Raw genomic sequence first — 72,089 nt, 5'->3', positions numbered from 1 at the left:
ATCTCTTCGTCCGTTTCTCACCGACTCTTACCGGCCTTCTTCATCCGGCTCTTGCCGGGTCTCCTTACCAGTTTCGATCCTTACCAGTTCCTTCTTCCGATTCTCACCGGGTACTCCATGTCCTATCCGGAGAGACCAAAAATGTAATTTTCCACGTAGTGTGCGTATTACACTACGACAACGTTTTGAGGGGGGTCCCGACGACGATTGTTGTTATGTCGTTTCTTCTATCGTTTCGTGAATACCGTTGATCGTACCGGTCATCCCGATCTTCGTCGCATCGTTCATACTCATCGTTTACTCTATATTGGTCATCGTGGTATTGGTCACAGCGGTCGTCCGATCTCCAAGGGTTGTCTTGGCGGTAGCGGTCGTCGTCGCGGTGCCGACAATCCAGGGATCGTGGTCGCTCGTTCTCCTGATGTCAGTATGACTGACGTTCATCCTATTGTGAGTATGTATTCCGAGGCTCGATCTGGCAAACCGGAGCCATCGTTGTGCGGTTGAGCATGTTGTATTCGCATAGTTCAATCGTGTGGGATCGGGACTAACAGATTGGACAATGTGGCCGGTGAGGGCACTCGAGAGCCAGATGGCCTGAACCCAAGCAGGCTGTGCACTAGAGGTCTTGTCGGAACCGGTTGTCCTCCTGAGGAAGGGTGCTTATCAAAGAGCCCATGGAGAAAGCCGTGTTATGTTGTGTCTGATCGATGGCGAGGACGCGTGGGATGACTTGCTCGATTTTCTGGTTCGAGAAATTTGTAAGTGCAAGAGTCGTCTGTAGAGGCTCCCGCTGGCTGGAAAGGAAAGTATCCGGAATGTGATGAGCGGAGACATCGTTGGCCAGTTGTCGGTAGAGATCCTGAAACCGGATTGTGAACTAGGTGACTGTCTCGTGAGGTTCTTGGCTCATGGAAAAGAACTGTCGGAGCAGTTCTCACTTCGGAACTTCGCGGTAAAATAACTCTAGAAACTTTGTTCGGACGTCCTGGAACATTGTGACCTCCCCCACGTCGAGGCGGGAATACCATCGAGCAGTCGGCCCATCGAGGGATAGATCAAATTCCGCAATTTTGGAGGACTCAATCTCGGCAGCCGATAACCGCTACGTCGAGTGGTTGGCCTGCCATGTGGACACGAAAGCATGGGTGTGCGATTCCGCGTTGGGGCCGTCTGTATATCGTGGGTAAGGGTAAGGCATGGTATCGAGATCCGGGTCTTCAGGTAAAGCCGGAAAAGGGTTAGGGTCAGGTTGGGTGACCTCTGGAGGGCTTGGCGAGGAGGTCGGTGCAGAATCAACTCGCAACTGGGTATCGGGTGGCGAGGATTGCAACCGGTGAGCCGTTGATAGTTCCTAGAAAGATTGGTCAGTGACCGCCAAGTCGGAAGTTCCTTCAACTGGCTCAGGGCATCAGGCAAGTGGCCAAGACCGCGTGATGCGATTGGGTGTCCTAATGGCGGCTAAGGTTTGCCTCCTACATAGTTCGTTGTGACCTTACAACTGTAACAGGGCGTGCCAAATTGTGTTAACTGTTTCTAGGGAAAACACCTTCGATGAGCCCACAGGCTATCAATATCAAGGGGTCATGTTACGTGGAAGCCTCTTCTACACTGAGAAGACAATACGAGAATGAGGAGCGTACACGGGCTACAACCCGTTAGGCATAAACGTAGCTTGGTTACGAGTACGGGGAGATACATAGATGAAGGAACAGTAAGAGCAAGATTTATATTAAATGAGAAGCTCACATCGATTATAGTACATGGCTCTCGGCCGGAAACAGTTTGTGCAGAGCTCAGGGCTACGATGTTAATCTTGCTAAATAATCTAGGTATCTCCCCCTTCGAGGTATGCAGATCTCGGTTTATATAGTTCTCTTCTTTAGACAGAGCCGAGCCATCAGCTGATTGTCAGGGCTAAAAACTCGACTTAGTTCTACCTATTTCCTCACCTACTTTTCTACCTACCGGCGAGTTTACATATGATGTATTTATATTTCTGGCCTATGGAAAATAGGTAGAGTCGGAAAGTACAAAGCCGGTCGCCGACAGATGGAAATGGCCATAGATGACCGATGGAAGAAGAGAAAGAAAAAAGCAAGAGATAGAAAAGGAAGAAATCAGAGGAGGACAACGACAAAGAAGGAGAAGAAGGAGAAAAAAAGAAGAACAAGAAGAGGAAGAAGAAGTTGCAGCCATGGCAGAGGTAGTGACTGATGCAAGAAGGAAAGAGAAGAAGAAAACGAAATCGACAGACAAATAGGAGAACAAAGAAAGAACAAGCAAACAAGAAAGCAGGAGAGAAAGAGAAAGGGGTAGAGAGGAAAAATTCAATAATTCGAGGGCATACCATCGAATTTCAGAAGCTCGAGGGCAGAAGTAAAATTTTCAGAAAATGGAGGGCAGAATATAAAAAATTTAAAAACATGAGGGTAAAAACTAGAATTTCAAAAAATAAGTGGTACAAATCATGAAATTTTGAAAACACAACTCACATGACACACGATTTCACGACCCATGGCACATTGAACTAGCCGATTGATGTATGATCCAATCGCGACTTGTGCTGACCGAACGAGAAGGTTCGAGTCAAGCAAAGCTCCGATCAAATTTATGGATCGTACAGTAGTGATCCAGTCGAGGGATTTCTGACCGATGGAGTGTCGGTCGAGAAGAGTTGCCATGGCAAGTGGGTTCACCGTGCAATGCATTGTCCCACAGGCGTGTCATGTGTTCACATAAGAAGACGATATACAAAAATGGTGATGATGTGAGCAAGGAAGTCGAAGAATGTTATGTGGTGATGATGTACGAGAAATGGAATCAATGACAATGTGCAGTAAATGACGATGACAATGTGCGAAAGAAGTGGGAAATGGCAAATTCATTGTTGCACGATTTCGCTGCGAATTAAGGTGTATTCAAGTGTGTTCTGTTGGTTTGTGTTGGGTCTATTTGGCACAAATCTAATCACAAAAGAGAACAAAAGAAAAGAGAATGATGGTGTTGTCCGGAAATCCGGAAAGACAGAAACGACTGAAAAGACAGACAACCACGACTCAGACGAATAAAAAACCGGAAAGACACAACCAAACGGGCCAGACAAATGGACATTGATGGAAAGACACCAGAAGGACAAACAGGCACCGAATAACCTTGGACAAAGATGGTGACAACTAAACGGACAAGGCCGAACAACGGAGGAGAATTGACGAATGGCGACAGAATCGGCTGGAAAGCGGCAGTCGGACACCCAACGATTGAACAGAGACGGTGGATGGAGATGCAACTTGTAGATGGCCGGAAAAAATGAACACGGACCGGAAAGTCACTGCCTAACTGGACAGACAGGGCCGAAGATGGCCGGACAGTTGCCAATAGCAACAGGAAGTAGGAAGGAAAGGAGATAACCGAATGAAGCGACGACAGCCAGACGAAGGGCGGCGACGACCAAGAATAACGACACCCATAGCGATGGTGGCCGAACAAAGGCGGTCGGCCTCTAGGACTTCGAATACCTCAGGAATTATGGACCGGCAGTAAGTCGAATTACGAATAACTAAGGATTTCGGGTGCAAGGCGTACGCCCTCATCCTAAAGGACAATTGCCAAAAACTCGAACCGCGGTACAAGAAATGTATTTTCCTTAGTTATGGACCAGATGGCGAAATCAGTTACCGACTTTGGGATCCATAACACAGACAGATCATGCGAAGTTCAGACGTCATGTTCAATGAGTCAACTATGCATAAGACGGCCGAAAGACCTATTGAAGTTCGAAGGGTCACTTTTTCCAAAGTGTCGACCCTTCACGAAAGCCCAACCCATAACAAGAGATCGGCTTCACAGGTAATCGAATTCTCAAGCCCTGACTCGATAACGCTCGACTCGAAACAACCGAGTGGTTCGACTGTAGACCATCCAACCTCGATACCCGATGCGATAAGTCCAGTGATACCTCAATGATCTGAGAGACTGTCGCAACCCCCAGAGAGGTACTCTCCTGCAGTATTCTTCACAGAAGTCGGTGAACCGACGTCATACGAAGAAGCATCGATATCCGCGGATTCGGCCACATGGCATTTGGCGATGAGTTGCAAATGAACTCCATTCGAGCAAGCAAAACTTGGAACCTGGTCGAATTACCGAAAAATTGGCGTGCTCTTCCATGCAAGTTGGTCTACAGACTAAAAGAGACGTCTGATTCAATCACCCCAAAATTCAAGGCCAGTTTAGTTGCGAAAGGGTTTCGACAAGAATATGGCGTCTGTTTCGAAAATGAAACCTTTTGATTTATGCTCGGCATGGTGGCAACCAAGAATTTGGAGCTTATACAATTAGATGTAAAGACGGCCTATCTCGATGGTGATTTAGAGGAGGAAATTTATATGGAGCTCCCGCAAGGCTTTGTGGAATTTGGCCAAGAACATCTAGTCTTCCGACCCAGGAAGAGTCTGTATGGCCTAAAACAAGCACCATGACAGTGGTACAAGAAGTTCGATGAGGACCACTTCCTCTTCACGAAAACAGCTCAAGATGGGTCACCCATCTTCCTCATCATCTACATGGATGACATGCTACTCTCCGGTCTACATGCCGGAGAGCTCGCCGAACTTGTTCGGCCACTGCGGTTAAAGTTTGCCATGACGGATCTCAGTCCGGCAAGACACATTCTCAGAATGAAGATAAGTCGGAATCAAAATTGAAGACAGTTGTTTTTGTCTCAATCTGACTACATTGGACGTGTCTTGGAATGCTTCAGCATGCAATCGGCCAAATCTGCTTCGACCCCGCTTCTCATTAGCACTCAGCTATCTTAGAGAGCCTGCCCGACGTCCGGTTCAGAGAGGGAAACTATGAAGTCGGTACTGCATGCACCGGTAGTCGGCTCCTTGATGTACGTGATGGTCGCGACACAGCTTGACAATGCTCACGTTGTTGGAGTCATCAGCATATTCATGCACAATCCCGGCCGATCGCATTGGAACGCAGTAAAGCATGTGTTCAAATATCTTATGGGCACAAAAGACTATGGCATCTTATTCAGCCCGAACAATACCTCGGGCGTAGTCAGTTATACCAACTCGAACTTTGTTGGTTGTGTGGACAGTCAAAAATCGACAACCAGATATTGTTTCAAATTCGGCAATGGAGCGATTTCGTGGAAATCAAAACCTCAAGAGTGCACTACCACATCAATGACTGAGGTCGAATACGTAGCCACGTCCGATGCGATGAAGGAGGCCTTATGGCTCGGTTGGCTGGCTTGTACGTTTCAACAAGTCGAATCCGACTCGGCTCCAGTTTTATATGGAGAAAGTCAAGGCATTGTTGCTCTGTCTAAAAATCTGGTTCATCACAACGCCTCCAAGCATATCGATGTTCGATATTGATCACTTTGTTCAGGACTATGTCATTTCCGTGAATATGTCAAAGGGCAGTTGCCCTAGTCCAGTTAGTATATAATGGGCTTTGTAACCTAGTTTGAAAGGTGTGGTTCATCTTGTATATTGTGTCGTTGAGAGCTTGAGTAATACAGTTCATCTTGTGCTTACACTTTCTATTTTTTTCTTCTTCTTGCATTCGTGTTGATCTTGTTGCTTGATTCAGTTGCTTGTTGTCATCAATCTACTTTACATGTACTTGTTAATGATCTTTCACTAGAACGAAGCAGAGATTGTTCCACACCTAGACGGCTGCGTTCTCAACAGACATGTCTGTGTCGGTAAAGCCTTCTAACACATGGTTACTAGAACCGAATCGAAGACATATGCTCGAGGTGCCTTATTAGGTACCGAAGTATTCACTTAATTGTTGTCTAGTGCTCTCTTCCGGAGTTGCTCATGTATCGGTTGACGACTCCAACAACATATCCTATGTCCGGCTTGGTACATACCGTCGCGTACATCAGGCTTCTAGCTGCTGAGGCAAATGGCACCATCATCATCTTAGCTTTCTCCATCTTCCTCTTCGGACACTGTCGATGATAGCTTTCTATTTGTCACAAGTGTCAAACCGATTGGTTTCAAAGCTTTCCATGCCAAATCTTTGGAGCACCTTTGTCACGTATTTTTCCTGTGACAACCATAGCATCGTCTTTGTCCGATCTCGAACTATGTGCATCCCCAAGTTTTATTTTGTCGGACTCATATCTTTCATTGAGAATGACCTACTCAAGGCCTTCTTCAGCATTCCAATCAAAGGGTATCGTCTTCCTCTATTTTTCCCTAGTCGGATCCTGTTCGACTTCTTCTTCTTCTTCTTCGTCTGGTTCTTCATCTAGGTTTGAGTTGGCAATCTCGTCGTCTTCATTGGATCCGACTATGTGTTCGACTCTGACACCCGATTGGCATCGGAATTCAATCAGCTCTCCATGTTCTTCAATCGGCCTTCAACCTTCGACTGGTCAGGTGGATGTGTCCAACTTCTCCTTTTCCTAGTCAACAATAGTCTTCTCTTCCATGACGACTATGTCTCGGCTCCGAACGACCTTCTTGTAGATTAAGTCCCATAGTCGGTAGCCGAATTCGTCATCTCCATAGCCAAAAAATATGCATGGCCGAGATTTTGGATCTAATTTTCCCCTTTGGCCCCACATGCATGTAGGCAAGAAAGCCAAACACCTTCAGGTGTCGGTATGACACGTCTTTGCCAGTCCACACTCTCCATGGGATGTCTCCGTCCAAGGGTGTTGAGGGCGATCTGTTTATCACGTACATCGTTGTTCAATGCTTCAGCCCAGAACATTTTGAACAATTCCGCATGTGCCAACACACTTCAGACCCTCTCCATTATGGTCAGTTTCATCCTCTCGCCCAATCCGTTGAGCTCTAGCATTTCTGGTACTGTGTACTCGAGCCGAATACCTTGAGTTCGGCATTACTTTTCTAATTACCCGGTATTCACTGCCATTGTCCACTCATACTACTTTCAGTTTTCGATCGGTCTACCTCTCGGCCCTGGCTTGGAACTCGTTGAAAACAGATAACACCTGGTCCTTCGTTTTCAAGACAGAAGCCCACAACTTCTGACTACATTCATCTATGAAGGTCACGATGTACTGTGAACCAGCATGTGACTTTGAGTCCACGTAGCATATGTCAATATCCACAAGTTCTAGCGGTGTCTTCTTCCTCATTGGGGGCCTTGTTCGAAAGGAGGTTCGATTCTGCTTGGTGGCCAAGCAATCTATGCACTTCTCAAGTTGTACGTTCTTCATCTCTAGAATGAGGTTATCATCGGCAAGTCTTTGCATCCCCTTCTGGCTCATATGGCATAGCTTCTTGAACCACAGCTCACCAATTGTGTCGATTGCCACATTTACTTCCTCTCAACATAATCGAGCATGCATCAGATATAGAGTGTTGACCTTTTGAGCTCAGGCCACAAACAAGCTCCCTTTGTTAAACTTCATAACTCTGTTCCGGATGTTACCCGTGTAGCCTTTGTCATCCAGCCATCCAGCTGATATCAGGTTCAGTCAGACCTCTGGAATGTGTTGGAGATCTTTCAGTACCAATCGACGTTACCAGGCACACATCTCCAATGCCGACAATTTGGCATACGTCTTAATTTCCCATCCTTACAAGACTGTGGTCTCCCACCTTGTAGGATGAGAAGCACTTTCTATCAGGGGTTAGATGGAACGACGCTCCCGAATCGACCACCCATGTTGATTCATCACTGACAAGGTTCACTTCAGTTTGCTCACTGATGAGCAACAATTCCTCTTCACTTGTCGTGATAGCCAACGTGCCTTTCCGATCCAAGCTCTTCTTTGAGTCGTCATTGTCGGCTCCCCCTTTCTCCTTTTGGAAGTTTTGATAATTCTTCTGGAAGTGCCTTAGCTTTCCACAGTAAAAGCATGGGGGCCTTCCTCTCGACTTAGACCTCATCCTCGACTTCTCTCGGTTCTGGGAACTCCGATTTCAGCCTCTTCCTCTATAAGTATCACTTTCCGTGAACAGGGCCTTCGGGTTGTAAATTGCCTCCTTATCCTTCCAATGATCTTCCTCATTCAGCAAGCTCGACTTCACCTTCTCTAGGGTTAGATGCTTCCCTTCCGGTCCGGCAAGTCCTAGTGTGACAACAAGTGTCTCCCAACTGTCCGAAAGGGATCCCAGCAATAATAATGCTAGTACCTCATCGGCTAGAGGTACTTCTAGACAGGTTGTTTGGTTCATAAGTCCTTGGAAGGAATTCAGGTGCTCTGCCATGCTTGAGCCATCCTGATACTTGGGTCTCACGACCTTTCTGAAAACTGAGACTCTATTTATGGCATTCTTATTCTCAAACATGATGCAAATCTTCTCCAAAGGACATCAGCCTTGTTCTCGTCATCAAAGTTGTTGAATAGACTCTATTCTATAAAACACCTAATGTATGTTGTTGCCTTTAGATGCAACACTTCCCAAGTCGATGCATTGAAAAGAATGGCGTGCGGAAGCAATATAGGGAAAAACCGAACAACTGAAAACGCAGGTTTAATGGAAAGCTTAGGTTTGCACAGTACGCACAGGAGAGACAGAGAGAGAGTAAACACAAGAACTTAATTCCAAAAGATAATACTCAATCTGTACATAGGATGTGCTCAGTGAGCACTTTTATACAAGCTTTGACAATCGGGCTGACACAAGTACTGACAGTACTTAACTACTCATAAATGAGCCTCAACTCTTACTCCCAAAACTATTCCTTACGAGGAATATCTCTCTAACAGCCTTTCGGTTTACACACCGATACGGCCTTCCTACGCACTAGTCTGCATACCGTTTTACGCATTCGTTTTACGCACTGGTCCGGCCTAACCGATCGGTCCCAACCGATCCGGTCCTCAGCTTGCTCAACCGATCCGGCCGATGTTGAGCTTGTCTCTCAACACTCCCTCAAGCTCAACTTGAGGCTCTTCGAGATCTTCCGGATCACCGCTCCGGTTCCACTTGGCTCCACGCCTCGCTCGCGCTCTTCGGCTTGTTCGACTCCGCGCTTCGACCCTTCCAGTCGGTACGGCCCTTCACAGCTCCCTTGTTGTCGCGGTGTTGGTGCTTCTCCTGCTGCCTTCTTTTCCGCTTGGCCCTCGGTTGATTCAGTGTATCCGAATCAAACATTTGAACCGACTCGACTACCTCCGATCGATTTTCGCTCTCGTCCGAGTTGGCTATCTCCAACTCGTCTTCGGTCTTCTCGCCCTTGACGGCATCATCTCCCCCATGCTTGGTTGGCTCCGGCGTTTTCTTTCGGCTACTCCCCTTGTGGTCACTTTTGGACTCTTCCGCGGATCCGGCCTCAGCTCCTTCAGCCGAACCGAAATCGTATTCGTCATCCGACTCACGGTCTTCTCTCCCGCTCAAGCTCGGCACGTCGAGGTGACGCAACCCAAGCGCACCCAAGAATTGCCGCAACTTGTCCAGTCCAAGAGGCTTGGTGAAGATGTTGGCGATCTGCCGATCCGTCGGAACATACTAAAGTTTGACTTCACCAAAGAGGACACGCTCACAGACAAAATGGTAGTGCACCTCAATGTGCTTGGTCCGTGCATGGAAAACGGGGTTCTTCGCGAGCTGGATGCTGCTGAGGTTGTCGCAGTAGATCGTCATCGGATCGGACACCTCCACCTGCAGATCCTTAAGTAGCCGCTTCAACCATATGGCTTCACATGTCGCGACAGCCGCTCCTCTATATTCAGCTTCGGTGCTCGACAATGCAACTATCGGCTACTTCTTGCTACTCCACGCTATCGCGGCACTCCCAAGAGAGAACGCGTATCCCGACGTGGATCGGCGATCGGCGACATTACCGGCCCAGTCGGCATTGGTGTAGCCGACCAACTGCGGGGTTGTATCGGTCCGATATAGCAATCCCCGGTCCTTAGTGCCGCTTACGTACCGCAGTACGCGTTGCGCACACTGAAGGTGCTCCTTGGTAGGCCGCGCCATAAACTGACTTATCACCCCGACCAGATAACTGAGATCGGGTCAGGTGATTGTTAAGTAAATAAGGCTTCCGACAATTTGTCAAAACCTCATTGGGTCGCATACCTTGCCATAATTGGGGCGAAGCTTGACAGTTCTGTCAAGAGGAGTCGAGACGGACTTACAGTCTGCCATCCTGAATTTGAAGAGCATATTCAGCGCGTAATGACGTTGGCTGATCAGTATGCCTTCGGGGGTGCGGATTACTTCGATCCCGAGGAAGTAATGAAGGTCCCCCAGATCCTTCATGTTGAACAATGCCACAAGCTGGAGCTTCAAGCGGTTGATTTCACCTAGGTCGGCACCGGTGATGACCAAGTCATCAACATAGAGTAAAATATTGACCGGCCCAAGTCGACCTTTCCGAACGAACAGTGAGGAGTCTGATTTTGATGTCGCAAAGCCCATCCAACGCAACCGATGCGTGATCTTCGCATTCCAAGCACACGGGGCTTGCTTCAATCCGTAAAGGGACTTCTTCAATCGGCACACTGCCGACGTGTTCGTTCCGGAGTGAAATCCGGGGGGCTGTACCATGTACACTTGGTCCTCAAGCTCACCTTGCAGGAACGCATTCTTTACATCCATCTGATGTAAATGCCACCCCTTGGCCGCGGCTACCGCGAGCAAAACACGGACGGTCGTCATCTTTGCGACCGGCACAAACGTCTCATCGAAATTGATGTCGTGCTTCTGCGCGTAGCCTTTTGCCACTAACCGGGCCTTGTATCGGTTGACCGAGCCGTCAGTGTTGTACTTGACCTTGTACACCCACCTACATCTGATCGGCTTCACACCTTTCGGTGCGTCAACCAGGTCCCAGGTCTCGTTTTCCACCAACGTGTGCATCCCTTCCTCCATCGAGGCGTGCCAATTCGCGTCCTTAGCCGCTTTTGCGTAGCTCTCCGGCTCACGCACATCCGCTACACGGGTCATGTACGCATAATGATGCGCCATATACTCGTTGTACCCGAACCACACAACTGGGTTGTTCTGGCAGGTGGATCGGCGTAATCGGTCATTAGCCGATGTCGAGGTCTTCTCGGCCGACGCGGACTTCGCTCTTGAAGACCCATCGCCGCTTCCCTCGAAGTCGGACTCGCGTCGGTCTGACTTGTTCCTATCCGTGCCGGAATCCGACACCTTCTTCTTCCCTTTCTCTTTGCACGTAAGCCGTCTCCTCAGCTTCCTGCGTGGGGAATGCACAGCTGAGTCTCCACTACCCACCGGCTCTTCATCGGATTGGTCGTACCGACTCAGTCGTTCATTTGGTCCACTTAACCGAAACGAAATCGGACTCTCTTCGTAGGTCCCGATTTCAGGCTCATCCAGAGGCATCCCGGCCTCGCTGGCCTCATCGTCAGAACTCGAATTGGAGGTGAGGTCCGGAGTCGGAGGCAAGTACCAGGACGCGGAATCGTCAAACACAACGTCACGGCTCACACGCGCTTGTTTGGTGCGCGGGTTATAGCATTTATAACCCTTCTGCTCATCCGAATAGCCGACCAAGATACATTTCTCGGCTTTCGCGTCCAACTTCCTCTGTTTCTCCTTCGGCACATGCACATACACAATGCTACCGAAAACTCGTAAGTGTTGCAAGTTCGGCTTTGTTCCGAAATATAGCTCATGCACCGACACTCTTTCTCCGATCCGGTTCTGGATGTATACCGCGGTTCGTACCGCCTCGGCCCAATAAAACTTGGGCAAGCTCTTTTCTTCCAGCATTGCCCGTGCCGCTTCCACAACCAACCGATTTTTCCTATCGGCCACGCCGTTTTGTTCCGGCGTGTATCTATAACTGAATTGGCGCCGAATTCCCATCTGTTGTAAATAACCGTTGAATTGACCGGAAAAGTATTCTTTTCCGCCATCCGACCGCAGGCACTTAATCTTTCTTCCTGTTTCCGTTTCCACGAACCCTTTGAGGTCCCGGAAACAGTCGAAGACTTCTCTTTTCTTCTCAATGAGGTAGATCCACGTTTGCCGCGTGTAGTCGTCGATGAAGGAGACGAAATATCGACTAACGTTTTGTGTCGTTCCCCACACATCGGAGTGTATCAAGTCGAGCTTGTTCCGGCTCCGGTTACGCTCGTTGGGGAATGGAAGTCGGTGTTGCTTCCCAAGCTGGCAGGCTTCACAAATTTGTACCTTCCGGCCACTAAATTTCGGCAATCCAAACACCACTTATTTTGATTGCAGGTCTTGAAGTCGCTGGTAGTTGACGTGGCCTATCCGTTTGTGCCATAAGTCGATGTCCGACTCAACTTTTTGTCCCTTCGTGAACATTGTGATGCCACCGTCAGTAGAGTCGAGGATGAACATCCTCCCATCTCTTCGCCCTTGCGCAATAATACGGCCTTCTTCCTCAATGAAGCACCTGAGGTGTGTAAACCGAACTTGCATACCCTGGTCGACGATCTGCCTGACCGACACCAGATTCTTGGTGATGGTCAGGACGTGTAACATGTTCATAAGTTTCCCTTTCTACCCAACATGGCTCAAGGGAACTTCACCGACATTCACGATCGGATGCGGAGTGTCATCTCCGGTTGCGACTACTCCTAGTTGTGTCGGTTTCTCAAGGTATGAGGAACACTCCTCGTGGCACGTCATGTGGTTTGACGCGCCGGAGTCGACGTACCACACCTCCTCTGACTTTGGGGTGATCTTCTTCATTGAGTTTGCTTCGTGTCTCGTCACGAAGACTGACCCTTTTCCGGCTTTTCCGGATCCTTCGGCGTAGTGTGATCGTTGCCGATTTCCTTTCTCGGTCTGTCCGAAACCTATTCCGGACCCGGTTCTCTCCGAATCGGCGCACTTTTTCCAGCACTCGCTCTCCCTGTGGCCTTTCTTGCCATAGTACCAGCATTCCGCGGCGGATTTCCCTTGCTGGTTCTCGTCGCCTCGACTCCCCCTGTTTCCGGAGGATCCGGAATTGCTGTCGGGATCACTTCGGTGCCTTCTTCCTTGATCCCGTCGGCCGCCTCCATTGCGTACCAACTCGCCTCGTCCGCCACGACCACGGGGCCTATCTCCCTCCGTGTACAACATCTTGTTGTCGGTGTGCATGCTTGTTGATGCACCCACGTGGTTCTCCTCTACCAGGAGCATCGACTGTAAGTCGAAAAAGGACGGCGTATTCTCCCAGGTACACATAGCAGTTCGGAACGCCCCGAACTTCGACGCCAAACCCCCGAGACAGACCTGGACCATCTCGCTTTCCTCAATGTTCACATCGATGGAAGCTAAGGAGTCGCATATGTCCTTAATCCTCGAGGTATAGTCAGCCACCGACAAATCGCGTTGCCGTAGGTTGCTCAACTCCTGTCGAAGTTGAAGCTTCCTGGCTATGGTGCTCGCGGCGAAGATCTTCTTTAGATTTTCCCACGCACCCTTCGGCGTTTTTGCATCCCGAACATAGCTTAACAGTTGTTCGCCCACACAAGACGCGAAACAGTACAGCACTCTGCTCGCCGATTGTTCCCACACCGGGAAGTCTTTGTGTGTCGAATCGGGTGCTGTGTCATTTTCTCCATCGACATAGCTCCAGTAACCGTGTCCGAGAAGGTATTGGTGCATCTTGTAGGACCAAGATGTGTAGTTGGTTCTGTCGAGCTTCTCCGTTGGAAGCGAGCTAGCCATTCCTCTGTCCATCGGTTTTCTTGTTCGTCTTCGTTGGTTTTTCCTCCAAGCAAAGTCGGCTGTAGAGGTTCTCAACCCTCGCGCTCTAATACCATGAAAAGAATGGCGTGCGGAAGCAATATAGGGAAAATCCAAACAATTGAAAACGCAGGTTTAATGGAAAGCTTAGGTTTGCACAGTACGCACAGGAGAGACAGAGAGAGAGTAAACACAAGAACTTAATTCCAAAAGATAATACTCAATCTGTACATAGGATGTGCTCAGTGAGCACTTTTATACAAGCCCTGACAATTGAGCTGACACAAGTACTGACAGTACTTGACTGCTCATAAATGAGCCTCGACTCTTACTCCCAAAACTATTCCTTACAAGGAATATCTCTCTAACGGACTTTCGGTTTACGCACTAATACAGCCTTCCTACGCACTGGTCTACGTACTGTTTTACGCATCCGTTTTACGCACCGGTCCGGCCTAACCGATCGGTCCCAACCGATCCGGTCCTCGGCTTGCTCAGCCGATCCGGCTGATGTTGAGCTTGTCTCTCAACATGCATCAATCTTGTCCGGCCTTTAACTTGCGAACTGTACTAGTAGCCATAGGTCTTTGCACACTAGCAATTCTCTCATCTTCGACTTCCACACTGAATAGTTGGAACCGGTTAGCTTGAACATACCCCCAAATGAATCTTCCATTTTTCTATGCTTTGATACCAGTTTGATAGAAGAACCAGAACTCGGCCACAACCGAGTTGAATGCGGAATAGGGAACACAAGCAGAAATAGAGAGAAAAAAAAAAAAAAAGTGCTCAAGATATTAACATGGAAACCCCCAAGTCGGGTAAAAACCATGGGTGTCCACAAAAACCGAACAAATCACTATGAGAAGACAATATACAGTAACACGAACTCATAGGCACCGACCTCAATTCGCGTGCTTCGCCGACAGGTGGTTACAACAAATATGCTCTTGCTCGTTCACTATCTCTGTTCAGCTATGAAGGTAACGACCTCGCACACACACAGTACACAGGTATGCACAAAACTTACTCTACTAGACAATGAACAACTTATCGATTGTACAACAAATGTTGGTTATAATTGTTTCTAGATTAATATAATTGAACTTAATGTTTATTATATGATTTATGTTGTCATTAATCTTGGTAAAAACTAGTTTCGAGCAAACACAATAATATTAAGTCAAGATGGTTGCTCATATGATAATGCATTCACATTGTTCATGAATGATTGATATATAATGTTCGTAGTGGTTTTTTTGCGTGTGGTATCTCATGAGATATTCCTTTGCGAAAAAATTTCTAATTATATCCATAAATCCTATTTACAAACTTGACATATCAATCTTTATAAATTTTGGAGACAAATATAGTAACATAATTGCATTTCTAAATTTAGTAAGTTGGATTTGAATTTAACATTCTGTACAATGAAGCATATTACAATTATAATTGGATGCATTCCCATCATCTTATCTAAGAATCGGATAAATTTGTATTTGAATAATCTTCAAAATATTAATTGCATTGAGTGATGCCTTTAAAAATCATGTACGTGTGCGTGATAGGTTCTTGAAAGTTCGTTCAAAAAAGGTAATTCTTGACATCTCATGTAATTATCAATGAGGGAATGTGACATATTACCTGTTTCAAATGTCTCAGTGTTTAGCTTCATCAAAGCTAGGTAATAAGCTATGTTTCTATTACTTTGATCATATAAGCATAATACTTAGTGATGTAACCATTGTATTCATACCTCTATATCGGATTCTACGAGCATATTTATTTCCTAAGTTGTTGGATGGCCACTTCCAATGCTTTTTTTCACTCTAGGAATTTACATCATTTGTACCTCCATGCCCTCATCTACGGAATCTTCTAACTCACTCCTTGCTTCGGTATGACGGTCCATCGTCACATACTCCTTTGCTTTCTCATTCATTTGGAGAGTTGTGGTTGGAGCTTTACCATTGGGGGATGCATTAAAAAAAAGAAACATTGCTAGAGGAATGTGTTGCTTTTGTTCAGTGGAATTTGAACATAGTAGGCATCAATTTCTTTCATGCCCAATGGCCAGGATGATTTGGAGGTGTATCAATTTAGTCTGGATGTCTATAATTAGAGTAAGCCTATTTTCCTTCAGTTTGGTTTTTGCATAGATGTAGAATAATGAACCGATGCCTCATTTCCAAATTAATTTTGAGTTCTTGAGGTATTGCGGGCAATTGTTCAATTGGAATATATGCGGAATGCCTTCACTTTTGATTCACAAGTTGGGGTGAGAAAATATATTGTAAAGTTAAAAGGTCTTCTTTTGTGGCAATTGACAGTGCTAGAGAAGTCATGAAATCTCAACCATGAAGAGAGAGAACTCTACAAGGTCACATATCATTATATCCGCTATTTGAATTGAGTTTGTATTCGTAGTAGTATTTAGCTTCCTCGAAGGGTTCTATACTTTATAGCTAGTCATGGTGGTGTTTTTTTTCTTTCATAATGAAAGCCATTATTTATGAAGAGAGAGAGAGAGAGAGAGAGAGAGAGAGAGAATCGATCATAAAGACATGCGTTGGAAAGCCCTCGATTAGAGCTTCGTAACGAGATATAGCAAGTTAAATTTGGTGGTCTGTGCGAGAAGCAGCAATTAAAATAAGGAATCTTGTGTTGTTGGCATCCACATACTCAACACACATTGTGGGTCTTCGATTGTATTCATCATCTTCGACCCCTTCAATCGGGTGAGTTCCGGTTGTCTTTCTTGTTCATGGAAAATTATTTTTATCCCAGATCACTATCACATCAAGAATAATGGATATAAACATGAATTCCTCTCAAATTGTGGGGGACATCGATATGGAAACAATTGATCCAAAAAAGAGTAATGTGATGGTTGAATGTAATCGTGAAAGGGAAGACATTGGAAGCTCTAAGAGGTTTAAGGGCATTGAGGAAATTAATGAGAAAAAAGCGACATATGCCGAAGTAATACATGTAGATGAGGTTGACAAAGATAATTGTAATTGGGATACTTTTTGGGGAATTGCCAATACCTTATTGTCTGATATTGTGGAAGAAAATGAAAATGCAATGAAAGAATGCAATGATGAGGATGTGCATGATGTGGATGTTGATGCTAAGGTAGTGTTGCAATCTTTTGATGTATTCTATGATCGTTCAGTTATATTGTTTTTTACTGGGAAACTCCCATACATTAATTGGATTAAACAATGGTTGGACACAATTGTGTCACCAAATTGTGTTGAGAATATATATGCAGGACCACGAGGGTTTTATGATGTAGTGTTTCGTTCACCGGAACATCGAAGTGCACTATTGGCTAAAGTTCTAGTGTTTTTTGATAAACAATTGGTGCATGTAATGCAATGGTCCCCCTGTTGTGGACTATCATGCTTTGTTGAAACAAGAATGCCCTGTTTGGGTAACAATGGATTGTAAGCATGCTTTTTTATGGCCACTTTTACCAGAGTTGATGAGTCAAATGGGTAAAGTGTTGGTATCTCCACATGCAAATGCTACAAATAAGTGTAGATTTTGTGTGTTATGGGATACAAGTCGTAAGAGGCTAGGATGGGTGCGTATGAACACACCTGGAATGAAAAGACTTTGTTTTAAATTGAAGTGGGAGACATTTGCAGGTCATTGTTTTGGATGCGGTGAATGGGGTCACTTTATGGCGGAATGCCATCGTCATTGTCCTTCAACTATAGAGGTTCCTAATGAAGGGAATGGTAAGGAAGGAGTTGGGAGAGATGTTGGTGTGTCAGATATGGTGGTTGTTATGGATGAAGGAACATCATCTAGAGCAGGTTATAAAGAGGTTTCACTTCAAGGTTTTGGCCCTAAGAATAAGGGAACTCAATCTATGGATATGGAAAAACAAAATTTGGTGGTTATAGATAAGGGGAAAAAATCGTTGGATAGAACTAGTAATGTTGTTGTTGAAAATGATTGGCATCAGGTTAAGGGCAAGTCGAAAGGCAAATCAATGAATATGCAACGTAATAGTTTGCCCACTACTCGTGAGACTACTTGGAAAAGTAATTCAAGAACTAGGGAGGGTCCTCGAAAAGTTCATTGGCAAAGACAATTTAGGGATAAGGGATTACCCCTTCACCTTCAATTTGATTCATTGGGACGGGTTGTAAATTCATCGAATTCTCGAGGTTTTCGTCAAGCGGGAGAACCTAAACAAAGGAGTTCGATAGACAACTCTAAGGATGTGGTGCATGAAAATCCATATGCAGCATTGGAACATGCTTTGACTAGTTTCATGACATCGGTTGCTCTAAAGGAGCAAGTGCACCCATAACATTTTTGACTGAATGAAAGTGGTAACATGGAATGTGAGAGGGGTATGTTCTCCTCATAATAAGTATATATTATAGCAAACTTTATTAAGTAAAGAATGGGATATATTCTGTGCAGTTGAGCATAAGTGTCATGAGTTAGCAAGATCCACGGTTCATTTGCGTGGATATTCATCATTCTATGCAAGACATCTTAATAATCATTATTCGGGTGTGGTATAAATCATGCGGGATAAGTATTTTCCTCAGGTGGTGCATAATGATCCTTATGGTCGGTTTTTGGTTCTAGAAATCACTTTTTTTGGCGAAGTTGTGTGGGTGGTTGGGATTTATGCCCCTAACCAAGCCACTCAACGTATTGCATTATGGGGCTCACTCCGTCAAACCCTATGTGTGGGCCGTCCAAGATTACTTTTGGGTGATATTAACATGTGTGTTGATGCATCTCAATCTACGTCTGAACATTTAATCATGGATGATCCTGAGCAACTTGTTTGGGATTCATTGGCTATGGAGGTTTTGAAGTTGGATGTTTGGACATGGTTGCATGGGAATGATCTAGGTTTTACTTTCCAATCCGCTCAACATAGACAAACATGGAGTCGGTTAGATAGAATGTATGTGATGCACAATGATTCTTTTTTATTGACATCACTTTGTATGGCAGTTTTACAAGATGTAGAAACTTCAGATCACTTTCCTATTTGTTTGGATATTTGTGGTCATGCAATTGACATGTATAAATCCTTACTTGGAAAGCCTCCATTACGCTTTAACTCTTCTCTTTTGCTTCAACCTCACTTTGATTCTCTCATGGAGCAAATTTTGGTAAATTTTTCACAAGAAGTGAATCTTAAAGGAGTTAAAGCATGGGATATCACATTATGAAATATTAAGATCGTTCATCGTATGTATGGAATAACTAATGCTCAACAAAGAAGAGGTCTTCTTCTAAAATTCTCACAAGTTCTCTCTAGGTGTAATGCATTATTGATACGTGCACCTTTAGATGAGGAGCTTTTGGATATCCAAAGTCAATTGTATGTTATTATTTCTCAATTGCAATGCCAAAGTTATCGTTATGTGAAGATGCGACAATTGAGGGATGGACTCATAGATAATCAATGTCAATCCCATTTGTTTTTCCAAGCATTACATCCTACTTATACTCGATCTAATGTGGTACATGTGAAGCAAGATGATGAATGGATAGTGGATCCTACTAAAATAATTGACATATGTGTTCATCACTTTAAGGAGTTGATTGGCCCACAATTGTTAATGACAAATGAGGTGAGTAGAGCACGTCATGAGTTTTATGATGTGGTTGGATGTATTGTGCATGACCTCATTAGTCATGAATTGGATGCGGATTTCACTGAGGATGAGGTGGACACAGTTTTAAGGCATCTTCCTAGTGGTAAGAGCCCTGGTTGGGATGGCTTGACAAATGAAGTTTTTAAGCAATATTTATACATTTTAAAGGGGCCCTTGACTTTGATGTTTCAACCTTTTTGGGATTCTGGTCGTATGCCTCAAGCTTGGAAGGTTGGTTTAATTAAATTAGTTCCTAAGGTGGCATCTCTAGAGTCATTTCATCAATGGAGACCTATTTCTTTGATGGGGGGGGGGGGGGGGGGGTGTATAAGATATTTACAAAGGTCTTGGCAAATAGATTACAAATGTATTTGCCAAAGTTTATACATCCCGCCCAATATGGTTTTATTGCAAGTAGGAGTATATTGCATAATGTGTTGAATGTTCAAATGGCCATGGATTATGCTCGAAACACTCATCAAGAATTGATTATGGTGAAATTAGATTTGGAGAAAGCTTATGATCATGTTAATTGGTGCTTTGTTTCTGGGTTAATGCATACAATGGGCTTTGGACCTCATATGTCTCGCCTCATATTTTTATTAGGACAAGATGCGGTGTCTCGAGTCATGCTTAATGGAGGTGTTACATCAGATATTGCCCTTACAAGATCCGTTCGTCAAGGATGCCCTATTAGCCCGCTGTTGTTTGCTATTGTTACTCACCCCTTGTTAGTGATGTTATCAAGGCTTGCAATAAATGGTGATATTGTGGGTTTACACCTTCTATTTGGAGGGCAACTAGTTGCACAAGCTTTGGCTGATGATTCTTTCATGTTTCTACAAGCCTCACAAGAGAATCTTGAGAAGGGGATTCTTGTATGGAACCAATTTGCATTGGCTTCCGGATTACATATTAATTGGAGGAAGTCTAGTCTCATATCATGTACTAAAAGGGATTTGGAATTTTTAGGATGGCAAGGATCCGTGGTGAAGAAAGGCTCTATTTTTCGACAATTGGGCTATCCATTAGGAGTGAATGTTACAAATGGCCAATTGATTGAATTGATGTCTAGTAAGTTGAGGGATAAGTTCATGTATTGGAAATCACAATCTTGGCCATTTCATGTACGTTTTAAGCTTGTACAATGTATTATGGAAACTATGATATTATATTACTTGCCATTGTTGTCGTGGACAAAGAAGGCTTTGCATTCTATTTTGCAACCTCTTCGATATTTGTTGTGGAAGAAAAGGGATAAGATTGGAATCACTTGGGTTGCATGGAATCGTCTAACAACTCCTAAACACTTGGGGGGAGCTGGAGTATTGAACTTATCTAAGCATATGATGGCTCGTAGATTTTCATTATTACAAGGCATGTGTTCAAACTCACAACCATGGATATCTATTGTTCAATATTTCATTGAGAACAAGGGTTTAACACATGGGAGGACAACAATTAAGGCTTCATGGTGGCAATTACTAAATGGATGTATTTCACTTAGGATTTTGGGCTCTACATGTGTTCAACACTTGGTTACCTCATGGCAAGAAGCACTCTTGTTATGTGTATGGAAACCATCATCTAGTAGAGAGCATTGTAATTCTTTGCAAAAAGAGTTACTTGTGTCTTCTCGGTTATTATGTTGGCCAAGAAAGGAGAGATTACGCTCTCAATTTAATCGTTTGTTTCGTTTGGGAGTCAAAGAGGTGAGAGATATAGTTGTGGCTCCATCTCAAAGAATTTTGGAGTTTGTTGAAGCACGGCAATTATTACGCATTCCGCCTAATTATGGGTTTATTTGGCAACAACTACGAAATATCCCATTGATGCAAGGTCCCTTACCTTTACAAACAGGAGAACAATCGTGGATTGATTGGTGTTTAAAGGTTCAAACATCGTTGTTACAAGTGACTAGTAATCTTTTGTATCATTGCTCTATTGAGTCTCTTAGATGGTTATCATCTAAGGCTGAAGAAGCATGGAGATTACACAAATTTGATCATGGGTGGTGGCAAATCTTACAACGTAGTTGGCATTCTAAATTGCCACTTGTAGCAAAGGTCTTCATTTGGAGAGTTTTGATTGGAGGATTGCCGTTGGGATTAGCTCTAAAGCATCGTGGACTAGCAATAGATAATTGCTTTTTTTGCACTATTCAAATGGAAGATAGTACTCATTGATTTATACAATGCCCGATTGCTTCTCAGATTTGGAGTTACATTTCTCAAATTTGGCAAGTTTTATCACGATTGTTATTTGAAACCTAGACAGTGGGTGTTTGCACAATTTACACAGGTGGACCCAAAGTCAGAGATGGAGATTGTTTTTTTATTTTTGAGATATTGGGGATTGCGTCATAATTGGAATATGCACAACGCTTTTGTATTTGATGGTAGACATGGAGTGAAAGCATATCTACGAAAGTTGAAGGGAGTACTAATGTGGCAATTTTCTTTATTGGAGCAAGTAGAAATCCTTTCCTCAATGGAATGTTCATCTTGCCAATTGGCAATTCAACATGTTCCATTACCCATGTAGTTTAGTGTAGTTAGTGGGTGACCATACTTCATGGTCACACCTTGTAAGTAGTGTTTTTTACACACATTTATTAATATAATTGTGTTTTTTAAACTCTCTCTCTCTCTCTCTCTCTCTCTCTCTCTCTCTCTCTCTTTTGGTAAGATTGCCCAATGGCGACCAGGAGGTCATGGGTTCAACCCCTACATTCCACAATTGGGTTATGAACCCAAGACAATGCTTGTAGTATAACAACTTACCACTAGGGTAAACTAATTACAAAAAAATTACTATCAAAGAGGAATCTTAGTTTCCACTCACAACCCATGTAGCAAGCTACACGAAGTAGGAAGTGAAGAATGATTAGTTTGTAGGGACCACCATTCCTCAATCGAAGATGATTCCCAAATGGGTAGAAGTGTAACTTGATAGCACAAGAGATGGTGTTTTTTAGCAGTAAACGAAAGAGAAAGAGATGGATGTAGTTCAATTGGAAAGGTTGCCCAATGGAGAGCAAGATGTCATGGATTTGACCCCTACATTCCACATTGGCATCTAGTAAATTTAGAGGATACGTATGGTGCAATATAGATGTGAGAAATTTGGGTCTTGAGCCCAAGACCAAGGGCTAGTAGTGTCAAAGCTCACCATGATGCACAACATTTCTATGCCCCAATTAAACTTCAAGATGAAGTTGCTCTCATAACAACTTTTACTTAGTAATGGGCCCGGTTTCGGCTCAAACCGAACCATTAAACCGTGGCTGAACGGTTTATTGGTTCGAAGTTAAATAAAGTTTGGTTTGGTTTCAAATGTTACTATTCAGTTTGGTTTCTGTTCGGTTCGATTTTGAATTTCGTGGTTTAGTGGTTTAACAGTTTATTAGCTTATCTGTTGCGATTTATGTGGTTCGGTTTAAAGGTTTATAAGTTAAAAAATACTCCTAAATTTTCCCTTTAGGCCCTAACTTTCAACTTTCAATTTTAAACCCTAGTTTTAACTTATTAAATTTTATATGCATTATATCTAGAGTCTCCTTTTCATTTATGATCATCAAATTTATGATAAGTACGATGATCAAATTTATGATAAGTACAATGAACAAATTTATGATAAGTTTGATGATCAAATTTATGATAAGTACGATGATCAAATTTATGATAATTATGACGACCAAATTTATGATAAGTACAATGATCAAATTTATGGTAAGTATTGATGACCAAATTTATGATAAGTACAATGATCAAATTTATGGTAAGTATTGATGACCAAATTTATGATAAGTACAATGATCAAATTTATGGTAAGTATTGATGACCAAATTTATGATAAGTACAATGATCAAATTTATGATAAGTTCAATGATCAAATTTATAATAAGTATGATGACCAAATTTATAATAAGTATAATGAACAAATTTATGATTTTCTCACACATATTTATAATAAGTATGACAATCAACATCTGTCAAAAATGGTTTCCTTTTGATTTATGATAAACCGATACAGTTTGGTTATAAATTTTCCATAAACGGTTTGGTTTAAACGGCTTCATAAATTTTAAACAGTTAGGGTCAATTTTTATTATGAATAAATCGTGTGGCTTGGTTTGGTTTGGTTTCAAGGTCAAGAAACCGAACCGAACCCAGCCCATTGCTACTTTTACTCCAGAACTTTCTCTAATAAAAATACTCTTAGTGACAAGCATCAGAATATAGGATATAAGTTCACGATAAAACATGGGATGAAAGAAAATCCCACATGCCAACTTCTTATGAAAAGTCCCTTTGTATAGTCAACTTCAAGCTCATATGCAAAAGAACAAAAACATATGCTGACGATACTTTGCTGCCACCGTCCAGTCCACTATATTGGAACAGTAGTATCTTCACAAAGTGCAGAATTTGATCTTTCAGATAAAACTGACAAGCATCATCGCATATGCCAAGAAAATGATGTAAAATAAAGGGAACATTCCGTTTAACAACGAGCCTCTTAATAATAAAGGGAACAAAATATGATGTTCAGAACAGCAACCTGGAAGGCCCAATTTCCAATACATAAAAATTGAAACCCTGCCGATATGAAGATTCTTGCCCAAAGCAGCTAACAAATACCAACCATTAAGATTCTAGCCCAATGTGGCTATACTAGCCATGTGCAAAATGGTAAACATTCTTGTGCAAAGTAGTTACAAGTATTAGAGAAAAGTGAAGAAAAGAAAATGGAAGATCGATGATGTTCCTCTGATGATTTCAAAATATAGACGGCCAGTGTTACGATCCACCATAAAGATTTCTCCTCTCGGCTGCCCTGTCTCTATAGCCAGATTGAGTCGGGGCTGCTGGAGCCTCAGTAAATCTTCGCCTACCACCTCCTGGGAACGATGATGTGGAATCTCCTTTTGGATCCCTGGCTTCACTGAACCCTACATTTATCGATAGCGTAGTGTTGTTGATCATCTTGAATGAGTTCTCTACTGATTTCAAATCCCCTGTTCCTTGTCCTATTGAATGCATTGAGAGCATAGGTCCATCTTTCGAATGTATTACACCTTCAAATTTCTTCGGGATCGTCACTATGCCACCACCACTAGTAGGTCCATCTCTTGAATGTATAACACCTTCCAACTTGGGTGTTGCTGCAACTCCGCTAGTTTTAGCTGAGACATTGTATGCGGTTTCGCCCAGAAGACGAGATTCTTCTGCCAGCGATCCTTTACTCAAAGTCTGTTTTCGATGTATGACTCCCTGAATCTTCTTTGGGATCGTTGCTGTTGCCGAGGCAGATGAAGCTCCGATACCAGAAACTGATTTGGCCAGTGCACTTTTCTCTTGATTCTCATTTACCAGAGCATTCCTTTTCAGATTCTCAATGGCAGGAGAGACTTTCAGCAGGACCGGGCTTTGGACAGTTACAGCTTGAACACCGCCCTCTTGCTTTTGGTTCCATATAGAAGAGACCCCACTGATCTTGGTTTTGCTTTTACGACCTTTCTCTTTCTTCTGGATGACTCCTACCTTAGTACTGCTATCTTGTTCTACATGTATAGTTGAGGGCGGAGCTGAGATTACTGCTTTCCGGACAGTGGTCGCATCTTTAGACTTCACTGTTGCATTAGCTACCACAGTCGCTTTTTGGGTCGACTTTTGATGATTTGGAGGCTGTGCTGAAGACGATGAATTTGCAGTTACACTTTCTCCTTCTTTCAAGACATAAGGCTCGTATTGTTGTGTCTCTTGATTGTACGTGTACCAAATGCCATGGTTTCCATCATAGTACAAGCCTTTACAAGAAAAACAGCACCAAATATAAATAAAAGAGTGCATATTTAGAACATATTGAGCACAATTCAAGTTTAACTATGTAAGCATTTAAAGCTTACCTCGGTGACCATCATAGTAGAACCCAGATACAGCATCATAATAATAGCCTGATGCTTCATCCCAAACAAAACCTGCTTGTGGAGCAGGATCACTATTTGCTGAAATTCCATCATTCTGTTGCACTTCATCAGGATTGTACTCTTTCGGAGCCCAACCTGCTGGATCATACTGTCAAGAAAGCAAAATATTTTGATACCATTTGAAGTTCAGTTTTTTTTGTTTCTCAAGAATTTTTTGCGAAAAATATTATTATTTATTTAGCACTTATATCAGTCTTTCTTTCATGTTTTGACCAACTAATATCAATGTATATAACAAGGGAATTTAATGTACTATTTCATTCTAGCATAACCCAACGGATCATGAAAAACCTGTTGTGCAAATCCAGCAGCTTCAATTGCAGCAGCAGCAAGACTGTTGTTGGAATGAGCACTGGAAGAAGAGCCCGGGCCATTCGTACTCTTCGCATAAGCTACCCTTAATGGATGCCCATTCTTATCAAGCATGGTACCGTTGGTTGCTTCTAAAGCTTTCGTTGCATCCTCCACCTTAAAAGCATAAGAGGCATCCATCACAAAATATCAGAAGTCCATTCCACAGATTTTTTTTGCAACAGCCTCTCTTCAATGCCTTGTATTCTCGGCCACTCCTTAGTAAGGAGCATCATCATAAACCATACCGAATGGAAGTGCACAAACGCAAAACCCTTTGAAACATGCGTGAATTTATCCCGAACAAGCCTTAAATCCTGCAGAACACCATTGACTTATAAACCCCAACATTATCATGAACAAATACAAAACGTTCTTAGTTCCCTTGGTCAGAAATAGTTAGCTAGCACCTTAATAGGAGCATGTTTGGAGAATTCATAACGCAGTATCTCTTCGTGGACATCTTCATCTAACCCTCGAATGACCAACACATGTGTACGCCCTAACAAATACAAGGTTTCTGGTGAGTAAATCAATGATAATACGAACATGAACATTATAATAGAAATCACAGAGAAACACAAACATTAGAACATAGTCTTTACCTGCTTCATGCCCTTTCCTCCCTGATGCAGATGTAATCACTGAAGAAACATCCGCATCGGGTGCATCATCTGAGCGTGCTTCATTACACTGTCAATGGTAGATCACAGATTCAACCATGTAAGCATCTGTTAACGCACTATAAATTAAAGTATCTATGGTTCACATACAGGTAAACTTCTTTCACAAATAGCCAAATTCTTGAACATAGTTATTTATCCCTTCTACAAACTTCTATACATAGCTTTATGCATAGTTCAGGCTCATATAATTCACTTTGTGGATGAACAAACAAGAGGAGAGAGATAAAAGTGGCAGACAAATATCGTAAGAGTCATGAAACTATTTGGGTTGTAGGTTAGTTAGAGATGAAACCTATACTCTCATTAAGAGGGAAATAGTCTAGGCTTGCAAATAAAGTATGTGGCTAACTGCTATGTTATCTAGTATTCTGTTTGAAATTGTGGGAGTGTTAATGACCTACAAGAAATAAGTATTGGATCACTATGCTTTACAGACAATTTGTGTGCTATTTGTGATAGATCTAACTCTATTGTCATCATAAATAAAATCAAAGTATAATCTTGTGTTCTAGAAACCTTTTCATTTGGTAAGCAAAATTTTCAAAAAACTTTTACCGCAACTACTGTAGTGCAAAGCATAGACTTGATGATTGGGAATCCCGGAGTAGGCTAAAGTTTGTGTAAAATATCATAATACCATTTGAACAAATTAGAGGTTTAGCATAATCCTTCTTCAGCATACACATGCACACACACACACACATATATCATTCTCACTCATGGTAAGCAGGCATGCACATATAACAAACTTGTTTTAGAGCATAGTTCCCACCAATAATCATCTATTAAAAATCTACAAAACCAACTACAACTACCGCACCATACAGATATGTCTTGTAACAGTGCAAGAAATCACAAGTATTCCATACTCTGTTCATATATATTTTGCACATGCAAGTGACCAAAATTACTCCATAGTTTATTCATATATAACTCAGTTCATATTATATATAGATAGATAGATAAATTGAGCATTTTGACACAGATCCAGATCCCCTTAAAAAGACAAATAGTGTACATTTTATTTTCCAACAATACCTGAAAGCATGACATACGACGTGCAAAGTTCACACAGCCACACACAGTGCACATCCAATCAACTGTGGACGCACCAGCACCTGAATCAGCATGAGAACCCCCAGTTGGCTTGCTACTGAAACATGTTACAGAATTTCAGAACCCTTCTATAGCTTTTGAAAAGGATACAACCAAAACAGGGACAAACATTCCCATCTACCCTATTTGCTTTACGCTACAAAATTACATTATCCACACTAACAGACCTTCGCACACGTTTTTATGGACACGTAAAAAATCCAGCATCCAACCAAATGAATTCCCTACCCATCAAATTTTTACATATGTTTTAATTCCCAATGGAATGTTTGGTTAGAACTTCCCAAATAAGTTTTTTCATTCATTCTATCTTCCAAATCAATTGATATAAAAATATCTAACATGTTCTTCAATGTTAACTTAACATTCGGCCAACAACCTATGCATCAGATTGCAGAATTTTTAAAGACTTGATAAACGCTTTGAGTTTCTAGATATTTTTACATAGACTTATAGTTAAGATAGAATCACTCATGGAAAGTATAAAATATAGAATTTCATTAGGATAAAACAGAGTTGTAGGCTTCTAAACTTAGCTTGATCAAAACCAAGGTTTTCATGGATAAAAATAACATAAAACTCTCCGATCACAATTTGAACATTCAGGAAATTAATTTCCGAAAGGTTACTTCAATACCTGTACTCGAAGAATAGCCGGCGTCCATCCACAACCAAACCACTATCGCCTACATCAATCATCATTTTTTGTGCAGCTTCCTGCTTGAAAGATTTTGAAATAAAAGGAAAACAAAAACATAAAGATTAACAGAATGCATAGTATTTTCAATAAGGAAAAATGAGCGTATACACTCATAACTGACCACAGTTGGAAAATCTATGAATGCAAAGCCTCGTGAAGTGCCAGTATTTCTCTCTTTGATCACTCTCACGTGTCTCAAAGGTCCCCACTCTGCCTGCAAAAAAGAACATATCTAAATTGTAAACCAGGATATGACAAGAAACATCCGATGTTTTTTGAGAAGACTTCCAGAAGTCAGAATGCCATCAACGCTTACAAAAAGATTAGATGGAAATTACCAGAGCTTTACAGATATCATCTTCCACAGTTCTTTGTGAGAGACCTTTGACAACAAGTGTAGCTGATGCAGACTAGCAAATATATTACATGAAAAAATGCACACGCCAGTTAGGAATGTAATACAGTTAGTATTGTTTGAAATAAAACCAATCACAACACTTCAAACTATTACCACAGAATAGTCTCGATAACGCTTCTCATCCCTTCTATGCACATCATCGTAGCTTCGATCACGTCTCTCCCTTGTATAACCTCGAGAGGAGGATCGCGATCTCCTCGACCGGTGTTCTAGTCCACGAGAATGTGACCTATCTCTTTTTCTTCCTCTTTCAGGGCTTTCATCTCTATCATTGCTTCTCCTTCTTTCTCTATCCCTTCTTTGTGATTTCCGCCAGCCCCTGTCCCTCTTCTCCTCATCTTGATCTGATTCATATTCATCACCATACCTGGAATGCACATAATCCTTATCCCAGCTCCCCTCCCGACTGCTCTTAAAAGCTGAGCGTTTATGGCCATAATCATCTCCTACAAAACCATGTCTTCCAGACACAAATGGTCTGCCCCCTCTCTCAAATTCATGGTCTCTAAAAGTGTTGGAATCCCTGACATCCCTAAAATCTCTATGGTCATCTTCTGGCTCTCTAATTTCACCATCACTGAGATCATTTGATTCTCTACTATTATCATCATATCCAGCTTTTGCATGCCTTCGTGAACCTCCAACAACACCTAACTCATCATCATATCCACTCCTCGGAGGCTTCCATGCTCCTTCAACTGGAGCGGCCATCTGATATCTCTCTCTTTCGAGAAGCACATCCCTTTGAAATCCTCCACGGTTAAAGCCATTATCTGAGGGATACCCAGGTTCAGTGTAACCCTGTCCAGGATAAGTCCCCCCATGTCTGAAATCCCAATACCATCAAAGGTACCAGTCAACACAATCATGAAAAAATCCCAATGGATAAAAACTTAGCTTGAGTTTTTGACAAACAAAGCTACAAAAATTACTTTATAAAATAAATAATAGTTTTATTCAAACACACATGCAACCTTACCTATAGTCAGGATTGTGTGAATTATCATATCTTCCCAAAGCCTGTGCATCCAAAAGAATAAGTATTAAGTCAGGAAATGGTAAGAAGTGGATGCCCAATAAGCAAATATCCACGAAGTGGCCATGGCCTTGCTTTCTTTTTGCTGTTTAGATGGATGTGAATTTCTTGGATAAAAGTAGAGGTTTCAAACCCCCTGAACCACATGGATTGAAAAAGCACGGATTGACATATGTGTCATACACTTTTATCATCCCATCCAGCTTGATGCAACACAAATCTCCCGCCGTCCATTCCTTCTTTCTGGTTCCACATCGATGCAGACAAAAACACTATATCATGCAAAATGATCCCTCTCCTGAAACAGGATGCACAGAGTTAAGATGTTAAAAATTCAAGGAGATCTAGCATATTCTCTTCTCTTCCTCGACCTTTCTTGGCATTGATATTCATGGTTCCAAACCATATTTAACATCTATATAACCAGTTTCTTGTATGGCTAGTTAAGATTGAAGTATCCAAAGCAATTCCACATCTTGCTTTATGTTGCTTTTCTACATGAAACAATCCCATATCTTTCTTTTATACATGAATAACCTCATATCTTTCTTTGAACATAAACAGGTCTATATCTTTCCTTTGTACGTGAACAATCCCGTCTTTCTTTTGTACATGAGCAATCCCATGTCTTTCTTGTACATGAACAAATTCCTATACCGTAGAAGTAACCTACCTCCGTATGCATATAGATGATGTCGTGCATATCACTAAATAAAGTTGAGAAACATACTATCAGATAGTTGTCATTTTTAGCTAGATCAATACATTAAAATTTTCAACACAGACTGGGATCTCATCTTTCAAAATGGATATGAAGGATTCTGTACCATATTTGCCGTCTATATAACCACCTTTTCCTATGGCCATCAATTTTACATGAACGATTTCATAACTTGTACCAATAGTGATTATCTAACTACGAATATTTTACTGATTCAATAACAATCCCTAACCTTAGCAACCAAATGTTGACTGACTAATTATTTAATCAGAAACAAATTCGACTGTCCATCCATATAACATGGCCAGAAACCAATCAGACGGCAAAAAACCTCTATATATAGAGCTACAGAAGCAACAACTCAGAAACCAGAAATAAACCTAATGAAAAAATCAATCACAATAAAATGTGTGGTGGAGTTAAGCCTGATGAGAAAATCAAAGTCCAGTGAAAAATTGCCCTCACTCATGAGATGAAAAAATTGATGAAGAAGAAAATCTAAACATAAAAAACCCTAATAGCGAAAAGAAACCTAAAGACTCAAAGCAGAACACCTCATTGACAAGCAAAAGAATAAGTAGAGGCAAAAACAAAAGAACCCAAATGAAAGGGAGGTGGAGGGTTTAAAGAATAATAATGATGAGTACGTTTCGTTAAGACTTTGCATAGAAAAAGAGAAAGTTCAGGAAATCTGAGAGAGAGAGAGAGGGAGAGAGAAAGAGAGAGAGCGAGAGATTTACGCAGAGAGAGACGGACGCAAACACAGAGAAAGACAGAAAAAGAGATACGAACACAGAAACAGAGACAAGAACACAGAGAGAGAGCAGATTGAGAAGGGATCTTACCAAAAGCTCTGTTCACAGTCGAAGAAGACGAAGCTTTGCAGCAGCAAACAGAGCAAATCACAGAAGAAGAAGAAGAAGAAGAAACAGACTCTTTCTTTTCCTTTTTCTTTTTCTTTTTCTTTTTCTTTTTCTTTTCCTTTTCCTTTTTTATTTTGTTCTTCTTTTTATTTCTGTTTTTGTTTTCTCTCTTTGTTTTCTTTTTATGTTTTTTTCTTTTTGTTTGTTTATTTCTTTTTTTATTTTCTATTTTTTATTTTTTATTTTTTTTCCAAAATGAAGCTACTTTCCCATTGTTTATTTCTTTATTTTTATGTTTATTGTTTATTTACATATTTTTGTTTTTTTCCTTTTTCCTTTTTCTTTTTTCTTTTTTCTTTTTTACAATTGTTTTTTCTTTTGTTTATCTAATTTAAATTGCATTCTTATTTTCACTAATTCTTAATGTTGTTAATATTAACCATCGGCAAAAGTTCGAACCAAATGTGGCTTAACGGTTTAAACGGTTCGGTTCAGGTTTGGGGTTTTTTTATGGTTCGGTTCGGTTTCAACAATTAAAAACCGCGGTTTAACGGTTTTTTGTTTTTGTTTTTTTTTTAATTTAAAAAAAAATTTTAAAATGTTTTTAAACAATCTTTTCATTTTCGTGCCTTATTCTCACATTTTAGGAAAATCTTTAAATTTTAAATATTGACCTAAGCTGAAATCCGAAACCGTGGTTTTACCGATTTAACGCTTTCGTGGTTCGGTTCGGTTTGGTTCAAGTTTTAAAATAAATTAACGATTCGGTTTGGACCCTCTCGAACCGAACCGTTGTCGATTGTTAGTTGTTATGAAGTTTTGGTTTTTACAATGTGTAAGAGCTTTAGTTCAATTTCTCTTCTTCTTTTCTGTAATTCTTATGGTTTCAACAAATTTATTTTATGATGGCCATAGAACAAAGCAACCAGATCTTCCTCCGATGGCTAATAATCATGGAAGCAGCTATGTATACACAACTATCATCTTCTCGTTGTATATTTCTGAGTCTACTTGGGAAAGCAACACATTCCCTATCACTATCAGGCCAAAAACGACTTTGTCCAGGCTCGTATTCTGGCCCCAAAGTCTGTATAGGGCTTTTGCTTTGTGCGTATATAGGGAAAGAATAAGGTTTTAAAGAGCAATAATAATGCATCGAATTGTTGTTTTCTAGCACAAGTAGGTTGCTCTGCCCCCCAAACAGGTCATGGTTCACAATGATAGAATCATACTTGAGATTGAGATTCCATTTTGCTTGAAATATAAGTCAAAATCGATCCGAATGGTTTTCGATTTCAAATGAGCCCAAGCGATAACTCCACTCAAATCACAAAGTCTCAACACACTATGGATAACCGATTGCATTATTATTGCTCTTTACAAAGTAAGGGGCATGCAAACGATTGATGTTTTGCTACTTCTTACAAATACTTAATAATAGTTGGTTATTGTAGCTAATTGCCTATTGGTGAACAAAATAAGCATAGGTTGAGGGACAGATATGTGCGGAAAAGTATGTGAGGACCTATCGATTATGCTCAACAAACAACATAGAAGGAAGGCAAGAAGATATAGATAGATGATAGACACACGGATGAAGCTTTAATGGAAGCTATCTTTATTTTTGTTTTCTCTCTATTTCTCAGAGACTCAATGTACAAGATGATCAAGTGTTCTTTCTTTACAATGTTAGGCTATCACTTATACACTAAGCCCTTACTCTTTAGATGAGTTCACACTAGGATACAAAGTGGAAGGAGTCGGCCTTTTATGCCAACATTAAACAACAATCTTGGCAAGTAATACTCATTGCTTTTGATTGTTATTCAATTATATAATTGGGCATTAAAATCATTTTGCAAAGATGGAATGGATGATTTGGTCATTTTCAAAAATTGGATGGCTTCTAGGTAAGATTTCAACAAATACGATTTTATAAGTGAGATTTATTGCCAACATAACCAAGCCACAAGTTTCCCAAGACACTCTCTCCTAATATTTTCAAAATTACCATAATACCCATCATTGCTTGAAATTCTCAAACCCTAATCCAAAATCATTGTAGTTATCCCAACCACCACCACCAAACTACTTGACAAAATAAAATCCAAAATTTCAGCCTTATGTATGAGGGTGGCCAAAGAAGAAATTTATTTCTTACAAAATTTATAAAGGAAACTAAGCACATTATATACAAAAATGACTGAACTCAAAACAAAACCTAAAACTAGCACATAAATAAATATAATTGGGGATGCAACCTTTGATGAATGGCAGAAAAAAAGAATATTGCAATCTTGGACAAGTTATGCTTCATAATATGTACAATTGCTTTATATAGGAAAAAATGATGAGGAACATAATTTAACATCCTCGAATCTGAAGTATGTTTCTTAGATTTAAACCTTGCCTCGAGAAAACGGCATTTTCACCCGTTGTTCATCTCTATTCTCTCCTAAAACCACGGACGCCATTTTATTTACAGCCGGGAGCCATGTTACTTGGCACCTTCAAAATCTCGCTTTGGAATCCGCATAAAAAAAAATCCTTCAATACCCATCTCATGGCTTTGCAATTGGCTTTTGATCTTTCCCTCTCTGTCAATGTCATTAAATATATACCACGTGTCATGATAGGCAAACGTGACAAGTAGACACTGTCATATGACGGGTATGGACGCGGAGAAGTAAAAAACATCGGAAGATATATTTATGTGAATCGTTTCTTGAAGAGTGTATGACGCGGCTTGTTTGGATCCCGCTTTTTTGCTTTGCCTTGGGCAGAAAATTGACCTTTGCTGTAAAGGAAAAGCATTGCAAAAAAATATAAATGTTTAGTCTGGGTAAGTGAAAATGAATTGGAACCTTTATAAAGAAATAAAAAACTAAAATTTCTAGGTGAGTGAAATAGATCAAAACCTTATCAAAACTGAAAAAATGGTTATACAAGGATGCAGAGATACGAACTGACCTATATTCCATGTATACCATGCCTCGAGACCCTGACATGGCACTCATCGATCCCATTGAACGCCTCATTGCTAGTTGGGTTATATCATCAACATCTTCTTCTAGTTGTTCAACACCCCCAGCTTCATCTCCAGCATTAAGAACCTGTTTGTTTCATCTTTCTACTGTTAGTGATTACCTTATGTGAATTATACTCTTAACTCTTCCAACAAATGATCTGTTCTTCTATGCAAACTCCAACTCAAGGAATGGTTTCAACGATATAGATCTTTTCATATTAAGGCGTTGCCCCCCGCATAGGAAAAATAATCTTCAATCCAAATATAGTTTCCGAAGACAAAAAAGACTAATAATAATTGAAAAAAAGCTGCCCAAACATTTACTGAAGTGAACATGAAAACAGTTTCCCAAACTCAACTCCAAAAAAATATAATGAACACTTCACTTGCATTTCAGTAGAGTTTTTTTGATTGATTTTACCTTTGTTAGAAGGTCCAACTGTTCGTTAAGGTTAAAATAACTAAGTTCCGAGCCAGAATCAGCAGGAGGTATACCTGTTAGAACCTGGATAGAACAAAAGAAGAGTCTTTACAAACTCTTCCTATTCATAGATGGCGTTAATATATGTTATTGATCCACACAAAAAATTTGCTCAAAACTCACTTTGAAACTATAACCCTGATCAATCAAAAACTGTTGCCTCTTGGTTGAAAAATACATTTCCTGCATAAATATATATTCACATACATAAATAAGAGATTTTGTTTCGATTTGACTATAACTATAAGAGATTCCAAATAACTATAAAAAGTTTAAACAAGATTCGTTTTTTCCTAGGTGTGTTTACTTGTGTATCAGTTGAAACAAGTGAGTAGAAAAATGCATTGAACTCCTCCGCACCTCCAGCCACTCTGTCTTTTGGTTTCCCCTAGAGATAATACAAATTTACAACCTCATTCTTTTTCTATTGATCATGGAAAAGTTTAAATGCTTTTTCTATTGTTTTATACGGCCAAGATATAATTTCATGCTTTACTTTAGCACGCAAAATACGTCCAAGGCGTTGTGCTTCTTGACGTCGTGACCCCGCGTGAGATGAGATCTGGATGATAACATTTGCTTCTGGGATATCTATCGAATTATCTCCAACCTAAAGCAATCAACATCCACTTTAATGTCCAACATTGAATTGGGCATAATTCAGAATTATAAAAGTAAGTGAAAACTAAAGCATTCTTACCTTGGAGAGGAAAACTGTATTGACCTGAGGATTGTGTTTGAATGCATTCAGAATATGGGTTCTCTCTTGGTGACTGTAAAGACGAATTGATTTACGAGATAGGTTAGTCTTGGGACAAAAGAAAGAAAAGTATATTAACATCTTTAAGAGGCAAAAATGGCCTATATTACCAGACAAGTGATTACATATATTAAAATGTTGGTTTCATATAATTAGAAATAAGATCACAAAAACAGAAATAGGTGCAGAGAAGTAGAGACAGGAAACCTGGTAGCACCATATATACATGGCTTCCTCAATTTGGTTGCATATTCTCGCAAAGCAAAAAGATTATCAGAGAATACAATGATTTTGTCTCCTCTTTGTTGCTCATGGAAACGCAAAAGAAATTCACAGGCTCTGAACTTATTTGGGTTCATCACATACAAGCCCTATACAAAATTAAGAGAATGTCCCAGTTAACTAGAAAACCCTGTTATGAACTTGGTGACGTCTGAACAGCAAGCTATATATGTATGTATGTACCTGGCGCCTCCTAGAGTTGTCCTTCTTCAAGTACTCTGCAAAGAATTCTTTTGTCATGGGGCACCAAACTTCAGCACATTGGACATTGGCAATGTACCCATGCTTTACTAAGTCCAACCAATTGGCCTCATACAATTTTGGCCCAATCAGAAAATTCAAATCTGTAATCCGCTCATCTTCTCGTACAAGTGTTGCTGCAATGACCACAAGAAAGAAAATTTTCAAGAAAAAGAGGAAATAGAGAATGCTATATTCGTCACTTCAAGAAGGTTTAAATTATCAATAATAACAAAAAGAATTTTCTGTCCAATGTGAGATTTAATGTACAATATCTGGTAAATAAAGAAACAAAGAGTAATATCAAAATTTGAGCTTCTAATATAAAATCTGAAAGGTTTTACCGGTGAGTCCTAGTTTGCAATGGGACTTGGTCAGACTGATAACCTTACGAAACATGTGTGCAGGAACGACATGCACCTACACAACCAACCTTACAATTCAATATATATTAAAAGAAAATATCTGTAAATGTATTATCTATAGAGCTGATGTATATTTCTCACTTCATCCATCAGAAGCAAGCCCCACTCTCTATTCCGTATGTCTTCGATTATCTTCTCAGACTCCTCGGACCTTTTCCCACCAAAAGCAACCATGTTATAAGTGGCCACAACAACACCAGCATTACCACGAAACCTCTCCTTGCTGTCAGATGTGAAACGACAGATTTGATCATCTCTGACTGTGGACCATAGCTTAAATTGGAAAGCCCATTGATCCACAGAAACAGCATTCGTAGCAAGACAGAGACAACTCTTCTTTATCCTACACGCAGCAGACACCCCAACAAGTGATTTTCCTGCTCCACATGGTAAAACAATGATACCAGACCTTGCACGACCTGTAAAAGGATGAAAATTAAAATTTTCATGCTCACACTTTGTTGAACTTTCATATATACATGCATGTGTATAGCCATCATGCTCAATACTTAGCTTTTCATTCAACTTATATGCATAAATATATGATGTTTCTTTGATGACAAATCCATACCATTTCCAAACATTTTGCTCAGACTTTTCTCTTGATAAGGTCGTGGCTGAGCCTGCGGTTTTAGTTCAATACTCAGATCTGCATTCACCTGATTCAAAGTTTATACTAGTGGATTAATGTTGATCCTGCATAACATAAGTGTGACTGTATGCATTACATCTTTCTTTTCAAGCTTACTGTGTCATTTCTGAAATCATACTCCTCAAGCATTGGATAATTAAGTGCACTAGGTAGGCAGCGTTGTTTCACATGTTCAACCTGCAATATGAAAAATATTAACTTGTGCTACAAAATCAATGTCTAATATGGAAAACCACCAAAATACCCTTATTGCGTATCTCCCAGAATACCCTTAAGTTTCAAAATTTTACCAATATCCAATTGGTAGTCCTTTCAAGAGCTGAAGATTATTATTTGACAACCAAAGGGATGTCCCCATAAATACCCAACAAATTCAGGGTATATCAGTGTTTATCCCTATGCTTTATATTTTATGAAATCATGGTCCTGTAAAAAATGTATATCTCACTTGTGCAGGATCTATTTCAAAGGCATGAATCTCTTTCTCTTCTGTAACTGCAGCAAGATCATCCTCAGAGAGGAATGCTTGATGGGCTCCAGATTCCGTCAGACCTTTGCTCACCCTGAAGCTTGCATCATCTTCAACTCCAGTCTCAACCTATTCAGAAAGCACTTTCAAAATAATATGCCATATCTCTAGCAGGATGGAATCAATATCTGAAATCTGAAATTACCTGATTCGAAATTATTCTTGAGCGAGCCACAATTTCATCTCTAAGCAAGGTTTGCAACACCTGCATGGAGAAATTTAATGCAATTTAAAGCAATGCATAAATCATAATTGATACAACTAACACAATCAAACAAGGAACATGCTTTCTTAGCAACAAAATTATTGACATGTATTATAGGAACTTCAGAGGCAATCAATCACAGGTTGTCATCCTTCAACCATTTGGAGGAAATTACAATAATTCATAGTTGTTATCCATATCTATCATAAATACACCAGAAACAGAACCAATTGGTATATCATCAAGACATGATCAGTATCGAGAGAAAATGAAAAGTACCCTCATAAATAAGACTTTCCCATGACAGATCAGATTGATCAGTTATCAAGAATCACATGTACAAAAATGACAAGACACCCCATAATAAAATGTTTCTCAGCACAAATCATCAGGTTCATATTCAGTCAAGATGTGACTCACGTGTACTGAAATGACAAGGTATTTACCTCAGGAAACGGAGATTCCACAAAATATCTATTCTTCTTCAACACAAGCTTCACTTTTCCATAATTTAACGTTGAAGCACGTATAAAATCCACAATTTCTTGTGAAAGCTTAGTTTTCGACAGCCTGTCTAACACAGTAATCACAGTCTCTGTCTCCAATCCCACAGAAACAGCCGCATACAGAGAATGTGGTGTCAGATTGTACTCATGAAGACTCTCGGGTCTGCATGCACAAAATTATAACAAAGTAAATGATACATGATAGTAGAAACTTCTGAATAAATTCAAAAAACATATTATGGATGAGAATCAACCAATATTAATCACCTGCACACAGGTTCTGCAATAGCAATAAGAAAATCGTAGGCTTGTTTGTAGAGCGGAGAGAAAGTCTCTAGAAATATTCGTCCATCGGCACAAACCCACATCGGCCTATTGAAATGGTCTGCCTTGAGTTCCAACTTGCTGAAGTCTTTTCTCCTTATCTCCTCACCACCTATTAACATAATGACCATTAATTATTGATTGAGATTCACACCTATACAACTAAATTGTGGCACATACGGAAAAAACACTCACCATCTTGTGTATCTTCATCCTGCTCCTCTGTAAAGACCAACATTTCCTCATCTTCATCCTCAATGTCATCCTATATCATAACAAATAAGGTAACATAACTAAAGCTATGTTGAAACCAAAAACACTTTCCAATATATGCATAATCTGAGTCTGATTACAGCATCAATTCCTAACCAACACCTCACCTTAATTACCTCTCCTACATCAATGACAATATCATTAACAAAATCTATGTCGCAAAGAAAACAATCGTTCCTCTACGAGCAACAAAAAAAAGTCCTCCCAATTTGAGTCTGATTAGGATTTCAATGCCTTAGAACCTCTAATCTGAGTTAGATTAGCTAATGCCTTAGAGGCTCTAATCTGAGCTAGATCAGCTTTTAAGTGAATAAGAGAAAAGAGACAGAATCTAATCTTCATTAGCTGTAAACATCAACCTTAGCATGGATAATTTCCCCCTCTCTCTCTCTCTCTGACAAATTAGCTTGACGTTATCTGACCTGGATTAGCTTTAATGTCACTTAAGGAATTATATAAACAAATTTCATACTTTTTTCCTCTTAAGACTGACTTTGAATGCCTCAGCTTCTATCATACCTAAATAGATTTCAGGTCTCTAAAATAATTAAACAAAAGAATCCTCTTTCTAAAATCTGACCTTATTTAGCTCAAAATCTATCTTACACTAATAATCTTTGGTGACTCTTCAGGGATTATAAAAACACATTTCATACCATTTCCCTCTTAATTCTGACCTTGATTATCTGTAATGTCTCTTAAGCAATCATATAAATAGCTTTTTCACTCTCGAACCAAATCCATACAGAACCTCTTGAATCAATAACTCAGACAAAGCCTTCTGTTTTCTTCTCAAATCAATAACCCAAACTGCCAACAGTTTTCCTCTCCAATAAATATTCCACACAACTTTTGTTTTTCCCCTCAAATCAATACCCCAAACAAAACCTTTTTTTCTACTCTCGAATCAATGGCCCAAATAAAATCCTCGTTTTCCCTTTATAATCAATAACCCATACAAAACCTTCTGTTTTTCTCTGAAATCAATAACCCTAAACCTTCAGTTCTCTTCTCAAATAAAAAACCCGGACGCAAAACTTTTTCTGGTTAAATCTTTCTCTACTGAAAAACAATCCTACCTTTCTTCCATGGCGCTTTGGCTTCTTACTTGCTCTCGTTTTGTCGCTGCCTAAAAGATCAAATAGTAAATGAAGAATAAATACAGATTGCTTCATAGAAGGAAGACTTTAGAAAGAGATTGATTGTATATAAATTAATACAAACCAAAGCTAGACATCTTTAATCAACTTCTTTTTGGCGAATTCTCCGAGTTTTTCCCGACAATTTTGCAGCAATTTGATCTTCTTCTTTGCTTACTTCTTTTTCTATTTATTTTTCTAATTAATCTCTCTCTGTCTATGTATATAGAGAGACAGATTGTACGCTTCCCTCTTTCTGCACAGATTACAATATTAAGATTTCATCTGCCCCCGGAAACCCTAGATTTATACAGGTGCGTGACTTGATACCCTAAATTTATACAGACGGGAACATTTGGAACGCCAATTTCATACAGACAGGTAGCTTGAAATGTTAATCATCGCAGAGGCGGGCGGGATAACTACGTGATCTTAGAGACGAGATCGAATGAAGACTTCAAAGAGCAGGAGAATGCGTGACCATCAGGGAGGTAATTAGGGTTTTCCACAGTGAGGGAGGGCTTTGAAGAGCATATATGTATACATAACAGGAGGAAGAGGAGGAGGGGCCTCCGGAGAGAAAGAGACAGAGAATGTAGTATCAGTATGTATGTGTATGTATAGATTGACACATACGTGATATTCGTGATATTCGTGATATTCTCCATTCGTGATATTCACAAAAAATGACCCAAGAATATTATAAAACCATTCGTTTCTCAAAATTACTTTTACATAATATAAAGTACATTAATTAATTCACTAAAAAAAAAGAATTAATAACTGATTAGTTCACTAAAAAAAGTTAATGAACTCACTAATAATTAAATAAATTAGGGTTTTAGCCAAATTTAGGGTTTCTACAAAACCCTAAGTGTGAAGATTGAGAACATCACCACATCCATCGCGCAGAGGATGTAGCAGGAGAGTCCGAGGATGCTGGCCATGAAGAGGAAATGTGGTCGAAATTAGGGTTTTTACTAAAATTAGGGTTTTCAATAGAAACCCCAAATTTCAAGCCAAGAACAAGATGTAGGGGGGACGTGAGGATTTAGGCATCACAAACAGGATGGAGGGGGAGGTGAGGATGCAATTTGTTGTTCATTCGAGAAAAAAAACGATTTTTTTTTTCAAAAAAAGAAGAAAAAAACTAATACTTTTACAACCAATCATATTCATATTTGTTTGCATTCGTGGAGGAGGCCCCTCAAATGCAAATACGTCAATCTATGTGTATATGTATATGTATGTATGTTTGTGTCTATTATACACCAAATCATAAATAGGGTTGGCGAGGGAATCATGGCCAAAGACGGTGCAAGTCGCTCGAAGCATGGCGCGTGTGATCTGCATCGTCCGATTTGGATAAGAAAGAACGCGTTGTCATGGAGAAAACCGTCCCTAGGCGGAATCGGAGAATGATGTGCACGAACCGGCCCTTACACACGGGCACAAGTTTTGTTGTAATATACATATTTAGGTACAAGTCGGCTGATGTGAATATCCTAGGTTGCACGGATTTGATCGGTAGGAAGTCGAGGCATATCTCTGTCCGAAAGGACAAAGAATAAAGATAATGTAACAAGTTGTAACGGCCTCCCTCCTTGGGCTATAAAAGAGAGGGAGAGGAATCGTAAAAGGGATCGTTTTAGTCGAGGACGAAGTGCTGTCGGACTGGGACCGAGCTCTTCTCCTTCGTCTTCCTCTGTATTTGCTTAGTGCAAGTTTTCAAGAGGCCGACTCTGCTCCGCGGAACGCCTGAGTGCTTCTGGCAGAGTCTCCATCTTGCTCCTCTGTGTGCGTGTGCGTAGGCGTAGGAGATTTGTCGCTCACCGGCCTGCCGGTTGTAACCCCTTTTTCATTAGAATATATATACATATACGCATTCGTCTCGTTCCCGTTGTTTCATTCGGTTGCGGTTTCTGTGTATCTGCGTGTGTGTGTGTGGAGGCACGACTGTTGTCTTTCTTGCGCCTACTCCTGATCGGTTATTCCTCGGTCCAAGACCCCCGTGGTCCCACTTCGTTCTATACGCATGCGTGTAACAACACGACAACGTGAAAAAAATCTCTCAGAGGTTGCCCAATTCTGAGTCCTTGGTCGCCCAACCTTGACCGTTGCAGGTTGCCCAACCAAATGTATCATTTCCACCAAAATCTTCAAATAAGTCTAATCTTGAAACTTAAAACTTACAATAACAGATTAAACAGTCACACAATCCAACATAAAAAGTTCCAAAATCAACGAACTTCACCATACTTAAAACTTAGTCTTTACAATAAATAATCATCTTAAAACTTAAAACTTAAAACATAAATCAACTTATAACATACTCGAAACATAAAACTTAAAACATACTTTTAACATAAATCCACTTTAAACATACTTCATTCGTAAACCCAATTGCAATGGTTTGCAAAACTACTCAAGCATGTTTATGGCTCATCTGGAGATGACAACAAGATGCAACCACAATTCTTGCAACAATCAACATTCGAGTCCCTTGATCTAAAGGTCAAGGCATCATAATGCAAGCATCAAATCTTCTCTGTCAGACATATTGGCAACCACCTCCTAGCTTGACTTGCACCTCTTTGCATTTTTCGGGTGTGGGTTTTGGAAGTGTTTGGGGAATTGCCAATAAGATCTTGTGAAATGTCGACTGATGCTCCTCTCTTTGCACCAATTGCTTGCTTTTGCCTTATGGATCCACTATCTTCTTCATTGGTTGGTTTTGATGCACCAACGTGATACACCACCGTTTGTCTTGTTTCTAAAATGGACGCCATACATGCCAAAACTTTTGCATGGTCGAGGAATTGTAACTATTAGAGACATAGACTAATGTAAGCATTAGATAAGGATAGAATATAGATGAATAGATAGATCTAGATAGAGAGGAGAGAGAGAAAGAAGGGAGCCGATCCACCTGACCACCCCCGAGCGAAGGGATCAAGATGGACTTGAGCCTCGATCGGCGTCCCATACCACCGCCATGGCGTCGAGTCGTACCTGGTGTTGGCGCGCTCGCTACAAGAGTTGACCCACCACAAGACAGAGTCTCGACGTAGTCAACCAGATAATCAAATGAGGGTAGCTAGGCCTCTTATTTATAGCGATACCCAAGGCCCCCAGGCAAGTTGACACTTGGCCTAATGGGTTGTCTCAATCCCGAGGATTTAAAAGTAATCCTCCCCTTCTTTACACTCTCGTACCCTCACACTTATCCACGTGTATAGAATACTACGGTAAATTCTCACCACGGGATATTATATGGTCATGCCCGTAACAGTAACCCTTGCTTGAGACATTGAATAACTACCTCGCTCATTTGTAATTTTGACTCCCATTCCTCCATATATGATGCACTAGGGTTTGTCTCCACTTCTATTTCTATGAAATGGTCACTGGGCATATGGGCCACATGGTCTATAAAAGGCAACGACCCACATATATGTGGCATGTGCCTCTCAATACTCATCTGAATGCCGACTATATGCTTACATTTACTCACAGGGTATTGGCAATCACAATATGAGCATTGGACCGATACATTATACCACATAGTGGGTTTTGTCAAGCTCAATATTTTAAACCAATATTGGGCGGGGCTTGTTCACAATATGCACCGTCGCATTATTAGTTTCATACCTCTATAGTATCCTCTCGGCCTCTTTAAGTCTTGTTGTTCGATTTCAAGATCATTACGACAGTGATGTCCACTTGCTCCTTTCCTGTTTTTACTAGTATTTGAAGCATTTTTTGTACATCCAAATTCTCAATATGTAAATATTAAAGGGTTAGCACTACCATAGTCATATGCTATCGTGGATAGCGAGTTTGTTGATGATGCAACTTTATATGTTCAGGCCTCACAATTAAAATTGGCACAAGTGCAAAAGGCTGTGGACAATTTCTCTGATGCATCAAGTAAAGCCTTACTTTTTAAACATGTTGTTAGGAGTTTATTGCTAGGAGAGGAGTTATGGAAAAAGTTATGGATTCGGCATTTACATAAGGTCAAGTCATCAGTAGGTGGTCAATGGAATGATAGTCTTAGATGGTTTTTTAATGCAGATTTTCCATTACCCAAGTCCAATGTTGGATCATTACGTTTCTTTAATGGAATATTTCAGGCATGGGAAAGTCTTCGTCAAGCACTTGTTTTCTTGCCACCAAAAAATTATCCTCGGATGAAGCCGCATGTGTTTTGGGTCTAAGGCCTAGGTTATCTTGGGCTGCAATGGACAATGGTCCGGCCCGTACGGTTGTGGATTGGATAAAGTTTTTGTAGACATCATCACAAGAACAAAAGAATAGGTTGTCTAACTTAAGAGAGGCAAACATAATGGTATCTCAATTGTCCATGGTGTATCAGGTCATAGTGCCAACTTTGTAGTTCGATCATTTTCAGATTTGGTATGGTATGTTCTCAACACTTAATATACTTATAGGAGCTCGGATATATCATCAAAATGGCAGCCTCTATTTTTATGAAGTGTTGGATAATGGTAGGTTGATATTAGTATATGACGAGTCTCCAATTATGTCCGCTACAAAGCAGTTACTAGTGTGAGTAATTGCTAGATTGGATAAAAAATTGTTTATTGACCCTAGTCCCTTAATTGCTAACTATTCATCTCATATTTGGGTTTCACACTCTAGGCGACTTGCTGATCTGCAATGGGATCTAGTGGATTATGGTTGGAAATTGTCCATGCCTAATAATTCCACTAAGGTCCTCCCATTCTTCACATATTTGGTGGCGTTCGGGAGAAACTTTATGTTGAGTCAGACCGAGTCAGTACTTGCTGGAAAAAAGTATTGGGAGGAAGGTAATGTCTCATCTTCTCATATGCTGATGTTTTGGAAACATTTTTGGTCAGCTAAATGTATGAACAAGATATTACATTTTCGTTGGTTGATGATTCATTATGCGTTGCCAGTAGGTGATTTGCTGAGGGGATTTGTGATTGATGGGTCATGCGTTATGTGTGGTTTTGTATGTGAGTCAATGCATCATGTATTTTGGGAATGTGTTGTCACAAAAAAAAAGGTTTCGAATTCTTAGGCTACTAGGTCGTAAGTATAGATCGGGGATTTTCACGTGGGGTGCAGTCTTTTGGGGAAGGTTGGATCAACAAATGACTTTTTATCATCATCATTATTCTTCATAAACATTACATGTCAGAAGTTTACAAGTATAATCTACTTCAAGCTCCTTGCAGGGAATCAAGTTTTTCTCCCAGAGTTACGTCTGGCAGCTTATCTCTTCTTTGGTTTTATGGGTTCTTTGGAAAGTTAGGTGTTCCAAGCTATACAATGATGAAAACATTCACATCATGGATTAGGTAAAGTCTTTTTGGGACTTATTGGTACATACGGTTAAAGGTGATTATGATAGTTATAAGGGTTCTGGACGCACAACTAATAAGAAAAGAATGAGAATTCGTATTATGTTGAATGAAGCCGCAAATGTCAAGTGGAATTACATACCACCTCGTTGGTTGTTCCCGCCACCGCCACCGTCTTTAGTACAAATAACATGACATAACATAGATGAGCGATGTTGTTGTTGTTTGGATAAACGATGTTGTTGTTGTTAGGATAAGTGATGTTGTTGTGGAGAGGAACTTTTTAAACGTCTTTTTTCTTTTTGTTGTCTGTACAGGATGTTAGTGGTAGTCAGCGACATGGCAAGCTGGTCGGTGAGGTGTTGATGTGAACGGAATGAAGAAGATTTTAGGTTTCTTAGGGATTGCAACAAACAGGATCTACTTGTTGTTTTTGTCATGTAGTTATTTGTCTTTACAAGCATATTGCCATGACGAGAGGATGAGTGATGACGGTGTGGGGGATGAGAAAACACTTTATACTCATTTTGGTGTTATTTGTACAAGAATTTGGTGGTGATCAGCGAGATGGTTGGTGTGGACTTAAGAAGCAAATTATTTTGAGGGATAATGATGATTGAAGATGGTGGGGGGGTTGAAGCATATTATCAATCATGAGTAGGTGAGGAAATTGTTTACACTAAATTTTTGTTGTCTACAAAGGATGTTGATGGAAATTGGTGAGATGGCAAGATGATTAGCGAGCTTGAGCTGTTGAATGAACAAGATTTATGTTGATCATTAGGACGAGTGATGTTGGTGTGGTGGATGTTGGTGGTAGTCAACGACATGGCAAGCTGGTCGGTGAGAAGTTATGTGGTCGGAATGAAGAAGATTTTAGGTTTCTTAGGAAATGCAGCAAACAGGATCTACTTGTCGCTGTTGTCATGTAGTTATTTGTCTTTATAACATGTTGCCATGACGAGAGGATGAGTGATGATGGTGTGGGGGCTGAAGCAAATATATGAGGGGATGAGGAAACATTTTATAATAATTTTGCTGCTATTTGTACAGGAATTTGGTGGTAATCGGCGAGATGTTTGATGTGGACTTAAGAAGCAAATTCTTTTGAGGGATAAGGATGAGTGAAGATGGTGTGGGGGTTGAAGCAGATTATCATGAGTAGGTCAGGAAATTATTTACACTAAATTTTGTTGTCTATACAGGATGTTTGATGGAAATCAGTGAGATGGCAAGATGATTGGTGTGCTTGAGCTGTTGAATGAAGAAGATTTATGTTGATCATTAGGACAAGTGATGTTGGTGTGGTGGTAGGATTGAAACATATGGAATTTCTTTGTGGGATAAGGATGAGTGAAGATGGTGTGGTGTGGGGGTCGAAAGATGACTGAAGATAGTGTGGGGATAAGGATGGTCGAAGATGGTGTGAGGTTATGATAAATCGGAAGCCGACATGCCTAATGTGAGAGTATGAAAGTTGTGATAAACCGGACTATTGATGGATTATTCGCTTCTTCTAATAAAGCGGATTGTTGAGGGGTTGTGGAGATGAAGAAATTTCAAAGTGCATGCATATCATGGTAGATTTGTTGTCTACAAATGCAACAATTGTAACAGGTGTTGAAGAACAATAATTTACCAAGTCAATGAAAAACTGGTTTACAACCTACATATCTTCGAGGAGGAAGCATATAGTGTAAAGCAATTATAATATCAAAGACTGGTTGAGTGATTGTCGATGATCTATTGCGGAAGAGCTCGAAGGAAGTGTTGAAGACTAGTCTTCATGTTTATTTGGCATGTACACAAAATAATAGACATTATTTGCTTTATCAATAAGATATGGATATGTATCTTTTGTCCAATAATAATTTACTTCAAATTACCACAAGCTCTCACTATACATGTCAATGTGATAACATCATGAAATAAACCATCTAACTGAATTTGTGTAAAACAATGTAGCACTTTGTTATTTGGCCCAAACTCGGAATATCCTGAAAGCAATGTGTTCCACAAGACTAGATCTCGATTTGGCAATGAATCAAAAATATCTTGTGCCTCTTCTGTAATCTCGATGTGTAATTTTTGGCCTTTTGGCAAGGTTTTCAAGGTGATGCAAGATTTTAGGACGCTTGCATTGTTATCCGTGGGACAATAGGCACGAGGTGTGAATCAAATCTTAAAACGGAGACAAGTAAGGTCAAGTATGAAAAGGAGGATCTAGTTGAGTACTGGTAGTTGAGGAAGGTAATAAAAATACACGCAACCATGAATAAAGGTCAAGGATCAAGAGGAGGCTGTTAAAGCGTGCCAAGAAAAGGGGAGGCTATATAAATCGACAAACAACGAAAGGAAAATAGACATATATGTATATTGTATTTGTCATGGACATATGGCACGATGGAAGGTAGGGATTAAACCCAAGACCTCATAGTCTCCATTGGGCAATCCTACCCACTAAGCTACTAACTTGCATGCATCCTCTATTCCTAGCTTGCATACATCCTCATGCATTCTCTATTCCTAGCATGCATGCATCCTCATGCATACTCTATTTCTAGTGGGCATACATAGACCTACCTTCTTGTATAAATACTCAGGTGCACCTTGATTCTAATAAAGGTGAACGACACCAGTTATGGAATCATAATTTTGAGTTCTTGTTCTTTTTCCTCTCTCCTAGTTCTTATTCTTGTCTTCGTTCCGCTCTAGTATACTTGTCCATCACAATATCGAGTGATTGAAAGATATAATCGGCATACATTACCTTTTGTATCATTTTCTATTCAGCGATTAATACAAATACTATTTGGGTTATCTTTGTATCTATCTCATCTTGAATCTATTTTCTACTTTGTCAAGTTAATCTGTAGGCCGTAAAGTATAACTCGGTTGTGACCGGTTATCGTGTAATGGTTCGGCCCTACTCGGACCTATCTTAGTTCCCTACGCAACCAGATTCCTTGACCTGATTACTCAGTGAGGTAATCGAAGGTGTTTCTCCGAGAGGGAGATAACACAATCTTGGCATGCCTAGTGGGATGTTGTGAGGTCACAACAAACAATGTAGGAGGAAACCCCAGTCTCCATTACGGCGCCCATCCACATCACGCGTTCTCAGATACCATCCTGCCAAGCAGACCCAACCGAGGGCACTTCCGACTCCATGCTCATGCAACAATCGTCACTGGAGATATTTGAGTCGCACCACTCTCCGCCGTCGGCACCAGACACGTAGTCAAACATAGGCTGTAAACTCGTTTCTCCTCATAGTCCCTCGAAGTCAACCAAGACGAATACAACCCCTTTCTTGCATTACCCAAAGATCCAGACTTCAACACCATGTCATATTTGTACAAGCGTTACACGGATGGCCCCGACATTGAATCACACATCCAAACTTTTTTGTCGACCAGGCAAGCCAACCATTCGATGCAGCGTCTCACCATTGATGATGCTGACTCATTGAAAATCACAGAGTTCACACTATCCCTCGATGGACCAACAACACGATGTTATTCCTGCCATGATCTCGGGGAATTTGCGATGTTTCAGGACATTCGTACTTGATTCCTCAAACTTTTCCATAGTGAGATACCTAAGTGAGAACTGGTCCACCAGTTCTACATTATCGCACAAGAACCACATGAAACGGTTTCACAGTTTACGATCCGCATCCAGGATCTCTATCGTCAGCTAGCTCAAGATGTGTCCGCGAATCATCTAAAAGACACATTTCTTGCAGGATTACGGGAGCCTCTTTGCACGACCTTAGCCTTAACCGACTTCTCACAACAGACAATCAAGCAAGTGGTTGCCCACGTCCTCGTTGTGGATAGAGCTTAGCATAGTACCTCTTTTTCTATGGGTTCCCTCCAAAGCACCTTGCCAACACTTGAAGAAACCCAATGCACGACATGCTCGAATTTCGGCCACTTGGCCGTAGATTGCGCTCTTCGACCACATTGCCCGATCTACCACTCCTGGGCACATGTGGTAGAACAGTGTGAATATAATATGCTCAACCGCTCAACCGCACAACCGCCACTCCGGTATGCCAAATCGAGCCTCGCCATGATCGCCCTTGACAGGATGATCGTGATCGTCTGCCACCTAGGAATCGGAAAGACAAGTGACCATGGTACGAGGATCATCATCGATGTGAAGATTGACATCAACCTGCGGAAGATCACTATCGGCATGACAATCGGTACCGGCCCGAGGAGGAGCATTACTGGCCAGATGTTAGGTCTCGAATTGAGGACGACCAATACCGGTCTAAAGAGGACCACTATCGACTAGTAGATGACTACTATCGTTACGACTACGATTGGGACGACGATTACGAATAGAGACATCGTTCATACCAAAGGCACGATCGACGGCCTCCCCAACATAATCGAGGTCATTGACAATCGGGAAATAATCGACAACCCTCGAATAATCGACGTCAGGACCCACCACGTCTAGATCATCATCGACCGCCTTCCCACACTGAACCCTAGGATGACTCCCACTGAGCATAGTTGTATGCCGTGCCGTCCATAGAAGAAAACCCTTGATCGTATCAAACAACTGAATTCAAGCAAGGGAAATCGAGCAACTCAGCGCCAGTCACGTGTTTTAACTGTAATCAACTAGGGCATTATGCCATGTAGTATCTAGTCAATGATTGTGGCAAAGGACCCGCAATAAATATCATTACGACCGAGGTCCAACAGGTCACAACAAGAAGCAAGGCACAAAACACGCAATGGGAAGTCCAAGACGAAGTCTGGCAAGCCTTGAAGGACTGGATCAAGAAAGCTAATAACGCAAACGTCGACCACATGAATATTGAGATGAAGGACATCACTATCGGTGCGTCGACTTCCTCACGCCCCACCGATTCACTGACGACGATCCAACTTGGCAAGCACTTACCAGCTGCTAGATATCAATGCCCCTAAATAAGCTTCTTCATTTACTTCCACGGTTCAAGGACATAGTGGTTTCCTTGACCACCAGAAAAGATTTGGCGGTCGTGCCCATGCACCTTGCCGAGTTGAGTGCTGGACCACCACCAATGGACTCCCAAAACCCCGCCGTGAAGCTCAACATCAAAGGGCAGGAGGTACACAGTTGCATTATCGATGGTGGCTCAGGTGTCAATGTCATTAGAAGGGCCACATGTCGTGTTCTCGACATTACCCAATGGGAACCGTGCCCATTTTGGTTACGCATGGCGGATACACGTTCCGGTCGTTCGATGGGCTTAATCCAATACCTCGATTTCATCCTCGGGGGCCACACATTCACAATTTCGATAGTGGTGTTACGACTGGATACTCCTGGCACCTACCCAATGTTGCTTAGTCGTCCTGGTTACGCACGACCAATATTAAGCAACACTGGCAGCACAATATGATATTGTTCCAACGCGGGAAAACCAAGGTACATGTCGCCACGGAGGAGCAAATCCACACCCCACATGACACCACTCCCTTGTATGCGGAAGGTGTTACATGCTCGATGGACTAGTCGATGATGAGGTTGACCACTTTCTGGAGGATCACCCGAGGATTGTTCCGTTGTTCGATATCGACATCGTAACAACCATCAACCCTTTTGTTTCTGAGCTGGTGGGCGAAGAGCGAGATATAGACGGAGAACCCGATCCAAAATCAATTGAAGAATTATGTCATGCACGCGAAGCGCTCGAACGTGAACTAGCCATATCTCAACGAGTGAAGGCGTCAACACTAGAAGAGATTAATCTCGGTACCACCACGGATCTGAGAACACTAAGAATCGCAAAGGAGCTAGCTCTCGAGGAACGCTCGGCATTGGCCGGTCTACTCACAGAATATAAGGATGTCTTTGCATGGTCGTACAACGACATGAAAGGGTTAGACCCACGATACTACCAACTACTAGATCTAGTCAGGGTTGAGCCTTAAGCGAGGTGGGGAACAGGACATCAAGGCTTCTCCTCAGAACGTCCTCGAAGCTCATTTCAGGGAGTACTCAGTGTCGGCAAAGGCGTATCGCACGCAAGGCAGGTCTAACGAGTTCTTTGGCGAATTAGCCAGATTTCTCTTGGAGTTCAGCTGCGTGAATGCTAACGCATACATCATGCCAAAGATGAAGGAAGGGATCATCATCATTGCCTATAGAGGCGGTGCAATCGATTAGGGAATCATCATAGGGGAAGGAGTCCGCACCGGGTTGTCGGCTTTCCATGCAGGGAAACAATTCTTGCTTACTCTAGTACACATACTTATCGGTGCTCTACTTATCGATTATTGCCGAACCCTCACCCTCCCCGCCTTGCCCACTTAGGCAAAATGTCAACGAGCTTTACAGTTAGCTCAAGAGGAATGGTAGGATGATACACCTGTCCGAACTCCAACCTCGCCACGACCGATCACAGATACCAAGGCCCAGGAGCCAGAGGACAACATCACCATACCGGGGTGTGAAAAGCCCAAGACATCTACTTTGGTGGAAAAGCCTAAGCTCAAATCGGCCAGCCTGCGACAAGACCGCCAGGAGGAGACCTGGACAACCACAAATGACAACAGGCAGTCATCCATGGAGCAATCGAAATGACTCTGAGAAGAATCAGCGGACACGATGAAAATGTCCTCCTAGACAAGGGACTCCGCGACCAAGAACCTCCAATTGGTCATCGCAATCGAGAAGACCGTTGCTGTCATCACAATAAAAGCTCAGTCTTTGACAGGGGAATACAGAGTAAGGGCAATAGTCTGGATCTCGGAAGAAGAAGTGTTGACATTCAGGAATATGCCCGCCGAAGCCTATGAGCTCGGCGTGATCTTACAATCTGCATGGCGTACGAGCTAATTGACTTTCTCGTCGCCTCCAGGTTACCGTGGCGGCACGCATAGCCCAGGAACATGCCGAGGCACAAATGGTTCAACTACGTCGCCAACGAGCTCGAATCGGAAGAGGAGCCACAATTGTAGCAAATCGGCTGGAAACGACAAACTAAGACTCGTCACATACGGATCGAACTACCTAAGCTCAACATGGTCCTAGTCGAAGCTTATAGAGAACTGGACAAGACGACCCACACAACTAAAGGTATGGCTGTCAGTAGCAAACAGGCCAAAACAGCAACAGAACTGTGGCAGGCTTGAGAAAGCCACCTGGCTGAGATTGAACAATGGCTCAAAGCCATCGGGCAAACCAACCCCCTCCCCCTCCCATCCCTTGCTCCTAACCATGTGGATGTGTCCACCCAGATCGAGGACACAACCGAATCGGTGCCAGCCACCGAACACCACCTGACCCTAACTCTAGAAACGGTCGCGGTCCCTCCTCCAAACTACGAAAAGAGTTCATTGTTCAAGCAGTGCTTACTAAAAAGGCCAAAGAGCACTACCAAATGGCCAAAGAGGAATCCCATCAAATCCGAGAGTAGGCAACAAAACGAGAGGCCGAACTCCAACAATGGCTCGACACACAAACTACCAAGCTCCAAGAAACTGAAGAAAATTCCACACTTGCTCTTCGGGCGACAAAAGAGGCATCCGCAACTAAAATTCATGAGATTGAGGAGGGATACCAATGGGATTCTGCCATTACAAATGACCAACTTATCATTCTCCAACACGAACACACGGAACTGAAGCAACACTTAGTCGGCAACTCCAAATGTTGGAAGAGTCAGAGCAAGAACAACATACATTCTCAGAGACTCTCCACTAGCACACGGATCTCCGCGGTATGAACAGGAGTTAGCCGAGAATTCGGATCGACTCCTCCGACGCTACAACCAACATACGGAAGTGATGGAGAAAAAACTCGCTGGGGTCACCACGTCCTACAAAATCATGAAAGCCAAGCTCGAGCTTGATGTTGCGACTACCAAAGAGGCATTGGACACTCTACGTGCCAAGTACGAGATGGGTGAAGCACAAGTAAAGGCTTTGGTTTCCAAGCACCGGACAAAGTTGAATCAGAAAATCGAAGAGACACTAGCTTGTGGATGGAAAGAATCGTCGGCTCAAGCAACCGAATTGCAAGTCTTCCGAGCAGATGCCGAGAATCGGAAAAAAGAGGGCCACAGATTTTACAAAATGGACGAGAACAACATTTAGATCCTCCGCGAAAACCTCATTGCGAAATTCCAAGCCTTGGCACAAACCCACACCACGACCATCGGAAACCTCCTTGAGTAATTCAACGATGATCAACTGCTACTCACCATTGAAACAAAAGGTTATGAACGTGCACACCTCCAAGCCGAAAAGGAAGCCGAAGCCGCGGCATAGGCCTCAACAGGCGTGTTGACCGAGAGAGCAACACAAGAGCTGAAAAAGGAAGAGAGAACGCGCCCGGACTTGGAGAAGGAACAAGTGGTTGAACAAGCCACAGAGCCAAAGCAGGAAGAAGTGGCTCCGAAAGATACGGCGGTAATTGCAAACCAACGACTAGGATTTTCAGCCGAGTTTCACACAAACGAGCCAAAGCAGGAGGAGACGACTCGAGAGTTGGGGGAAAAAGTTGAAGCTCAAGAGAACACAGAGCAAAGGGCCGATTTTTTGGTCGATCTCAAACCAAGGGAGTCGGAGCAACCGGAGGGCATCACATCGATTTTGGAAGAAGAATAGTGTACTATAGAATTTTTTTTGGATGTCAATATTTTCGATTTCTCGATTTTATTTTGTTTGGGTTTGACGTGCAAGGCACTATTCCACATGCATGGCAAGTGTTATCCGTGGGACAAAAGGCATGAGGTGTGAAACAAATCTTAAAAAGGAGACGAGTAAGGTCAAGTATGAAAAGGAGAATCTAGTCAAGTACTGGCAGTCGAGGAAGGTAACCGAAATACAAGCAACCATGAATAAAGGCTGGGGATCAGGAGGAGGTTGTTTAAGCGCGACAAGAAAAGGGGAGGCTATATAAATCGACAAACAACGAAAGGAAAATAGATAGAAAATAGACATATATGTATACTGTATCGAGTGATAGAGAGATATGTTCGGCATACATTACCTTTTGTAATAATTTTCTATTCAGTGATTAATACAAATATTGTTTGGGTTATCTTTGTATCTGTCTCATCTTGAATCTATTTCTACTCTGTTAAGTTAATCTGTAAGCTGTAAAGTACAACTCGGTTGTGACCGGTATTGGGGTAATTGTGGTTTGTGTGGTGAAGTCGCAGGGACTAAGGTTAAAAGGAGTTGGCTATATATTTTATAAGGCTTGTGCAACAATGTTAGAAAGATTATGGATAGGAAGAACAAGAGTTAGAAGTAATGTGCGAGAGACAGATGAGCATAGATAAGAGATAACAGATAATGTATGATTTAAGAAGTGAAAATGTATTATAAGAACAAGCTTTATATTAACAACACAATATTTTACCAAAGTTACAATGTCGATCACAAGATGCGACTTTTCTTTCGCTAAACTCTAGATTTGAACCCTTGACTCCAAGTTCAAAATACGAGCGTCTTCCCAAATGAGCTAACTTGTTTGTTTAATTATATTATTTCTCTAACTTTCTCTTTATTCTCTTCTTTTCCTTGCCCCTCTTTATATAAGTAGTGTTATGCATATGGTAATGTGTGGGAGGATGGCATGCATGCAATGCATGACTTTCATGTGATGCATGATTGCCATTTGGTACACATGCATTACATGTGATGCATGATAGCCATCATGCTCATTTAAGCTCTCATGTGTGAAAATAGATATAGGATAAGTACAATGATGGAAATGTATTTTTTAAAACAAATAACTTAGCTTAGGGGTGTATACCTTGCATTTGGTATACAAGGTTGAGGGTTAAAGTCTCTCAATTTTGCTCAATACAATATTTAGCTTCATTCTTATATCATGAAGCATATTCTTTACAATATTTCAAAAAATAAATACCCTTGCCTAGTGGTATGTACTTTGTGCTTGGTTTATAAGGTTGTGGGTTCAAGTGTTTGAAATATTATTGAATACAATATTTAAGTTTATTTTTATATCGTGAAGCAAATCCTTCACGACACCCACCCCCTCTGAACACATTGGTTGTGCAGAGTTCATCCAACACTTCTTCTGATTTCTTTAGTTCTTTTCCTTCTGCATAAAATTCGGGTTCTAGTGACTCCCTCCTTTTAAATATTTTAATCCTTTTTCTTGCAATTGAGATACAAATTTCTGTTCCATCTAATTCATTGAGGAAATATGTGGCCTTATCTGTTATTTTTCTAACTTCATAAGGTCCAAACCATCATTTTGTGAACTTTCGAATAGTATTGTATTGATTATCTAGGCTACTATCATATACTAATACCCAATCTCCCTCTTGCACCTTTCTTGGTCGTATTCTTTTTATCTTATCAAATCTGTCCTTATTCTTGATTCTTGCTTCTTTCAATCTAGTAGTTGCTTTTTCTGTTTTCTGCTCTGGATTGAAAGTTGTCGTATCAGAATAGCAAGTAAATCTTCCCTACTCATTTCTAATTCCCAAGGCAACACAACCCATGTAGTTATCTTATCTTCAATTGGCATTATCAGCTTCTGGCTTGTGATTAATTTTGTAGGCATATATCCAGTAACAATGCTGTGAGTTGTCCTATCAGTCCATAGTGAATAGGGTACGATTTTTGGCCAATCACTGACCTGTCCTTTACATGCCTTTGCTAAAGCTTTGACTATTGGCCCATGCCCCCTTTTTATCTTTCCATTAGCTTCTGGATTGTATGCCATTGTCAAAGAAAGCCGAATTCCTACTTTGTCGAAAAAATCTTGATCTTTAGGAATCTGCAGAATTGAGCTCTCCCCTATCAGCCACTATCTTCCCGATACATCCATATCTAGAAACAATGTCCTCCAAGATGAATTGACATACTCCTAATGTCCCTGTTGTTCGTAGTGCATGTCCACATACTTTTTTATTTCCTCATAGTATTGAGGCCACCAAAACCGTTCTTTAATCTTACTGAAAGTGGCCCACACTCCTCGATGACCAGCCCATTCTTTGTCATGCAGATCTCTCTTTATGTCCTTTCTTTGCTCTTCAGAACCTATTACTCTTTGTGGGTTTCCTTGCTTTGGTTTTCGGATGTCGCCACAGATATCCCTCATGCAAGAAGAACTTATGGGCTTTCTTGCGAAACTGTGTGAATTCTTTTCCATATCGACCTTTAAAATTGTCAAGGGCTTGCAGATATTTCCCTATTTCCTTGAATTCTTCTTCATACTCTTCTTCTAGAAAGTGCATTCCACCTTCCCGGCTAATGCTTGTGGTAAGGACTGTTTGTTCTTTGTCCTCATTGTCTAAGTCTAAAATCTCCTCTTCCTTATACCTTGCTCTTGATAACATATCTGCTACTACATTTCTATTCCCAGATATATGTCGAACTTCAGGGTTGATTGATCTAATATAAATGCACCATCTTAACATAGCTTGATCTGGAATATCACAATTAGCTATGATACAAAGAATCGGCAAACAATCCGTTTCTATTATTACTTCAGCACCAATTAAGTAATCTCTATATGTCTTAACTGTTGTTACTATCCCCCATAGCTCTCTTTTCACCTGTGCATACTTTCTTTGTCGACCATTAAGAACCTTCGCTCCGAATCGGACTGGATACCTTTCTTCCCTATCTTGTTGTTTTATCACCCATCCAATTCCAATGGGACTAGAGTCTATTGTGAGATATATGGGTTGGGTGTAGTCAGGTTGCTTTAATGGTGGAGCTTGTGCCAAGTAGGACTTCAATTTCCTCATTGCCTCTGAATACTCTTCACTCCATTCAAATGTTTCTCCTTTTCTTAGGACTTCGTATAAAGGTTCAGATAAATGGGCATCATGCGGAATCCATCTACAGTAAAAAACACATACCCCCAAAAACCTTCGTACTTCTGAGATGGATGTACATTCCTCTTGCAGATTTTGAATTGCATTGACCTTGGTTGGGGATGGCTTTCTCCCATACGGGACACACATATGACCAACTATTAATATCTCTTTTGCCCCAAATATTGACTTCGCCCCTGATAAGGTCAACTGCACTTCTTCCATCCTTGATATGGTCGGCAACCACTTTCGTCCAATTCCTCATTCTTCTCTTCCTCCTTGCATCCCTTAATCAAAACATCATCTAAAAAAGGCTTTGTAATGTGAGGAATAAAATCACGAAGTACCTTGTTCATTCCATTCATCATATGCACCACTGAGTTGGTCGCTCCTAGCGGCAAGGTACACATCCATACTAACCCTATAGTTGTCTTGATAGAAGTAATATCTCGACTTTTTGATAGCAAGTTGAAATTGATCATACCTGGAATAAAGGTCTCCCATTGAATATATAGCTCTTCCTACAAACATCTCAGCAAACACATCCACAATTGGCCCTACTCCCGAGTTTCAGATTGTTACCTTATTCACGGGTTACGTATCTTGGATAAATCGGAGTCGCCCATCTTTCTTTAACATAGTGAACCATCGACTCGAGTAAGGAGCGTTTGATGGTTCCAAGATACCCATCCTTATCTTTTCTTTTAGAAGTTCTAATGGTTGAGGGATTCTAGCCCTAGGCATGGGTATTGATTTAAAATTCCATGGAATATGAGGGATAGTGAATATAACCATGGGCTCTACTATTCCTGGATCCACACACCCTATTTCCTCAGGTTGGAATGCGAACACCTTTCCATGCCTTTTTAACATCTCCCTGAATTGCTTTTCTTCAGCTGGTAATAGGAAGTCACCCCCTCCTATTTTCATCCTTTTTAGCATTAGTGCCTTACAGCCAATAAGGAGTGCGGGTTAGTACACCGCTCAAATATGGAGCATGTCCACTCTCGATTTACTATCATGGATGTAACCAGGACATCCTGAGAGGTCACCCATCCCAGTACTGTTTTGGCTCAAGCACGCTTAACTAGCAATGCTTGAAGCATCCAAACAACCACAAAACTCATGGCATGTGACTTGCCAAGGTAGGTAGGAATGTGCTACACATTGATCCCTCGCAAGTGGTTGGCGGTCACCCGCAAGTGGGTGGTATACTGACTGCAGACGTCACACCTAGGTTTGTAGCGTGCTCAATGGTGCCACACAAGTTTAGGTGGTTAGCCCGCAACACCGTGGGTCTGACTGCAACGCTTAGGTGCGAAGCTCCGTAGAATATTAGGGTTCTTTTTAGCATTAGTGCCTTACGGCCAACAAGGAGTGCGGGTCAGTACACCACTCGAATAGGGAGCATGTCCACTCTCGATAGCAATGCCCCCCCCACTTTGCGAACATCCTTCAAGAACCCCAACATTTTGAGGATGTGTCATCATATGTTGAGCCTACTAATTTTCAAGAAACAATTAATACGTTACTACAAGATTTCGGCTCTGAAATCCTAAAAATGTGTGACGATTTCGCACTAAATCACAACATTGATGATACACTTAAGAGAACATCCACGAAACTTAGAGATAAAACAAGAGCACAAAATAGATATGAAAACCCTAATATTAGAAATATAGACGTTACAATGTATGAAGGGGAAGAAGAAAATGATAATGAAATGTTTTATGACAGTCCCTCGTACATTGCTCCTATAGAAGCTGAGATAAATAACACTAAAAATTCGGTCCCCCATACTATTAACCTAAATAAAAATTCTAATCACACACCCACACCCAACCCCAAAAAGAATCTAAACTTTACCCTAAACCCTAACCTAGAACCTAAATCTAACCCAAACACTAACTTTAATTCCAAAAATACCACTAACCCTTTTCCTAACTCTCACCCTAACCCAAACCACCGCTCTAATAATAACTCCAAACAAGCGCAATGTCCTCGTCACCGAGCATCTAACCTCCTTTTCACCTGCAACACCGCAACTAATGAGGTTAAACATGCATTTAAACCTTATCCCAACCCCGGTGGGCATCAAGTTCTTTTCCATAACCCACACTTTCCCAATAATGAACTGCACCATTACCGCTCACCACAACCATTCGCAACGATAGGCCTCAGTCATCTCCCCGCTCATACAAGTCCTCTGGCTCCTAACACCGTACCCGAGCTCCATCCACCATACTATTGTCAGCCACACCTGCCAAACATTTCAAGGCAACAATTTCGACACTCTATTATGAATCAAAGCCGCCAACAAAACTTCCCGCTGCTGCCCCTTCTTCACCGTACACATGGTACGCACTATGATAATTGGACATCACAGAAACGTGATCCACCCCACAATACTCAACAACATGCCGCAGTTGATCGCGACCTCTTTCATCAATCATTCCCCCCCCCCTATTGTAAACGAATATGGGACTGTGTTGGACAACCATCTCGTGCACCCTTCCCCCTCCCTACATGGCGTGTTGTTTGGAACTGCACAAGGCAGTCGACAGACATTTGTGCTGCCCCTCCTTCCAACCCCTCATCCATGCTCACAACAGCCTCACCTCTCATGTTTTCAGAACCCTAATTACTCCCCTTTCTCTGCTCCCTCCTCACATCCCCCTTTGTCTTCATATGGAGGCAACCTCTATGAACAAATGCCTCCTCCCCTCCCCTCTCCCTCTCAATTATTTCCATATCTCATCCATGCCCCTGCATTACTTCTCGATAATCTAACATGCCCCCCTCCCCCCCCCCCCCTATTTTGCCCCTAATTCACATACTATCCCTCCCCCTCCTTTATCTAATTTTCATTTGCCCCCCCCCCCTTTAACTCATACTCTACCCCTCCCTCGTATCTTAATAAGCCCCCTTCTTATTATCCCCTCTCTAATATAAAAACCCCCTTCACCCACCACACCACACCACCCCTCCCTCATATCCTCCTAATCATAAACATTATAAAAATACACCACACCCCACTAATCCTCCCCCTACCACACACCATATGAACCCACATTCTAGCCTACCAAAAAACGACTAGCACAACGTGCTAAGCGTGTTAACAAACACTTTAGACACGTCGTGCATCCTTGTAGACGCCTATTTTATCTTCTTAATAGGACCACCTCCACCCCAGACACTTTTATGTGGCTAGGTAATACAAATACATCTTTCCCCTTCTGCCCACGCCAGAAAAAATCCAATAGTAATAGACTATGAAAAAAGTTTTGGAAACCGCTTAATGCTACCCTTCGAATAGAAAGTAAAATTCACAATTTATCTAAACACCCCCTCACAAATAATGAAACACAATTGCTAAGCTTAGGACTCAAATACATTCCACCATCCTCTCTATCTTCCACTAATACTATCGTTAAAGAATTTGCTAGTTTAAGTAGATCTTTACATTTAAAACATTTCTTTAGAGACATGGAATCACCCCCTCTTAATCCATTTAAACTACCAAATCCTAACTGGAATCCACCATCTCAATATCCCCCTCTTGAAAATATTATTAAAAAACATGAAACCCTCCTTTTGTCTAAACTCCAACAACCTATACCCAAACCCGTTAGGACACCATTTCACCTTCGCACAACCCTTAAGAGCCTTAGGAAAAACAACCAAATTATCGTTCTTCCGCCTGATAAGAACATGGGAGTATGTGTTCTAGACAAAGATACCTATTATGAAAAAGCTATAAACCACCTCTCAAATACCACCACCTATAGAAAAGTAACCCATTTTCCATTAGAAGAACTCTTATATCGCCTAAATAGTATAGTGCAAAAAAATCTAGGAACACTTTCCTTTATCGAAGCTAATTACATACTCCATAAACCCCTAAAGGGATATCAAGTATCTAATATTTACTTTCTCCCTAAACTCCATAAAACACCCATTAGCTTTAGACCCATCCGTTCTTATAATAACTCGATATTCGAGCAAACCTCGAAATGGCTACATTTTCAACTTTTACCCATCCTAGTACTCCAAAAACAATACCTAAAAGACTCACACTCCCTCATCCAAAAACTAGAACAACTAACCCCCCCTCCTAACAGTTTCATCTTCTCTTTTGATGTAGAATCCCTTTATCCTAGCATCCCCCCTAAGTTAGGACTCGAAGCACTTCGTCATATCATCTCCCCCCATTTTTCCTTAGCCAAGCAAGACTAATCTTATATATACCCTTAGCGCTCTAACCCTAGAGTATCACTACTTGACCTTCGATAATCAAATATACCAACAAATCAAAGGAACAACCATGGGTAGCAACTTCTCAGTTGTCTATGCATGCATTTTCTTATCACACTTAGAAAACTCACAAACCACACCCCATCTCTTCTATTTTACTAGGTACATAGATGATGCATTCGGGGTTTGGACAGGTATGAAATCCCAACTCTTAGACTACCTCAATTTCTATAGCCTTATAACCAATAACTCTATTAAACTTACGATCCATACGTCCCCCACTAGGCTCCCTTTTTTGGATATTTGGATCAATCTAGAGAACTCTAAGTTCTCCTTCAATTATTTCCAAAAACCATTAAATTCCTATCAATATCTTCCCTTCTCTTCAGACCATCCCATACATGTTAAACAAAATTTTATTTCAAACGAATTAAAACACTACCTAGTTAGAGAAAGCACACCTATAGGGTACCTAGAAATGAAAAATTGTTTCTTCCTTAGACTCATTAGCCGAGGTTACCCACCCCATTTCATCCTTAAAGCCTTTAAAAAACATCATTTCTCCCTTAGGAATACTCTCGTCCATAAGCATAAAAACAAATCTTCCGTTACACCTACCATATTCAAGCTTAGGTACTCTAAAAACTCCCCTAAATTAGGCATCCACTCGTTTTTACAAGACTTACACGCCAACCTTAGCCAAGATCCCCAACTAAAAGACATTCCTAAGCCTTTCATATGTTGGACCAAATCCAAATCACTCTATTCTTATCTAGTCAAAACTAAATATATTAGATCCCCAAATCCCCATTAAAACATCACACTTACTATTGCTACCTATCTATTAGAACTAAATATAATAGATCCCCAAATCATCCCTTCCCATCAAACTCATTAGGCTATCCCTCTCTACATTCACTACCTCCCTAACTCCCACATCCTCCTTTATACACATTCAAAACCCCCCTCATCCATCCCCACCACTCCCCTTCTCTCTTCTTTCATCTTCCCTTATATAAGCCTCTCACATTTTTGTATATGGTCTGTAGCACTGATGAGCTCATATAGAGCGAAACATGTTTGCCAAAAGACATTTTCTTACATAAATTGAAATTTGAATTCTCTCTCTCTCTCTCTCCCTCTCTCCCTCTCTCTCTCTCTTCTCCTCTCCTACTATTCTCTTTTATACTATTATTTAGGTACCACACTGTTTAACTTAACTATTCAACCGCCGAAGGTTATACACTCGCACTCCTTGCTTAGGTCATACGACCAACAACTCCTATTTTCATCCCTTGCATTGTTTCTAGAGTAAACACATGTCCCACCTTTCGTGGGTCTCTGTGGCTGCTTCTTTGATTGCCCTTTCACTATCCCTTGGAAGTGGAGCAACAATAGGAAGAACCTTCTTCTCCACTGTCTCATACTTTGTCAGGACATGTGCCTCATGATCCTTTCGAGCAACTTCTTCAATGACTTTGTACATCTTGATCGAACGGAGAGGAACTTGGATTTCGTTGTCGTCCTCCATTGCTTCCAGATGAGTTATTGTATCTTCAAAACTTAATTCTTCAAACATATCCTGAATTTCTTCATAATCATCTATTAATCCAGAATACTTAAAGTACTCGAACACCTTTTGTATTTTATTATTCTCTACTTTTAGTATAAAAGTAACACCACTAGATGAGATTGTGCAAGGAATATCTTTTTTTACATTATTATTTATGGGGTTTTCTTTCATATCTGGGCTATCACAACCCCCACATGTAAAAGCCCTATCTAAAAATCCTGGGAAAATTCTTCATCCAACTCTTGAATTGGATGTTCCCTCAAGCATTCTTTATTTCTTTTGTGGTTGGGCCTCATGGTTAAGAATTGGACTGTCTTTCTTCCATCTTGACTCTTAATCCTCGCAAAAGCCGAACCATCATCAATCACCTTTGTTTCCATCCTTACCATGGTGATGTATGGTTGACCCAGGATGACGGGGTAGGTTGATCGATCCTGCACAAAGAAATTTTGATTCACTGACACATTTCCAATTGTTATCTTCACATTGGGGTATGCTCCGAATAGGTCACCCGTAGTCTCTGTGGCAGCTCTTATCTTCCACCCATGATTCTTGTCGATCGGTCACTGTCCTTGAGCGTAAAATTCCGACGACATCGTGTTAATATATGATCCATGATCGATCAAAGCAATGCATGGAATTTGTTGCTCCCCAATTTTTGCAGGCACCTTCGTTGTTGCTTGAGCCCAATGGTTCCTTGTATAGTGACTTCTATCCCCGTCATGAACCCCAACATCATTTCTATTTTTTACACTTGCAGAATTGATGGTGCCACCATACAAATCTTAGAGTGTTGTTGCACACCCTCCCGTAATTTCCTCCGTCACCTGTCTCTTTCTTCTAATAATATCTATGATAACTTCGTGAAATTCTTTCTTTGCTATACTCAACACTTCTCTTAAAGTAAATTCTACCTTACTATTTAATATTCTTGTTTCTAGTACCTATTTTATATCCGTCGTTGCTTCTATGTCTGAAGCAAGCTTGAAAGATGGGCCTGACTTCCCTTTTACTTTATCAGCTTCTTTGACCTAGGTGCCGACCCCAATCCTAATTTATTGTGACAACGTAAGCAGCATACAGCTCGCCAAGAACCCCGTATTCCATGCTCGGACAAAGCATATAGAAGTGCATTATCACTTTGTTCGTGACCGGGTCTTGAGCGGTGAAGTTGAACTTTGGTATGTTCACACGGATCGGTAGGTTGCCGACATCTTCACCAAGCCGCTCGAATAAGACAAGTTGCAGCATTTTCCGGAGATGCTCAACGTTCAACGTCTCGATGTGCCGCACTTGAGGGGGAGAACAGGAATGGGAACAGATGGCACAAGACAAGGAGCCACAGAGGAAGAAAGAACCAAGGGGGGAGATGAGTAGAAAAAGGAGGCCGAGCCGACCAAAGGAGTCGGCACATCCGAACAAGTCGGAACAAGCGGCAACGGCAACAGAGTCAAGAAGGACAGAGCCAATCGGAAGAAGGCCAAGACCCGGACGTGGTTCAATGTGGTGAAGGGCCTAAAAACAGAAGACGAGTTGGAGACTACCAACTCAGACAAGAGTTGGAACGAATCGGAGGAAGCTGATTCGGTTCAATAGTTGGATTCAGAAGAGCCGGATCAACTAAAGGTCAAGCAGACAAGAAAGCAGCGGAAGTCGACACTGACACGGAGGAACCGATGGGTTGACAAGTGCCAGAGTCATAGCAACGAAGGAGCTGAAATGGGCTTGATGAGTAGACAAGCCGACCGGGGAGGTCGAGGTACGCAGAACCGGACGGGTCGTGGGAAGCAGAACTGAACCGGACGAGGAGCATGAGCAAGGCGGGAGGACGCCAAAAGGAGTTGGACGGAAGAACTGGCTACCACAGAAACTGACACCACGATCCGACCTCAAGTTGAGCTTGAGGGGGAGTGTTCAGCGAGCAAGCTCAACCGGATCCGGATCAGCTGAGTAAACTAGAGCCAAATTGGTATTCGGAATGGAGAACCGGATCGGTGTCCAGATGATATCCCGAACTAGGAGCCGGATCGGATTGAAACCAGTAGGCCGTTAGAGGCCTATTGATCTAGCCTAGTATGTAGGCATATTTTTGGGAGTCAGTGACAGTCGCTCGTATGAGCATTGAAGTACCTATCAGTCCTTTATGGACTTGTATAAAAGTGCTCTCTGAGCACATTCTATGTACACAGAGGATTATTATTTTAGAATAGAGTTTTATGTTCTGCTCTCTCTTTGTCTCTCCCGTGTATGCTAAATATTCTCAAGCTTCCATTGAACCTGTGTTTTCTATTCTTTGTTGCTACCTGGCTAAACCGGTTTTGTCAACCTTTCACACGCTAACTTTTACAAGGTGGATCTCTAGGGATAGTGCCGGGTACAAACTTTTCGGATCATGCACCAGTAAAGCTAACTTTGAAATTGCGAGTGGCTGTATTTCATGATCATGCTAAGATTCCAAAGTGGATTCTGAAGGATGATTCTATTACAGAGAGTGTTGCTTCCCTTTGGTCTAGTGTCTTTGCTCCTAACAAGTTAACTAAGGTTTTCATGGCTTTATTTCAGTTTAAGAAATTGCTTTTAGGCAAGGCTAACGATAAGAAATTTTGTCTTATCTCTCAATTGGTAAATGCAAGAAGAGGGTTGGCCTCGATTCAATGCTTGCAAGAAAGAGATATCAACTCAATTTATCTTGAAAACAACTTACGGAAGTTAAGAGATGAGTTTTTTTTATGCAATCTAAAATGGTTGATTTTAAATACTCTGCATTTGCAGCAAAATGGTCTCAAAAAGGGGACAAAATGTCGAAATTATTTTTTGATGTAGTTACTCCAAGACCGCGGAAGTTTCAGATGGGTGCATTAAAGAGGGATGATGGTACTCTTGCAACAGATCCAGATGAAATGTGAGAGTTGGCATCGCGGTATTATGGACAATTGTTGTCTTCTAATGAGGTGAGTCAAAATGTATTGGCAATGAGGGGTATAGTTTTCGGTACAACAAAGCCATATGTTACAGATCGAATGGTTCAAACTCTTTTATGCCCTTTTTCTTCTTCTAAGGTTTTGCAAGCATTAAAATCTTTGGGTTCCGAGGTTTGCCTGGGAGAGGATGGACTAATAAGAGATGTTTTCTTATAGTATTGGGACATTATATAGCTAAGGATTTAACTAGTGTTTTTCAGATAATTTTTTATTCGGGAGCTATGCTAGAGGAATGGAAGGAGGGGCTGATTTGTCTTATCCCGAAAGGGGATGGTGCCTCCGAGGACATTAGGGCATGGTGGCCGATCACATTACTCAATACAGTTTACAAAATTTATGCTAAGGTATTGGCATTGTGTTTGCAACCTTTATTGCTTGATATTATTCATGCTTCTCAGACAGGTTTCATGCAAGATAGGAGTATATTTGATAATAATTTTTTTGTTTTGGGAGTTGTCCACCTTAGCTATGGCAAAGAAAGAGGACTTAGTAATTTTATTGTTAGATTTTGAAAAGGCCTATGATAGAGTGAATTGGGACATTTTAGAAGAGGTGATGAGAAGATTAGGGTTTCTAGAAGCTTGGATTATTGGAGCCTCAGCTTTGTATAGATTAGCTTATTGTTCTATCTTAGTAGCAGGAGGTAGAGGACAAAGGTTTCAAATGTCACGATCTATTCGCCAAGGGTGTCTGTTAGCCCCTTTCTTATTTCTTATTGTTACGGAGGTATTTTAAGCATTTTTAAATTCAGCAGGTGCTGGGATCCAAGGGTTGGTCGCATCGATCTCTAACAAGATTATTTTAGATGTGGATTTTGGAAACCATCTCTAAGATGAGGATTCTTGTCAAATTTTAAGACGAGAATGATACATGATCTAATAGATGGTTTTATGGTTGGCATTTGTAAAGCATGGGATGCTGTTAAGTTTTTTATTATTCGTAGATGCCCCTCTTTGAATGAAAAACTGTTGCGACAACCTTTGATTTGGAATTTTATTTTTTCTGATGAAAGGGGTGTATTGCTTGGCAGTAGATCACGATTATAGTGGGCTACATTGGATAATGGTATAGTTGCCACGGTAGCCTCGTGGGGAAATTATGTTTTTCATCTTAATAATTCACAGCTAGATGCTATTATGTGTTGGGGTTTTAGACTTGTGTTTGATGAAATTCAATTATCTTTAGGGAATTTTCTCTCTAATTGGTCACCTTCTTTTGAGCATGTTTGGTTTGGATATTTTACTCTGGTTGGTGTTATTATAGGAGTAAAAGGAACAACATCTCAAGGAAACTTTTACTATTTTGATGTGTCCGAGGAAGGAAGATTATGGCAGACTGATGTGGAATCATCAATTTGGCAAACGGCATAGCAACATCCAATGAGAGTGATTGGTAAATCGGGTAAAAGATGGATTTTAGATCCTTCTCCTTCTGATAGTATATTGTTTTGCCAATTATGGGTTTTTAAAAAAAAGTCATTGTTGGACTTGCATTGGGATCCATCAGATTATCTTTGGAAACATACAAATTCTTCGTCTCATACTAAATTTTTTCAATATTCTATGAAGTTGGGACGAAAGTTGCTCGTAAGTAGGAAATTTCATCAGCCATCCACTATGAAAGTGTGGTTGGCAAATGGGGCCTCTTTAATGGATGCATCTAAATATTGGAAGTGGTTATGGAGTATGAAGATTCCCAGGAAGATTGTCCTTTTTCGTTGGTTTTTGATCCATTATGCACTACCGGTTCGAGCTTGGTTCTGACACTTAGATAGTAAGTCATGTGGTTTTGGTTGTGGATGTATGATAGAATCGATTACGCATGTGTTGTGGTCTTGTCCTAAAATTATGCAAATATGGCATAGAGTATTAGGGTTGTTGATATTGATACATGCTAATTGTGCGGTCACTTGGGGTGCGCTTAGGTCGGGCATTCTAGAGGGACAACTCTTGTTATATGAAAAGGAGGATATAGTGGAAGTCTTTCACATAGTTCCTCCTCATATACAAATGGTTCAACCTTTTATAAGTGACAGTTTGCAATTTAGGGATGATATTATCTAGAAGAAAATTTCATCTATTTTGATGTGGGTAGTTTGGAAGGCGTGATGCACATCAATATTTGACAATGCCACTCAGGATGCTTCTGTTATAATTACTGAATTCTGGTTGTTACTTTTTCATACATTACGTGGTTAGTATGAAAGTTTCATAGGCAATGTTGATGCCATTTTCTGGAAGCAAATGCATTTTAAAAGGATATGGACCTCTATGCTCATTTTTAGGGAAGATGGAGATCACATAATTTGGATGTATATTGTTCCCGTCATTTTAGGAAACAATGTCTTCTAACTTTGTTTATGGACATTTTGTTGTTACAGATTTTAGGTGGTATAGGTTATATTGCATGCTCAATTGCAGTTTGGGAGGAGTAGACGATAAAAATCTTGGAGATATGGTTACAAATATGTGTAGTTCTTGTATATACACATCAAATCGACTATGAGGAATGGCGCTGGAAAGTTGTTGTTGCACAAGTTGCAAGATGGATTATGAAAGAGAGACATCAGTCAGAGTTTGAAAAGCAGAAATCCAGAAACAACAACAAAAAATTGCTTGAAGTTTAGCTAAAAACATTACTAGTTTTTGTCATTCAAGTGAAGCACTTCTTAGAGATGTTGTTAGAATGATAATGTTTCAATGTCAGTTTTATCAAGCAATAATTCGTAAAAAAAGCCATTAATAAGGTATCGTCAATGTGAAGAGAATATGCGGAATAATGCTCGGCCACAACCAAGTCTTCAATCACTTCGTTGAGAATTGCAATCACAGAAATGGGAATGTAGAGATAGATGCACGTATACACGAAACACTGAAAAAGAGTACACAGTATGTTTGCGTGGAAAAACTGTAATAGGGGAAAAACCATGGGAGCCCACAGACTTCAAACTATCACAATTTAAAGATTACAGTAATTAGTCACAGAGGCAACGACCTTGTGCTTTCCATTTTCGTCAACAGGCGGTTACAACAGAGACTGTTCAAGGTCTCTCTCTCTCTCTCTCTCTCTGTTACGCTCTATACAACAGTTACACCAAATTACTCTTACGATGATCTGCGACCACACACTAAATAGTGTTTGCCCTAGGTCATATTTATACTAATATGACTTTCATCCTATTTACAAATATAGCAACAATTGTCATGAGATGGCAAGACTTGAACCCATGACCTTATGGTATATGGGTCGAGCTCTTAACCATCACACCATCTATTGTAATCTATAGGATATTATTTTCATTCATGTTTTATTATAAGTAAGTAATGTATATTCCAGATTTCTCTGGAACATTCTAGAAGTTTCAGGATTACTCCTGACAACACTATAAAAGAAGGCACTAGGCATTATGTTGAACCAAATTGGTTCAACACCAGTCTTAAGCCTCTTAGCCGATTTGTACTTATCTTTCATATAATATAAGAGTTGTTGTCATCATCCTCTCTCTCTCTCTCTCTCTCCTCTTCTCACTTCCTCTCTCTCAAGAATCTTACGCAGTCCCGTCCTCTTAGTACTAATAGTGTTGTTCTTCTTAGTACTAATTCCATCTCTGCTTTAGTACTATTCCTGACAGTTTGAACCAATTTTCCCTTTCCTCCAGCCTACTTGTCGTTCTCCCTCATCCTCCTACCCTTTTCCCTATACTATGGCTACTGTTAGCGCCCAAGAATATCAATCCGTTTTCTCCGAGTTACAGTGCCTAAAAGAAAAGTTTGTTGCCCTCGAACAAGAAAACCAACGGTTGATAGGGGATCTGCAACAAATCGCTCTTGAAAAACAACAAACGCAACAACAACATGGGGAGTTAGCATTACAGGTACAACAACTCGAAGCAGCGTTGCAACAACAAGGATCAAGTCCCCAAGGATTTCATAAAGAGCCCAAGATTGGACTTTCTGTGAAATTTGATGGAACGCGATCGCAATTCCGGGGATTCCTTAATCAGGTACGCTTAGTCATCCAGATGCATCCTTCCCGATATCCCACTGATGCATCTCGAGTCGGCCTAATAGGCACGTTACTTAGCGGCTCAGCCTTGGCATGGTTCGCTCCGCTTCTAGAAAAACAATCCCCCTTGCTTAATAACTTTGAAGATTTTATTGGTGAGTTTAAAGCCTGCTTTGGAGATACCGAGAGCATCAGGACGGCGATCAACAAGATCCGAAGATTGCGTCAAGGCGATCGTCCAGCCTCTGCCTACACGGTGGATTTCCATCTACTAGCCTCAGATATTCCTTGGGATGATCAGGCCCTCATGGAGCAGTTTCGCTACGGCTTGCACAATGATGTCAAAGATCTGCTTTTAACCTTCCCCGAAGAACCAAAGTCTCTTACGGAGGCGAGGCAATCAGTCGAGCGGTCCGATGCAACAACCGCCTTTTCAAACGGCGTTCGGAGCGTCAGTTACAAATACCACGCTCTCGGCCGGAACCCACATATGGAGGCGAGGCAATCAGTCGAGCGGTCCGATGCAACAACTGCCTTTTCAAACGGCGTTCGGAGCGTCAGTTACAAATACCACGCTCTCGGCCGGAACCCACATATGCCTCAGTCACGGCTAAACCGTTTGCACGCGATGTACCTCAAGCCAATATTCCGACACCGATGGAGATCGATACCATGCGTCGACGCGGCCCGTTATCGGAAGAAGAAAATCAACAATGACGTGCCAATTGATTATGCCTTTATTGCGGTGGACCAGGGCATATCGCCATCAATTGTCCCCATAGGCCAAGAAGACAGGTAAATCAAATCGTCGCCTGTACTAAACCCGAGTCAATTCTTCCCTTCGGAGTGTCTGATAGTATTAATAGTACTAATAGAGTGTCTGATAGTATTCATAGTACTAATAGCCCAAGTATCTCAAACAAATTTGAAATCCTTAGTCAATTAGATGAAGAGTTAAACGATTGAGTCTAGCCAAAATAGGAGCCGTTTGGTTGGACAGCAGCCCTAGATCTGTACAACCCATTAGTGGTTCCATTCCTTCCAAGCAAGTTAGCAATGTGTTCCTAGCCCAAGTCATTGTTAGTACTAAAAGTACTCCCCCAGTACCCGTCCTAGCACTCTTAGATTCTGGAGCTAATTCCTGTTTCATGGATCGAAATTTTGCCCAAGCTTCTCAGATATCCCTAAGAAAACTTCCTTGTCCCGCATCTGTAATAATCATTGATGGTTGTCCCATTGCTTCTGGGAATATTGTAGAAGAATCAGAACCCATTCAAGTTGTCCTAGGTAGTTTTGTGTGTGTAATATCATTTAATATAATTAGTAGTCCAGAGCATCCCATTGTCCTAGGATTACCTTGGTTTGAATTACATAATCTAGCCATAGATTGGAGAACAAGAGAAGTCTGCTATCGACCACCCCAAGAATCTACTCACCGAGTTTCGACCATTTCACTCCATCAATTACGCGAAGAAGGACACAAGGAGGCAATGTTCCTATTTGCAATATCAGTACATCCTTCCAGCACTATTAAGAAGGACTCCTCAGTACAACTTCCGGCAAAATATCATCTTTATGCCGATGTATTTGACAAGGTAAAAGCTGGTACCCTTCCTCATCACTGTCCCTATGACTATCCCATCGATTTACAACTAGGAACCGAGCCACCATGGGGACCAATTTACAACTTGTCACCCACCGAGTTCGAAGTCCTTCGAGCCTACATAGAGGAGAACTTGGCAAGCGGGTTCATCCGTCATTCGAAATCTCCGGCCGGTGCACCCATCTTCTTTGTCAAGAAGAAAGATGGCTCACTTCGTCTCGTCATTGATTACAGCGGATTGAATAAGGTCACCATCCGGAATAGGTATGCACTTCCTCTTATATCAAGTCTTTTGGAGCGAGTTAATGGTGCCAAGTTTTTTACCAAAATCGATCTACGAGGAGCGTATAACCTCGTGTGGATCCGACTGGGAGATGAATGGAAGACCGCCTTTCGCACGCCGTATGGGCATTTCGAGTATACTGTTATGCCATTCGGCCTAACCAATGCACCCGCAGTCTTCCAACACATGGCAAATGATATATTCAGAGACCT

General features: G+C 41.2%; 2 protein-coding genes across 2 annotated transcripts; both read right to left on the bottom strand.

Moving 5' to 3' along the window:
- Positions 1 to 23,763: 23,763 nt before the first annotated feature.
- On the bottom strand, positions 23,764 to 31,235 carry LOC147862139 (SUPPRESSOR OF ABI3-5-like). The gene is made up of 14 exons (XM_087322076.1): positions 31,145 to 31,235; positions 29,762 to 29,876; positions 29,522 to 29,562; positions 28,636 to 29,368; positions 28,463 to 28,534; positions 28,246 to 28,338; positions 28,062 to 28,141; positions 27,347 to 27,461; positions 26,228 to 26,315; positions 26,033 to 26,124; positions 25,871 to 25,939; positions 25,563 to 25,739; positions 25,191 to 25,359; positions 23,764 to 25,091 (listed from the first exon to the last, which is right to left on the bottom strand). Exons 2-14 carry the CDS (start codon positions 29,831 to 29,833, stop codon positions 24,082 to 24,084), a joined length of 2,811 nt encoding a protein of 936 aa, XP_087178202.1. The 5' UTR covers positions 29,834 to 29,876; positions 31,145 to 31,235; the 3' UTR covers positions 23,764 to 24,081.
- Positions 31,236 to 33,460: 2,225 nt separating this feature from the next.
- On the bottom strand, positions 33,461 to 40,561 carry LOC147862138 (general transcription and DNA repair factor IIH helicase/translocase subunit XPB1-like). The gene is made up of 20 exons (XM_087322501.1): positions 40,092 to 40,561; positions 39,947 to 39,996; positions 38,790 to 38,859; positions 38,538 to 38,706; positions 38,211 to 38,433; positions 37,705 to 37,764; positions 37,479 to 37,628; positions 37,127 to 37,207; positions 36,950 to 37,037; positions 36,460 to 36,797; positions 36,298 to 36,373; positions 35,897 to 36,090; positions 35,639 to 35,802; positions 35,372 to 35,444; positions 35,168 to 35,281; positions 34,979 to 35,059; positions 34,795 to 34,854; positions 34,612 to 34,695; positions 34,133 to 34,275; positions 33,461 to 33,959 (listed from the first exon to the last, which is right to left on the bottom strand). Exons 1-20 carry the CDS (start codon positions 40,102 to 40,104, stop codon positions 33,872 to 33,874), a joined length of 2,319 nt encoding a protein of 772 aa, XP_087178627.1. The 5' UTR covers positions 40,105 to 40,561; the 3' UTR covers positions 33,461 to 33,871.
- Between the last annotated feature and the right edge of the window lie 31,528 nt (positions 40,562 to 72,089).

Source organism: Azolla caroliniana, unplaced genomic scaffold, assembly GCF_043228905.1.
Source record: "Azolla caroliniana isolate FFs.n. ecotype wild unplaced genomic scaffold, voAzoCaro1.0.p SCAF_7, whole genome shotgun sequence".
Taxonomy (NCBI): domain Eukaryota; kingdom Viridiplantae; phylum Streptophyta; class Polypodiopsida; order Salviniales; family Salviniaceae; genus Azolla; species Azolla caroliniana.
The sequence above is the reverse complement of the archived record's forward strand: the minus strand, read 5'-3'. Positions and strand labels throughout refer to the sequence as shown.

Coding starts and splice junctions, on each gene's coding strand:
- LOC147862139 (XM_087322076.1), bottom strand. CDS start 29,833: ATGTGGAACCAGAAAGAAGGAATGGACGGCGGGAGATTTGTGTTGCAT. Junction 28,142..28,245: donor TCATAGATTTTCCAACTGTG/GTCAGTTATGAG, acceptor TCTTTCAAGCAG/GAAGCTGCACAAAAAATGAT. Junction 27,462..28,061: donor CGGCTATTCTTCGAGTACAG/GTATTGAAGTAA, acceptor AACATGTTTCAG/TAGCAAGCCAACTGGGGGTT.
- LOC147862138 (XM_087322501.1), bottom strand. Junction 37,765..38,210: donor TGGAATCTCCGTTTCCTGAG/GTAAATACCTTG, acceptor TTCTCCATGCAG/GTGTTGCAAACCTTGCTTAG. Junction 35,282..35,371: donor ATACAGTTTTCCTCTCCAAG/GTAAGAATGCTT, acceptor TGATTGCTTTAG/GTTGGAGATAATTCGATAGA.